The 60948-nt window shown below is 36.5% G+C and overlaps 5 protein-coding genes across 6 annotated transcripts; 4 read left to right on the top strand and 1 right to left on the bottom strand.

Moving 5' to 3' along the window:
• The first annotated feature begins 2332 nt into the window (after positions 1-2332).
• Positions 2333-6261, top strand: LOC145076608 (putative pectin methyltransferase QUA2). The gene is made up of 9 exons (XM_079022423.1): positions 2333-2694; positions 3061-3783; positions 3886-4021; positions 4096-4336; positions 4414-4633; positions 4860-5035; positions 5111-5414; positions 5500-5638; positions 5716-6261. Exons 2-9 carry the CDS (start codon positions 3065-3067, stop codon positions 5878-5880), a joined length of 2100 nt encoding a protein of 699 aa, XP_078878549.1. The 5' UTR covers positions 2333-2694; positions 3061-3064; the 3' UTR covers positions 5881-6261.
• A 2556-nt stretch (positions 6262-8817) lies between these two features.
• On the top strand, positions 8818-13062 carry LOC145076607 (uncharacterized). Of its 2 annotated transcripts, none has more exons than XM_079022422.1 (3): positions 8818-9792; positions 9924-10065; positions 10225-13062. In XM_079022422.1, the coding sequence occupies exons 1-3, from the start codon at positions 8879-8881 to the stop codon at positions 12907-12909; spliced, it is 3741 nt and encodes a 1246-aa protein (XP_078878548.1). In that variant the 5' UTR covers positions 8818-8878; the 3' UTR covers positions 12910-13062. The 2 variants fall into 2 exon arrangements, with proteins under 2 accessions (XP_078878548.1, XP_078878547.1); XM_079022421.1 differs by having other exon boundaries at positions 10222-13062.
• Positions 13063-13708: 646 nt separating this feature from the next.
• Positions 13709-16083, top strand: LOC145076609 (5'-adenylylsulfate reductase-like 4). Its single transcript, XM_079022424.1, has 4 exons — positions 13709-14230; positions 14486-14673; positions 14765-14889; positions 15447-16083. Exons 1-4 carry the CDS (start codon positions 14009-14011, stop codon positions 15887-15889), a joined length of 978 nt encoding a protein of 325 aa, XP_078878550.1. The 5' UTR covers positions 13709-14008; the 3' UTR covers positions 15890-16083.
• Positions 16084-19893: 3810 nt separating this feature from the next.
• On the top strand, positions 19894-22645 carry LOC145075688 (nodulin-26-like). The gene is made up of 5 exons (XM_079021836.1): positions 19894-20046; positions 20133-20351; positions 20428-20634; positions 20718-20779; positions 22233-22645. The coding sequence occupies exons 1-5, from the start codon at positions 19894-19896 to the stop codon at positions 22456-22458; spliced, it is 867 nt and encodes a 288-aa protein (XP_078877962.1). The 3' UTR covers positions 22459-22645.
• On the bottom strand, positions 22490-28055 carry LOC145073607 (cryptochrome-1-like). The gene is made up of 5 exons (XM_079020142.1): positions 27147-28055; positions 26830-27048; positions 23711-24417; positions 22857-23638; positions 22490-22720 (listed from the first exon to the last, which is right to left on the bottom strand). Exons 1-5 carry the CDS (start codon positions 27454-27456, stop codon positions 22717-22719), a joined length of 2022 nt encoding a protein of 673 aa, XP_078876268.1. The 5' UTR covers positions 27457-28055; the 3' UTR covers positions 22490-22716.
• Positions 28056-60948: the final 32893 nt, after the last annotated feature.

Genomic DNA, 60948 nt, shown 5'->3' with positions numbered 1-60948 from the left:
ATCAAATCGAGTTGGGAGGAAGCAATCACAATGAATCTTGTTGTATGCTATGGAGATAGATGAACCGAAGCCGAAGACATCTTCTTCTCAAAGAAAACTAGGGCACCAACATTGTTTGACTGATTTGTAAATTATGTTACTGATATAAGTGAGAGACGAACCACATATGAGAATACTTCATTAATATTTGTCCCACGTAAGTAAAACCTGAAAAAATCGGTCATAAGGATTGATGTGTATAAAATAAACAGTTACTTTGTAAAAAAACATTAAAGACTAAATGTATAAAACTAAGAAATTAACTTAGAATAACCAGTCATAAAAATTAAATGTATACAAAACAATAAGTTAAATAATTCATTTTATAAGAAAAAGCAAAAAAAAAAAAAAAAAAAAAACTAAACATGTATAAAATAAGAACTATATTATTCATTTAATTACTAAAAAACATATCGGAGATAATTATAAAAAACTAAATAAATCGTTAAAACGTTAGTCTCAATAACTTCATGAAAAACTAAGTTATAAGTTAGTTTATTAACTATTTTTGTTTTGTGAATACCGAAAAAAAATCCGAAAATAAAAATAAAAATCCTCTTTAATAAATGAATGTTTTTTTGCCACATGTTATATTCTTATTCATTTTGACACTTGTCATTTTGTAAGAATTTTAGAAATTTTATTTCCACTTGTCATTTTTTAAAGATTTCCATTTTTTTAAAATAAAATTCCATAAAATTGTAATGGGTTTGAAATAAAATCATCATATTAACTTGATAATAAATTCTTATAAATACTTCAAATGATTTAATTATGTTATGTAAGTATTATATTATAAAATATTTCATATTTATATATTGATATTAAAATTTTATTTTTAATAAAACCGTGTAATACACGGGTCTCATATCTAATATGTCATATAAGCATAGCTTTAGTTTTAGTATACAATGGATAAACACCCGATAAAGTAATATTATATATTTTTTTTATCTATATTTCAATATCATGTCCTTTTCATCAATTTAAGTTTGTTGTACACTTGTTTCCCTTCCCAATGTTAGAAAAAAAAATATTTATTTAAAAGAACTGCATTCTCATTATATATATATATATATATATATATATATATATATATATATATATATATATATATATATATATATATATATATATATATATATATATATATATATATATATATAGTTTCTGTATAAAAACTTGAAACCTGATTTTATATTATGTTCTATGATATGATATGTTTTTAGTACAAAAATATTTACAATCTATATCTTTTAAATATAAATTTAGTTTGTTACTTGTTAAATTTAATGAAAAATAAATAAAACTGTAGAATGTTGTACAGAAAAGGTAATCAAAAAGTGTTCTCATGTGTCGGTGGTCGAAACGTGAGATAATTATTCCAATTGTTTTTTATGCATCAAATACTTTAAAGATAATATATTTTTAATAAATTGAATCATCAAAATTCTTAACTCTATATTTCAAAATTTGTTATTACAACTTTTATTTCACATTTTGTTACAAAAAAAGATTATTAATTTATTATTCAATAAGCATGAGAATACATAAATAAATAATAAAAATTGGAGTGAAGCAGTAAAAAGGCTAAAACCCTGTACAAAGGGTTTTCAAAGATTCTATGCTTTCAATCAAAGTACCAATTTTCAGGAGCTTAAAGTTTTGGAATTTACCTTGGTCAGATTTCAAATTTCTAGGGTTTATCAGATATGGTGGAGCCTCCTTGGTGTTCATAAATTCATGCCGATGTAAAGCGTGAAACCGAAAAACCTTTCTCTCTCTTTCTATATCTATACATATATGTATAATGTATCTATTATCTTCTCTCTCATACATATAAATTGTATGTATTGACCGACATTTCCGGCGGTAGATCTACACACTGACGGTGGTGGTGGTGGTGGTTCGAGGTAAATCTCTTTTTTCTACATTTAATAGACCCAGCTGATCCCAAAGTCACCCATCCCTCTTTTAATTTAATTCAATATTCTACTATGTGTGTGAAATTATGTTTTAGTAAAGTCGTCTATGGATTCCCTCTATCTCTCTCTCTCTGTAACATTTAGTAAAGTAAACGATGAAGTTAATATCGCGCTTAAATAATTGATTAAATTAATCAATTCGATGTGAATCTCATTGATTGACCTTGTGATCATAATTAATTACCAACATCTAAAGTAGTGTGTGAACCAGTATTAGCGCGTTTAAGTTGACATTGATGCATTACGCATCTAAGTCTACTTGAGTCACTCCTATGTGTTTTAATGTATGTATAAAATATACATATATACTCTCTCTCTCTCTCTCTCTCTCTCTCTCTCTCTCTAACTCTCTCTCTCTCTAACTCTCTCTATCTGTCATCATATTATAGAGTGTGCAAGTGACTAGTATTAACGAGGGAGCTTTAGATCCAATTGCAAGATCAAATCTACACCCCTGTCTTTAGTCTCCGAAGTTGTACTAAAAAATCCTCATAAGCGTGTTCATAGCAGATGTAATCAGTGTTTTTGAGTGAGAAAAAAGCAGAGAAAAAATAGTGGAGTAGAATCGAGCGAAGACAGAGTAAATGAGAGACGGTGTATGAAATGATGGGGTATTGCAGAATTATTGGCTGAATTTGTTGATTTTGCTTGAATTCTCCATCCAATTAAGGTAAACAAATTATTCCTTTCCATTCAGCCAAGTTTTCTCTTGTTTTCTGTGGATTCCTTGCAAATGTATCTGCAAATTATATTACATTTGTTGCTTTTTCCTCATTGAATTTCTGTTCTATTGTGAATTTGAATGACACATAATTCTGTTTCTCACTAAAGTGGTTAAGGATCTTAGCAAATTGTATTGAAAAAGTTGAGAATTGGCTTTGGGTTTATTGGATCTGGTGGAGTAATTTAATGAACAGATCTTGTATCAAGCATTTACACCTTAATCCCAATGATACTCTGTCTTTCTTATTGTTTCTTTCAAAATTGAAGCTCTTTTTAGTACTTTTGTGATATGGATTTATCTTTTTAAATGCAGGAAAATGTCGCGACCGCTTCATAGAGGTGTTTTGGGTGGTGGAAGACCTTCAGGAAACATTCAAGATTATGTAGAAGACTCTCAAAAGAAGGTTAAAACCGATAAAGAAGATCTTGATAAAAGCTCAAAACTCCCTTCTGATTATGCATCTTTATCTTTGAGAAACCCATTCCAATTCCTTTTCTCAGATAACTCATCATCCAAACAAGACACCATTGAAAATGGTATCCTTGTATCTGATCCATTAACCTCCATAAGAAATCGCCACATGTTAACTTTACTTTTTCTTAAAGTCACTTTAGTTGCAATAGTAATCCTTGGTCTTTCCATGTCATTCTTATGGACAATATCCCTCACAACAACTTCTAAAGGTCAAATGATTCGTGGGTATAGAAGACTACAAGAACAACTTGTGTCAGATTTGTGGGACATTGGGGAGCTTTCACTTGGTTCCACTAAGTTTAAAGAATCTGAGTTTTGTTCACTAGAATCCGAAAATTTCGTACCTTGTTTCAATATCACTGAAAATCTTGAGATGGGTTTCACTGAAGGAAAAGAATATGATCGCCATTGTGGGCCCATGTCAAAACAGAATTGTTTAATTCTTGCTCCCCCTAAATACAAAATCCCTCATAGATGGCCTACTGGAAGAGATGTTATCTGGATTGACAATGTTAAAATCACTGCACAAGAAGTTCTTTCATCTGGAAGCTTGACAAAAAGGTCAGTAAATAAATAAAAAGTAAAAAAAGATATGAATTCGTTATTTTTCAAATCATTTTCTTCTTCTTCTTCTTCTTATTATTATTGTGATTGTGGTTGCAGGATGATGATGTTAGATGAAGACCAAATCTCATTTAGTTTTGCATCTTCTATGGTAGATGACAACATTGAAGACTACTCTCATCAGATTGCAGAAATGATTGGTTTAAGAAACGAATCATATCTTGTTCAAGCTGGAGTAAGTCAAACTTTGACTATTTGTTATAGATTCATTTCCTCTAATGGTGGTTTTTGACTTTTTTTTTTTTTCAGGTGAGAAGTGTATTAGATATAGGATGTGGTTATGGTAGTTTAGGAGCACATTTATTCCCAAAACAAGTTTTAACAATGTGTATTGCAAACTATGAGGCTTCAGGGAGTCAAGTTGAAATAGCTCTTGAAAGAGGTCTTCCTGCAATGATTGGTTCCTTTGCTTCAAAACAGTTGCCATTTCCTTCTCTTTCATTTGACATGATACACACTGCATGGGATGGTGTTGAATGGGATAAAAAAGGTACTATAATTTTTCATCATTTCTTAAAGATTTATGAAATCTTGAATTAAAAAAGGTGACTTTTTGTTACATTACAGATGGTGTGCATTTGATAGAAGTGGATCGAGTTTTGAGACCTGGTGGATACTTTGTATGGACATCAGCATATGCTAATACTCAAGCGCGTGATAAACAAAATTTAAAAAGATGGGATTTTGTGCGTAATTTTGCTAAAGATTTATGTTGGGATTTGTTATCTCAACAAGATAAAACAGTTGTGTGGAAAAAACCTAGCAAGAAAACTTGTTATGCTTCTAGGTATATCTTCTTTATATCTTTAATATCTTTTACCCATAAAGTTAGGGTTTAATCCGGAAAAAATAGAAAGTACAAGGTCTTTTATGCAATTAACCCTTTTATATATTGCTATTGTTAGTAAAGAAATAAAATTACATTGCTATTTTGGGTATAAAAGTAAAGTAGATTGTGTAAAATTGAAAAAAAAAAAGAAGAGTAAAGTAGGTTGCTATTTTGTGATGAATAGGAAACATGGATCGGGTCCTTTAATCTGCAAAGAGGGGCATGATGTAGAATTACCATATTACCACCCACTTGAATCATGCATTGGAGGAACTCGTAGCCATAGATGGATTCCCATTGAAGAAAGGTCAACATGGCCTTCTAGAGCTTCATTGACCTCCAAAGAACTTTCAGTTCATGGTATTAATTTTATATAATCTTTAATTTGATAAAGTTTAAGAAAAACATTGAAAATATTATATCATATAATGACAGGTGTACTTGCGGATGATTTCATGGAAGATAATTTAAACTGGAGGTCATTAGTTAGAGACTACTGGTCTCTACTTTCTCCATTGATATTTTCAGATCACCCGAAAAGACCCGGTGATGAAGACCCGATTCCACCTTACAACATGGTCCGGAATGTTCTAGATATGAATGCCCATTTTGGTGGTTTTAATTCCGCTTTATTGGATGCTAAAAAATCTGTTTGGGTTATGAATGTGGTCCCCACAACCGGGGTCAACCATCTTCCTCTTGTCCTTGACCGAGGTTTCGTAGGCGTATTACATGATTGGTATGTTTTTTTTGTATCGAATTAATTTTTTTTTCGATAAAAATGTTTATTATTGTCGTCAATTTGTTTATGTTGTTATTTTAAGGTGTGAAGCGTTTCCAAGTTACCCTAGGAGTTATGATATGGTGCATGCTGATGGACTTTTAAGCCTTGAAACAAATAAACAGTCTCGTTGCAGTTTGCTTGATCTTTTCTTTGAGATAGATCGATTACTCCGCCCAGAGGTATATATATTTTTTTATGAAAATGATGGGGTTGTTTTGAATTTTAATATTTGTTTTTTGTTAAATGAAAAATGAAGGGGTGGGTGATACTACGTGACACGTCAGCTCTGATTGAATCAGCAAGAGGCATCACAGCTAAATTAAAATGGGAAGCACGAGTGGTGGAAATCGACAGTAATAATGACGAAAAACTCCTTGTGTGCCAAAAACCCTTTTTAAGGAGCCAAATAAACACGATATGATATAATCACGTTTTCAATATTTTTTATTCATTCAGATAACTTTTGGGCAGAAAAAGAAAGCCTGAAGGGACTGAAGAGAAAAATAGAGTGTCTGATGAAAGGACTAAAAAACCTCCCTATATGCATGCCAGCAGACAGGGATGGTGTAATTACACGAAAGTATAGGTGCGGGGTTTTTATACTTGAAGGGTATTTTCGTCTTTTGTCTCTCGTGGGTATATTTGACTATTTGATGAATTTAGTTTGGAAGATGGGTTGGTTATAAGAATAAGTGGGAAGTATATATACAAGGCTTGAATTAGACGAAAGGAAATATCTGTTGTTTCTTGATGATCTTGACATTATTTTTTTGATTTATAATATTTGAATTCAATTCTTTGATATTTTGTTATTAAAATCCGTATGACTTTTTATTAAAAGAGACAGGACTGGTTTGACTCCTTTTGGGTTTGTATTTTGGAATTAAAGAAGGCCGTAGGACATGTTTGGCTTTGGCCATATCAACAGAGTAAGACAAATAAGGCCAGGAATTTATCATAAGTTGATAAAGATGATATTTCAAATAAGGCTCATTTAATAATACATCGATTAAGTTACAGTTTTGGTCAATGTGGCTGCAGTTTCAGTCTAACTTTAAAATTTTTAACAAACACCAATATACCCATATTTTTGTATTTTATAATATTTTAACATATTAATAAACTCTAGGGGACCATTTCTGTAAATTAAATAAAAGAAGCCCTAAAAGCCATGAGGCTTCACGTTTTCTCCACGTCTTCCATCTTGGCAGCTACAAACTCAGGCATCACCTAAGCTAGACTTCGCTGGTTGTTACCTCCGACATAGATGTCCTCCTTTTGACCATTGCTACACTTGTCTCCCTCCACATCGTTGCTTTCTCAGTGACATCCAAATTGATTCGCAAAGAGTTGTGAATCAAGTATAGTTTTCTCCAAAAGGTTGTTGGACTTCCGCCGATATTCCAGTCAAAAGAGCTTTGAAGAAGCCAACGATAACCATAAGTCGATGATCGAATAAGGAGCTTCGAGATATTTTTTTGAAAGGTAACCTAAAGGATGGTACAACCGTTGCAGTGTAAAAGATCCAACATAAAGAGGAAAAAAGGGGAAATAAAATCATATATGAAAATTCCGCTATAGCTAGCGTACAACATGTAAACCTTGCACGCCTTTTTGGATTTTGTGTTCAGAATAATAATCTTCATTTTCTCATATATGATTTCATTCAAAACGGCAGATTATCGAACTTAGTACACCCTTCATTTGTCGTGTGCATAATTGTGATAGATGCTTGTCGTGGCAACAACTGAAAACCACAATTAACATATCTAAAGCCCCATAATACCTACATCATAATTTCCGGTCAAAAGTCCTCCACCTTGATGATGGTTGTTGGCCTTTTGTCTATTGGAAATGATGATATAGTAATGGAAAAAGAAGGGAGGGGGGGAAGAAACGTAAAAAAAATGTGTAGTGGTAGGATGATGCGGTGGTGTTGGTTTTTTGATAACAACATTAGTGATGTGGTGATGATAGTTATGATCGGTGGTTAGTTTTCGACGACAATTAAGTGGTAGTGGTGGTATGACGATATGACGGTGTTGATATTGGTGATGGTGGTTGTACCATCACTAATACCGACAAGGTTGTATTCATTATAAGACTTTCGTTCAAATGATTCCAAAATTATATTTGCTTGGAGTGTTGGTTGTGTTTCTAGTTTATATGACTACGACGATAATGCAACATATACGTCTTCTCAAAATCATGTTTGAATGAATCAACATTGAATTATTGTTGCTACTTATTCTTATGTTAGTCTTATAAATGCTATTAAAAACGTTTTCTTTAAATAAATAAGACATTTTATTAACATAATTTAGAACCATTTTCTTGAAAAAGTCAAAACCATCTCTATAAAGCATACAAAACATATCTTACCATATTAGACAAATAGCAACAATTCCATTTAAAACAAAAGATCAAACATAAGAAAAAAATTGTTCATTCCTAATCCTATAGACACCCATGATTTGTCACTGAGGCCATAAAAGCATCCGATGAAGCCTCTATGGCCAAGTACCACCCCATATAACAAAACCTAACGTGCAATGAAGCGAGTCGCCACTAGATGTCCCCAAAGAGAATACTTCCACAAAACACCATGTGTCACTCGACATGCGTAATCCTTCGTCAAAGAGCAATGTTGCCTCTTTCATGTGTACACGTTGACACATCCTTAAACTAAAGAATAGTTTGGCAATGCCCATGCAAGATGACAACAAAATGAGCCGACTTTGGCATCACAAATCTTCATAGATAACTCGCAGAAAAAACTCGTGTTAGGTTGGGGAGGGGAAGAAGATTTCTAAAATCAATGGACAGTCTATGATTGTGTGATCACTTTCCGAATATGATATTTTGACCCTATGCCTGGTTACACGAAATCTAAATTATCGGGATAATTTTTCAAAGAACAACCTTAAATCAAAGCACCAATAAAAGCCAAGATATAGAGTTTTATAGAATTAAGATTCTTTTTATTACCAAAAATAAGCATCCATCAACATTAAATGCTGATTTTATCCCTCTATAAAAGGAATACGGTTTCAAGATAATTATAAAAAACTTTCCTTGATTGACGTTTGGTTTGAACTCTTTTTGATAATCTACAACACCAAAAGTCTTCACCGTAATGCTCTAATGAAAAATAATGAACATATGTAAGGTTGTAATAAGGAATAAGAAAAGGTATAATATAAATAAAAATTAAAAACTACTTTGTATTTTTTTTTTTCCAATAGTATTATATAGATTTATATGTTTTTTTTGGTAAGTACTATGGTAACCCAAAGAGTTAACCTACTCACAATTTAACTCAACCGGTTAACATCTACTTCTTTTCAAATTTCATCGAGTAAAAATTGGCACCCTTCCATTACACACAACAACCCCGTAAGCCGTAAAATACCCAAATTATGGCCACCACCACCACCACCACCACCACCACCACCGGCGCTAGCGCCACCGTCGATCCCGATCGACCACCGCCTCTCCCACTAGACTCTATCCCCATCATCGATCTTAGCCTTCTCTCCCAATCAGAACTATTTTCCCTCTCCATGTGCTCCAATTCCTCATTCGATCGCAACCGCTGTGACGACGTTGTAATCCCCAAAATCGACCGGTCAGTTTTCAATGAATCCGCCGGTAGTCGTAAACAAACTTACTCACGCCTTCGCCTTGCCCCCGCCCAGTCCTCCACGTCCACTAAAACCACCATTCACCGCCGTACGCCTCGCCTACGTTCGTCACATACACCCGCTCCTAACAACATTAATGACGCTGAACAAGCCGAAAACTCTCAGATCATTCGTATGTTGAAGGAGCTCTTTAAATCAGATCATAGTTTTGGGGAGTTAGTTCCGTTTGAAGTCGAACTAGACACCAATGTCGTAGTGCCTGAATCATTGAATCCCGAGACGAATCGAAAACGAGGGAGACCACGAAGGCAAGATGGTGCGGTATTCATTGACTCTCCGGACGCCAAGAGAATGCGTAATAATACAGTTAAGAAAGTAGCTGCTTACGATGCGGTTGGAGATATAGAAATGGTGAATAGTAGAGGCGTGAAAGTAAACTTGGAGAATTTGGGGATGTTGGAGGATCCATACGGGCTCGAAATTAGGAGGAGGACCGAAGGACTGTCGACTAAAGATGAGTTGTTAGGGTTTTTGGGAGGTTTGAATGGAGAGTGGGGGACTAGTACAAAGAAGAGGAAGGTCGTCGATGCAAGCTATTTTGGAGATGCTTTGCCCAAAGGCTGGAAGCTGAGCCTCTCTATCAAGAAGAGATCAGACCTTGTTTGGTTATTCTGTCGTCGTTACATAAGGTTTGTTTTCTCCCCTTTTCTTTCATAGTTTCAGTTTTTATCATGTAGGTATAGTTTTTTCATTTCTATTCATGTTTTAACTTTGAATCTAATAGCTATATGCTTCTTGAATGTACTCTGATGATAAACAGCCCTAGTGGTATGCAATTTGAGTCGTTCAAGGAAGTATCTGTGTACTTGCTTTCCCTTCTCGGAGAAAAAAACTTGGATAAACCAACTCACACTCCAAGCAACAATCGTGATGATTTTGGATCAAAAGGAGCTTCTATGAATGTAAGTTGGTATCTGCAGTTAGTTTCTTTTTTCTTTTTTCCTCTGTTCTTTGTTTTCCTTGGTCCTTTTTCTTTCCCCTCTGTATCATTATATATTTATATTATAAACTTTTCTCAATTGCTTCTTTTAACTTTTTTTCTTTTCAATTATCCATAGCAGAAAGATGTTTCTGTTCGAGTAGATACAAGAAGAAGCAGGCCTATTGTATTAGCACTGTCAAGTAGAGACTTTAAGAAGGAAGTCAAATCCAACATTGTGGACCCCATTAATGTAAAAGTAGAAGAGTTTTTCAAGTGCCTCAAGTGCTTCATGATCTTTGAAGGAAAAGCTGATCTATTTGACCATCAGATGTTAGCCCACAAAACTGAAAGATCTCAACTTGATTCTGCAACTTCTGAATGGACTGTAGTAAAAGGTGGAATTTTTGAGTGTCAGTTTTGCAATACAACATTTAATAAAAGGAACCAGTATAATGAACATATTGGGACACATGAGACAAATGAAACCCAGACTTGTGAAGCATCAGAAGCTCCAACTGCAGAAAAGAGTGTTGACCCTGTATTGTTTACTGGAGTTCCTGACAATGTTGTAATGGAAACTGATAATGCACCTTTTGGTGATAAACTGACATCTGCTTCTCCTCAAAGTGATCATAAAATAATTTCTGCAACAGAATCAAAAGTCAATGAACATGTTCATGATCTTAACATTCTGGATAATGATAATAAGGGTGAACATGTTAACATGAATGAAGATGTTTCAGTTGAAGAATCTGGTGGTGAGATTAAAAAGGAAACTGTTGATGCATCTTTTGGTGATAAATTGATATCTGTTTCTCCTCAAATTGATCAAAAGATAAATTCTGGAACAGAATCAGAATTCAATGATCATGTTCATGATGAGCTTAACATTCTGGATCATGATAATCAGGGTGAACATGTTAACATGAATGAAGATGTTTCAGCTGAAGAATCTAGTGGTGAGATTGAAAAGGAAACTGATGATGCACCTTTTGATGATAAACTTATATCTGCTTCTCCTCAAAGTGATCATAAGATAATTTCTGGAACAAAATCAGAATCAGAATTCAATGATGATGTTCGTGACTTTAACATGAATGAAGATGTTTTAGTTGAAGAATCTGGTGGTGAGATTGAAAAGAAATGTCATGAAGGTGAAAATGAATTCTTTGAAAGAGACAAATCTCCTGAAGTTTCTGATTCTAAATCTGATTTCTCTTTAGGCCATGAAGCTTCTATTGATGAAAGCAATGGGAAGCTTGAAAGTTGTGTTGTAACAGTTGATTCCATTGATATTGTTGAGAAAGATATAGTTGGTATATCCAATGGTGAAGATGCACATGTTGATGAGAATCCAGAATGCATTCTTGAAAAAGGAATAAGTTCTGAAAACAGCCCTCTTCTTCAATCTACAAATGAATTATTAGACAGTATTGAGAAAGATAGTGTTGAGGTGCTCAATCTTGCAGATTCTGAAATTAGGGTTCAGCCATCATCAAATATCTGTGAAGAAAAGGGCTTTCAGGAAAACATCAATGATACACAACACCTTTGTAGTCCGTTTGATGAATTGACATCTGAAAAGGAGGAACTTATTAATGTGAATCGTGTGGCTGAAGTGAATAAGCTTTTTGATTCAGAAACCCTTTTTCTTGATTCTTCACACAACACAAGCCTGAAAGATTCTCCTCAAAAACTAGGGTTTGACTTTGAGGAAGATAGATTTTGTTATGGAATTGCCAATTCCAGAGTTGAAGATATCGGGAACAAGAGCAAGGGTGAGGAACCTGAGACACAGATGATTATGGAAGAATTTGAGCTTGAGAATGATGTAAACATCAACAATGTTTCTTCTTTAAATAGGTCAACAGAAGTCAACTTAGACGACTTCCAGATTCCTTCTTTGGGCAGCAGTCAAAACGACCTAAATCTTGAATTTTGTTCACTTGTCCCCACTGGAAACCAGCAAGAATTCAGCTTCCAAGATGATGATGTAACTGGTATTTACGAAAATGCCCATGAAGGGTCTGAAAGGGGACTGCTTGATCATTTCTCCATCACTGAAACCTCGGTTTCAGATGATATTTTTGGGAATAATTCTTCATATTCCACACCACTGGATGCGTTTAAATTCGATGAAGAAAGAGACATTGGTGGGGCTGGGATCCATGAGTTAAGTCTTAATTTTGGCAACTCCTCCTCACATGGTATTGGTCTGTATGAAAATACAGTCAATTTGAACCAGAAAAAAGATGATGTTCAAACCAATTTGACCATGGTTAACATCAACAATGAGATTGAAACTCAGGGTTTTGCTCATAATAATGCCAATATGGTTTATCCACAAGTTGTGGCTAATCAACAACAAAGTGGTAATGGAGTTTTTAGAGTTGATGAAAGGTATAATAACAATAATAATAATAATAATAATAACAATGGTTTTGGTTTTAATCTGAATGGGTTCAGATCATCATCATCAAGTAGTAGATCTGAACCTGTGGAATTCAGATTCCTAACAGGCAGATCATCTCAACATATCATGAATCCACATCATCATCATCATCTTCAAGGGGCTTCTTCTGGGGTTTTTCCATACAATAATAATAATAATAATAATAATAACACAGGGATTATTGGGATGGATCAAGGTTATGGTTCGGGGTTTTGGAGTGGAAAGAATGGAATGGGGGGTAGAAATGTAATTACAGGTGTATGTGCATGGTGTAGAAATGAATTTCATATGCAGCAGCCTGAAGTACAAGGACAAGGTGGTGGAATTGGTTCTTTATGCCCGAATTGCAGTGGCCAAGTCAACATGTTGTAGCTATCTGTGGTTTGACTAAGTCTAAGGTGACGTGTACATAGTCATGGATATTGTTAAAAGACTCTTGAAATATCATGAATCGGTAGTTATCTCTTTTGAAACTGAATGTTGAAAGAAAAAGCTTAATTATAAGTCGACTCTTTTCCTTTATTAGTATTATTGTCCTAATGGGAAAACATGAACCTTGATTATGAAATTAAGAAGCCTTTTAGATTTTTGTATAAAATATAGATAAATAAATAAATGAAAATAAATGCAGTATAACTTTATCGTGCATGGCGTTATGCTGATGTGGTTACTCATAACCCAAGTGAACGGTGAACAATCATGAGTGAAAAGTAAAATTGATATTTGATTATTCCACAACGACAAAAAAGAAACTTCTAACTTTTTTGATAAAAGGGTGTGATTTTCATGTTAACAATTTCGCAGCATATGAAAAACAATGTCACAGTATAGAAAGAATAATTCCGCAATATATAATTTTCTTTTTTAGTTGTTTAGTAAATGGTAAATCAAGGTAGATGAGCCATGATAAAACATGGTATAAGAAAATAATGGATATAATAAAATAAGAAAATAAACAATTCAATTATTTAATACATTAAAATTAGTTATTGTAACTAACAACCATAATAATCAAATAATTATTTCAAAAAATACAGCCGAATACATTTTTAATGTTAATATTATAACATTGATTCGCATCTACTCTTCTAAATAATTATTTTGTTAATATTAGATGTCTATGTAGTAGACTGACCAAGATTCCAAAATGTAAGCCTACCAAAAACGAAAAAAAGAAAAAAGAAAAAAGAAAAAAAATCCATTTTTCCAAGTGGGTAACAATATTATCATTCTCTCAAGACTCTGAAACGCAAAAAACCCCTCGTTTGATTCACACCAACACAACCCATTCGCTGTTTTTGGTTTCTTCGTTTACCTTTTTCCCATAAATTCAAAATCATAAAAGGTTTTCAATTCATACCCAAATTCATTTCAATCTCATAGCCTCAACATTACCCGTTGAGGCTCATTCTGTTCTTCAATCTTGAGGGTTTTTTTCTTTTCAATTGATTCTGTTTACCTGTGTATAAATATGTCGAAATCATCAAAACTCATGAGTCCAACAAGGATTTCTCAATTTGGGTTCGTTCTAATTGTGATTGTTGCTAAGCTAACATGCGCAGATGAGAACCCTAGGGTTTCTAATTCTATTTGTCATCCCAAATCGATTAACGATTCAATTTTTGGTTCCCAAGCTCCGGTTTGTCCTTTGAACGGGATTGATTATTCTTTCGGTGTTCTTGGCGTTATTGAGGTACGTACGCACACTTGAAAGCTCACATATTCACTTCTAGATTTATCATACAGCTGCTCTTTGATTTTACATAATAAAATTGGGGGTTTTCGGAATTTCAGGTGTATGAGTTAGCTTTCTGTATTTAATTGTTATGTATTAGAATGATCACATTGGTTAATGTATTCAATTTGATTTTCATCATTAGTTGATGGATTTCAATTACACGAAACTATGATGTTCATTTGAATGTTGGTTGCAAATCTTTATTTTCAGGGAGATGAAACGTCATTGCAAAAGGCATTAAGTATGGTTCATAAGAATGCTGGAAATTACGTTGTTGTCCTCTTCTATGCATCATGGTGCCCTTTCTCAAGAACATTTAGACCAACTTTATCCCAAATGTCTTCCTTGTATCCTTCCATAGCTCATTTTGCAATTGAGGAATCTGTCATAAGGCCAAGGTTACATTTTTACCCCTTGATTGCTTATTATTATTATTATTATTATTTTTTAATTTAAATATACGAATAACACCATAAAATTTGCATACAGCATACTCTCGAAATATGGTGTTCATGGGTTTCCTACTCTCTTTGTCTTGAACTCAACAATGCGTGTTCGTTATCATGGCTCAAGAACCCCTACTTCTCTTGTGGCTTTTTACACTAATGTTACAGGTAACTTCACTTTTTAATTAATTAATTTCTTATGGGATTTATGTTAAAAAAAGGAAAATGTCAGAAAAACATCCCATTATTTCAACCCATATGAATGATATTAAATTTCTGAATGTTTAAAACCTTGCATTATTTCATTCATACGAAAAAACCCCATAATATTAAATGTTTAGGAATGTCCGAAAAGCACACCCTATTATAGGCATCTTATTGAAAAGACGCAATATGGAGGTTTTAAAAGTCAAAGAATTTAATAGAGGTCTTTTTTTTTTCAATAAGATGCCTATAATTGGTTGTGCTTCTCAAATTTTCCCCTAACAAAGGGCTAATCACAAAAATAACCAAAAATGGAAAGTTAATATCACAAAATAGTTACATCCTCTCAACTTTTATCACAAAATAACCACATATTTTGTGAAATACCTTTTTTTAACCAAATTGTGTTTGCGGGTCCCACTCTATATTGACTTCCTTTTTTTTCTTAGACCTAATAAAAATGGTAAATTTACAAATAGATAATCATCATTTAACACTAATCTTATTTTATTTATTTATAGGTATTAAAGCCGAATCTGTTAATGCAACATCCCTTGGTGAAACAATACACGAACACACAAATCAAAACAACATCAACGAGCCAGAAAACTGCCCGTTTTCATGGGCAAAATCACCCGAAAACATGTTCAGACACGAAACATACTTAACATTAGCCACCATTTTTGTGGTTTTAAGGTTGTTTTACTTAGGTTATCCGTTTATCATCACATGTGCACATGTTTCTTGGAGAAGAAGGAATGTAAACATTCGGTTCAAAACATTGTGGGAGCACCCATTGGCTTACATGAATCGTGCAATACAGTTATTCACTTCATTGACTGAGCCTTGCAAGAGAAGCAACCTGCACGGAGCCATGAATGCAAAGGCTGCATGGGCTTCAAAGTCTTTAGCTTCGGTGTCTTTTGGGGAGGCGAGTACTAGCCGTGATGGGTCCGGAAGTTGAGGGCGATTTGGTAATTTCCTTTTGGGATGTAATTTGTTTCTTGATAAGGAAGTTTTATGTCTAATTGGGTTCTTTGTGAAATGTAGATTACAATTTGTTTGATAGAAAAAGAATTGTTGTGTACTTGTTGTTGGTTGTAAATGTGTATGAGACCAATTCACCTTTCGAAATCTGACTTTCATGCCCTTTCTTTCTTTCTGTGTTTAAATTAAAAATATTTAACGTGTAGTTTTGTTAATTGTGGTGTTGTGATAATGTAGATTGGAATAATCAGATGATTAAATATATTTACAAGGACGGCGAGAACCTTGGAATATCCATGGTGATATACAGTTCTTGTTCCATGACCAAAGAATGTTATTCAATAAACTAATTTTACTTCGATTTTGATATCAAAAAGGTTAAGATTCTTTAAAGCTAGTCATGACAAAGATAATCAAACTCAAAGAAACAAGTTACAAGTACATTCCACCGATGAACAAGATTCAAATGTTTTTGGTCCCTAACATCCATAACAAAAAGACGTGTGCGGTATGTGTGAGTGTCCGTATGACATGTATATACACATTTGTATTTGTGTGTACATTCACAGAACTGAGTTTCAGAAGAAAGATTTTGTTGTCAATCCGTGTTGTGAAAGAACAACCACAAATTAGCATCCGAAAAGATGCTATGTTGGTGTAGTTTTTTGTTATGGGTTTAACAAAAGAAGCTTTAATAATAAAGAAATTTTATATTGTTTTTTTAAAGAAACAAATCTGTTGCAGGTTAATGACAAGATTTTCTGACTGAATAGCAACATGTACGGATGTCATCGGTTTTGAAATCGAAAAAACCGAAACCAACCTTCATCATTTGGTGGACATATAACCTAACCGAATAGGAGGGTCCGGTAGTAATGGTACTGAGTTTTCTTTCCAAAACCGAAGATAACCAATTTTGAAAGTACATTGCAATTTTAGAGAATTGCTTTTAGTTGTTGCTTGCAATGGTTTTGGTAGGAGAAAGAAATATATTTGTATGGGTGTTAAGTGTGTGGTGTTGGAATGGTTTGGCTTCAGGTTTTGAAACGGTTTTACGCGCAGTTTCCGCCTACATTCATATTTTTGCATACGGAATAAGATGAAACAATAAAATTTAGTGAAGGAACATAAGAGGGGTATTTTGGTCATTTTAATGACTTATGTCCATGTTATATAGGTGTTGTTTGAGAGTGTTGCTCTAAAGAAAAAGAACTAGAAGAAGATTAGCTAGCCTACGTGTGATTGAGGTGAGTACGTGTTGACATTTTTCCCACTTTGAAGTATATGGAAAAATGATTTTATGATAATGAAATGCAATGCTTTGATATATGAAATATTTTGAAAAGAAAATGTTATATGTTTTTGGAAAGAATTGTTTTGAAAGAACTCCTTGAAGGAAATAATGTTTTTGAAAGAAATGAAGTTTTGGAAGAACGAAGGTTTTGTTAACATGTTTGAAATATTTTGAAGTATAGATGCTTTACTTTCGAAATGAGTATTTTGATACTAATGTATGAACTATGTAACACATGGAAAGTAATGAAAAGAGCGAAAATAAATAAAAAGAATGGAAAGAAACAGAAAGTAATGAATATAATGGAAAATAATGAAAAGAATGGAAATAAATGTGAAGTAATGAATAGAATGGAAAGAAATGGAAAATAATGAAAAGAATATATATTGCTCGCACCATGATGTCCCCGTAACGTGATATAGAGGAATCTATCAGGGTGACACCTCCCCTTCGTGAGATAGATGTCCTAATGGAAATAATGTTGTGGTGGATTGATTTGTTCTTTCCACTTTGGTATAGACTTGGGGATATTGCTAGGTCCTAAGTATAAAAATGACAACAGTTTACACCGAAATTAGCCCTTAATGAAAGAAGGAATGGAAGGTGAAAAGTAATAACTTTTAAAATATGTTATGAGTAATGAAATGTTTTGATATGGAATAGAATGTGGAAAAATGTCTATTTAAAAATATGTTTTACAAAAATGAAATGTTTTTCATATGAAACGGAATGTGAAAATGCCTATTTGAAATATGTTTTGCAAATATGAAATGTTTTAATGAAAATGTGATGTAGATTATGGGTCACAAACCCGCGTAGCTTACGAGACATTATTGTCTTATGTATCTCTTTTAATCAGTGGCGGATCCTTTAAGGGGCCAGGGGAGGCCATGACCCCTCTGTTTTTCACCAGATCTATGTTGTTTACCATAGATGTTGCAGAGGAAGGATCCTATAATGGTTGTGATGAAGGCAACTACCCAACGAAAAAAGGGTGGGGATGTATATTTGTTGGGGAATCATTTCTACTGAATAATCAAGATGTAAAGATGCAAATGATGAAATGGAGACAAGATTGAAACAAGATCACTTCCTCCCTTCAACCACCACCGATTCCATATTGTACTCTCTATATCTCTTTCTATTTCTCTAACTTTCCCTTGCAAACGCCAAGTTTTTACATTTATGGTTATGTATTAGGTGTTTATTTATTTATTTATTTTTAAATTTGTTGATTTGATCTATTTATTACTTGAGAAAATTGTACATTCAGTCATTTGTACCACAATTTAACGTTGTCGGAATTGAACATGTAGAGTTGCACATGAAGTGTTTGTGAAAAGTCATCACTGAAGTTTATTTGTGAAAATGAGTTTTGATGAACATATCCATAATTTAAGCTGCAATTTTTCTATAAGTTTAGTATTTATGTACAACAATATATGTACACATCATACACATGTATAGTTGTGTGTATATGTATGTATACGTATATACTCGTTCAAAAAAAATGTATATGTATATACATATAAACATGAACGGACGAAGATACAAACAAGATACAACTATAACCTCATTTTACTATGAACTTATTACTTGATATATTTTGTCATACTCACATGCTTTTATTTTAGTGGTTAGGTATTTTAGAAGTGAATTACTGGTGATGCTTTATATGTGAATAGATGTAGTGTATATTGTAACTATGACTCATAAATTTACAATTTATGATCATTCGAAAAGTTTTATTTAACAAAGTTTTTGGTTTTGGCCCCCAGTTTTATTATTTGTGTTTCGCCCCTGCTTTTAATGTCATATATCTTAGGTTATAGTTAATGAGAGAGGATGATATATGAAAGTTAAAAGTCCAAAGATAGAGAATGGAGTGAAACTTCTTAAGTTCCTTATTTATTGTATTGATGTAATTCTCAATTGCTTGTTATGGTTTGTATGATGCTTAATACCAATATTTGTAAATATTTTTGTGGGACTGGTTTTTCTTAAATGTGGTTTATTACCCAAAAAGATTTTAAAACCATAGTATTTTAAAGTTTGAATTTTTTTGGGTGTTACGGTTCATATAAGATGTACTTAGTCGGTCCAAAACAGTTAGAAATTTGTTTAAAAAATAAATATTAACAATTGTACAATACTATTATGATCTTCCCACAAACGACTCACTTATGATGGGAATCTATTTACCTGGATGATATAGGATGATTGTTCGACTAGGATGGCGAATTAAACAACCTGTTTATTAGTCAAATTGTTATATTTAATACAATAACATATACAAAAACTTAAAGTATACAAAAATTTAAAGTAGGTTGTTATTACAAGTAGAAAATACATAAATAAAATGGCAATTAAAAAAACCAAAAATCCTTGATTTGATGTTAACATGACGAGTTATTTTTCTCTTTGTCTGTCTCTTTCACAAGCAAATCTCTTCACTGAATACCAAAAAACAAGAACTCATTCGGCGATTTGTACACAGAGCCATTCAAATAAACTCAATCACTCGATCAAGTTCACTCACTACCTTCCATTTTAATGGCCGGCTTCATTATTCTACCAATCTTTTGGAAACCATATCTGGCGCGAAATCGAACTCAATTCAACTATATATAAACACCACATTACAACAAAATCCATATCACTCTGCATTTTCTAGCTTCAGCTCATCAATGGCGGAATCAATTTCAACAGCATATACATTTTCACCCAAACACACTCCACTCAGGAGCACATTACCAGTTGCTCCAGAGCAACCAAAGATCAAACAAACCCAGAAAAGTTTCCTCAATAATGTTATTGTTCTTCCACCTTACTGTCAAAAGGTAGTGAATTTTTTTAGGGTTTTTACCCGTTTTCGTCATGAACTCGAGAGTGCTGATAATTGATCGTTTCTTTTAACAAAACCCAGATTATCGCAGAGCTTCTTGGGACATATATCTTGATATTTGCAGGGTGTGGATCTGCACTTGTTGATAGAGATCAATCTTTAACAATTTTGGGGATTGCTATGGTGTGGGGTTTATCTTTAATGGCTCTGATATATACACTTGGGCATATTTCTGGTGCTCATTTCAATCCTGCTGTGTCTATCGCTTTTGCGATTACAGGAAGATTGCCTCTGATATATGTAAGAACCCTAAATTTCGCACTCAAATTTCAATTATCATGTGCTATTTTGATCTGGGATTTTGTTGTTGTTGTAGTTGCCGATGTATGTGGTGTCTCAACTTTTAGGTTCTGTGGTTGCATGTCTCACTTTGAAAATTCTGTTCAATCATCAAAACGACACTCTGCCAACTTTAACTCGGTATTCAAATCCCACAACAGATTTAGAAGCTTTCTTGTGGGAATTCATCATCACTTTTGTGTTGATGTTCGCCATTAATGGTGCTGCAACTGATGATCGATCAGTATGTTCTATCTTTTCTATCTGATTTTAGTTTCTTTACTCTCAAATGTGTTGATTTTAATCTTGAGACGATGGATTATGTAGAGCAAGGAGCTTGCAGGGGTTGCGATTGGAGGAACACTGATGTTCAATGTCATAATTGCAGGGTAAGAACTAAGAAGGCGATACCATTTTCATGCAATGGTTTTAATTTTTAATTTTTTTTTGGGGTTCAACTTTTTTATGAATTTTATGTTTTTTGTTTTGCACTTTTTCAAAAGCTTTTTTTTTCGATTAATTAAACATTAAATCTAATATATTTAAAATGTTTCATAAATTCCTACTCTAGCTTATCAACTTTTAATCCCAACCATATTTTATATTGATGACACGTACATAGTTATAAAGATAAAAGACAAAAAAGAATATTAAAGTATATGATAGATTTTTTAATATTTGAAAATGGTTTCATTTTCATCATCTTGACAAGTGTTTTTATAAGATACTGTTTTTCATACATAAAATCCATTTTCATTTGAGAAAAATATAAATGAGGCTATTTTATTATCCACTTTTCAAGATTTAACCCAAAATTAGCTACTAGACCAAAATAACTATGATGTTTTGCATGTTTGTGAAAATCTCTTAAACATTACCGTTTAGATGATTTTCACAAATGACATTTGCGAAAATCTCAATCATCAAAAAATGAGTCCGAAAACTAGATTTGAAAAAAAAGGCAAATATCATTTGCAAAAATTCAGGTTTTACCTATGAAAATTGACCATCATCTATGAAACTTTATTTTAGATCATCTCTTTTTGAAGTTTTTTGTATTAAAAATAATCAAAAATTATTTCCACAACGAAGAAAGCTTAATTTTGTAGTTCATTCTATTAAAATAAAAAAAATTCTCACATCTACAAAATCAACATATGAGATATCCTATGAAATATGATAAGAAACCTCTTGTTTTATCGTAGGTCAAACTACAACATCAAGTTTTTGGGTGTAAAATGGTTTTTGAAGATTTTTAATTCAAAATTTTTCCACATGATATTTGATTTTTGCAAATAAAACCTGGATTTTCGCAGATGATATCTGCGAACTTTTTTTCAAAACTATTTTTGGGACCCATTTTTTATCAAATGACTAAGATTTTCGCAGATATTGCCTACAAAAATCCTGAAAATGATGTTATTTCACAGATATTCACAATGACAAGATTTTCCTAGAAGCGATTTGTAAAAAAAAAAAAAAAAAAACATGACTATTTTGATCCAGTAGCTAAATTTTGCTTAAATCTTGAAAAATGGTAAATAGGATTAAATGTTACAGAAAAATAACAAAGATTTATATTTTATAAAATGATTAAATGTTACTGAAATGAGAACATGAAGTGTAAAACTAAAATAACACAAAAAAGTCTTCACTTAAAGCTATAGGAAAAGAAACTGATGTCCAATTTCATTTTTCACAAATCACCATTTCGTTAAACAACGATTTTTTTTTTTTATTATGAACAGAAGAAAAATGAATATTTCGTTATCCATTTAATAGATTAATCTAATAAAATCTCTCCAGTAAAGATGCTTTTTCTAAGTTCATTTTTTATTGCAGGCCAATCACGGGAGCTTCCATGAACCCTGCAAGAAGCATAGGGCCCGCTGTCGTAGCCAACGATTACAAAAACCTGTGGATTTACATTGTTGCCCCTATCCTAGGATCCATAACCTCAACCATCATATACACTCTTCTCCGACAACCAAATCAAGAAAATCAAGACATCGAAGTCGAAAGCACCAAAAACATTTACAACAATATTTATTCACAATCCATGGTGTAAAAGTAAATGTTTTGTTATAGTGATCATGATATGATCAATCACCCCCACACATTGCATTGATAGATTGTACGCTACAGTACAACAACAATTCCATGAATATAATATTAAAAAAAAAAAAAAAAAATCTGGGTTTCTAAAGCACTCCAGAATTCTTATGTCTAAAACACTTTTTTTCTTTATAGTCATAGATATAAACAGCACATGAATCATAAATGGAAAAACTATCTTTCCACATCTTTCAGCTCCTAACTTCTCAGATTACCTGTTTATTAACACCACAATACAACATTATTAAACTAAGAGTAAATTACAGGAATGGTCCCTGTGGTTTAGAGTAATTTACGTATTTGATCCCAAAGATTTAAATAATGAATGAAATATGATCCAAATAAATTTACCCGGTTTGAGAAAGTTGTCTCCAGTTGATTACTTGATGCGACTGTGGATGCCTCTGCAAATAAGAAGAAGTATCTGAATTTCCAGGCGACCACACAGGCACCATAACTCCATCTCTTTCCCGCCTAAAACTTGTCCCACTTGAAGATTCCGCCGGTGAATGTGAACCACCACCACCTCCATTAATGTTCCTTAGATCTATCTGGTTATTAAACTGTGGAATCACCGATTGAATTCCTTCTCTTCCCGATTCCAGATTCATATCATCATCATCGGGAACTTCAGCTCTCCTATCATCGTGTCCGCCGTTTCTATGATCTGTGGACGATTCTTCCTCCTCTTCTTCTTCTTGTTCTGTTCCTCTAAACAAAGATGTAGTCACAGTCAAACTAGGTACCATTTGATCTTCGTAATGGCGGATTGTGGTTGTTACACGGTTCCCGAGGTTATCCTGTTCCGTTTCCATTTGCATGTCTTGTGGGAAAGCAATCGGAGTATCATCGGTGGAATCACCTAGTCCTTCTTCGATTCCGTTTTCAAGAACAGCTCTGGAATTGGCTTCGTGTTGCCACATTTGTGTAAGTGCTTGTTGTAATCGAGTTTGTGCTGTATCGATTTTCACAATCGGAAGAGGGTAATTGGATCCGAGCTCAATTCCGGCAGCTTGAAGCACGAATTCCGGTGCGTTCCATGGGTGGTGGATCCATTCAGTCGGTAGTCTAGAAAGCTCCGGCAGCCATCTTCTTACGTATTCACCATTTGGGTCAAATTTATACCCCTCGATCTGTGATAAAACATACAAAAAATTTCAACAATTTGATTCAAACAATTTAAACAAGTGAAATTAACGTCAAACCTGGGGATTGTCGATGCGTTCAAGCTCATGACTATCAGGTAGACTACCGGAGATATATTGCCAGCCGAGAGCATCACTTTCAAGATCTGCATCTAACAAAGTATCCCAGAAATATTTCATCCCCCATCTCCATGGAAGCTGTAAAACCTTGACAAAAAAACTCGAAACCACAACCCTAATTCGATCATGAAGCCAACCAGTAGCCCAAAGTTCTCGCATCCCCGCATCAACCAAAGGGTACCCTGTTCTACCTTGTCTCCATACCTTAAAATACCCTTCATCAATCACCCAAGGGAAAAACTTCAAATGCCCTAAAAGCGGTCTTTCGTGACTGTAGGGATGGTTAAAGCTCATGTACCTTGAGTATTCACGAAGACCGATTGATTTGAGGAACAGATTAACGCTTTCTTCACCGGATTTGTTACCTTCGTTTGCCCAGAGGATTTGTTTGATTCGAGCTTGGTGGAAGACTTTTCTGACGCTAACTTCACCGAAATGGAGGTGGGGGGAAAGGAAGGAAGTGGTGGCGCTATCGGCTTTCCTCCGGTTAATGGAGTAATGTAGTAATGGCCCGTTGATGAAAGCTGTTAGGGCTTTGTTTCCATTGCTCCACCCCGGCGTCCATGCTCGAGATAGAAGTGCATTGCTTCCTTTCTCTGATTCGTTTTCGAAAACTAACGTGTCTGAAGGGCATTTAGACACGTCACCTGAACAAACATTCAAAACTATTAAGCATCTTATTTTACATTTACCTCAATAAGAAAAAATATGGACAAACACAAAATATATTTATTATTTAATAGTTTTAGCCGTTTAATTGTTTACAGTAGTTGTTAGGTAGATCAAGTAATAAGGACTCTAAATCTAATAAAAAAATCATTGGTACGAATAATCTAAAAAAGATGTTTACCAATGTGTTTGACTACAAAGAAGTTGAAAGTGTATATGACTTCAACTAGACTTCTAGGTATTTGAAGAGAAGGTGTGGACCACAGAAAGATGGATGTTACAGAGTTCTAATTTGGATGGTAAACATATTTTGGGGGTGTTTGACATTGTTTTTTAGCTTAAAAAAGTTCTTTTTAACAAAATGACTTTTTGTCTTATAATGTTTTAAAATATGTTTTGATTAACTTTTGAATGAGCGAATGCTAAAAAACCAAAAGTTACATATTCCTAACTTTTAAAATCATTTATTTTTCTTCTTAGTAAAAACTCATTCTAAAGGACTTTTAGAATTGCCAAACATATTTTCAAACTTTTAGCTTTTTGAAAAAGCCAAAAGTTCAAAAAATCATTTTGAAAAGTAATTCCAAACACCCTTTTATTCATTAGCTTCCAAGTGATAGATTATTAAGTTGTGGTGACTGATTCATCATTTTTCTCTATAACAGTTAGGTAGACCAAGCAATAAAATCATGCTCTCGAATTTCGGCACAAGCTAGATTTGTCAAAATTTTTGTTGTGGGACAACGTCCAAGAAACAAATCTTTTATGGGCTAGTTCCTATATCAAAATCACCTTCAGATTTCGTCATGGGTAAGATTTGTCCGAGTTTTCGGATTGGTCTTATTGACAATTTTAGGTCAAAAAAACATATATATCCCCTAAATTCATGTTACCTAATGTTTCAAAAAGTCATTCAGCAAAAACCTCTCTCTCATAGCATGAACATAGCCGATCATCTTAATTGTGTGAACTATATAAATTATTTGTCTTTCATTTTTTTTTTTTTTTTTTGCATTACTACAATGTTTATCAACTTACTCAAATATTTAAAAACTAACATGAAATAGTTAAAAAATTAACAGTAGTCATTAAACTATTATATTTTTAAACATTTAAAAAATCTTTTTCCTTTGGGTTTTGAAAAATGTTAAATATATAATGTATTTTCATCATTTTACCACTGAAACTTTTATTCATTTATAATTATTATCCTAAGAAATAATAGTTCAAAGACTAAATCAAAAACTATAGAAAATAAGTTTTGTTTTCCTAGATTCCAAACTTTTCCATAACCACAAAATTTGATTTAAAAAAAAAAAGATACTGGGTTCATACTTTAGAAAATGGTTAAACCGAAAAAGAAACGACAGAAGTCAAAGTGCCACTTTGTAACTTTGCCCATTTTCGGACCGGGGGTCGAGCAACTCATAAATGTTTTGAAAAATGTTATAATAATAATAATAATAATAATAATAATAATAAAACATAATTTTACCATTTTATTGATTTATTCACTAATCTTATAGAGAATTTCTATATCGTGCCCCCATGTGAATATAATAGTGTTTGTGTATCCCTATTATGTGACCATTTAGTGAATGAGGAGATACATATAATAGCATCCATCTTATATCTAGTTATTATATTTTGACATTTTCCAAAACTATTTAATTGAATTCTTTTTGTTCTTTTCCTTAAACAGTAAAAAAAGTATAACCAATCTTATATATAATATTTAGTGTCTAAATCAATATGGAAATAAAAGTTCGGTAGCTATACCAATAAAATGATGATCATACAGTGTATTTGTCCTATATTTTGGCATTTTCGAAAACTAGGTAATTGAATTTTTTTTGTTTTTTTCTTAAACAGTTTCGAAAAAGTATAATAAATCTTATATATAGTTATTATAATAATATTAGTGGCCAAATCAATATGGAAATAAAAGGAGCTATATCAATAAAATCATGATCACACGGTGTATATGTGTATATGTCCTATATTTTGGCATTTTCCAAAACTAGGTAATTGATTTTTTTTGTCTATCTGTTTTTTTCTTAAACAGTTACAAAAAAAGTATAACCGTTTTAAGTTGGGTGACTAAATTGACAAAATAACAAATGGTTTTCTATATTTTATCCATTTTCTATGTCTAAGTTAGCAATTATTCACAACTTTTTGCAAATATGATTATTTTGATTCTAAATAATCATATAATCATAATCCACTTGAAGTTGCAATAATAAGTTTAAGCACACATCTAGACACCAAGGACCATTGATTAGTTTTCTTTCCAAATTTACTCCATATCCAACATACAAAACAAAACAAAAAACTAAAAATTGTAGATAAATATATGCCCTAAAATCCAAATAATGAAAGAAAATAACCTGAGATTATTCTTTTAGGTGGAAGCTGAGGAGGCTCAGGATCATAAGGCATGCTAAGACACCTTTCCCAAAACGCTGCAAATGTAGTAAAAGGTCGACCTTCATCATCAAGAACTTCCCATGGTTCATATAACAAATCCGCATTAAATGAACGCACTATAATCCCATTTTCACTCAAAATCTCCTTCGCTCTATGATCCCTAACCAGAGATAATGGATCTACAACACATCAAAACACCAAATTAAGCTTATTTCATACCAAGATCTAAATCAAAAGTGCATAAATTGAACGAATAAAAGAAGGTAGAGAGACTAACCATATAAGTGGTTAAAAAAGAGCTGTGTAGCACCAGTGGATTTAATGACATCAAGAAGAGAAGAAACACTATCGGAAGATCGTTTTGTGATAAGAGAAGTTCCAAGATTCTTCAAAGATGAATCAAGCAAAGATAAACTCTGTTTAAGCCACCATCTTGATACCCTTCCTGGGTAATAATGACCTTCTTCTTCGGGTGCCCATATGAACACTGGTATCACTTTACCTGATCTTACACCAGCAGCTAAAGCAGGGTTATCTTCTACCCTCAGATCTCTCCTAAACCATACGATACTACACCCACCTGTCATCCCCTCAACAGATAAGATCCTAATATAAAATTTCGAAGCTTTTTATCTCAAAAACCCGAAACCCAATTCGCTTGTGGCTATGGAGTTCTCATGCTTTTTCTTTCAAGAAACTAAAATCCCATTTCAATTGACTGAATATGAATTCTACCTGAATCGCAATTCACTTAACAACTTTTTATCGAGAAACCCAAATCCCAATTCGGTTCCAGAAACCCGGATACCAGTTCGATTAAATTTGGCTTCTCTCTTAAATACCCAAATCTGAACTCTCTTTGGACTTTGAAAGACGCTTTAATATGGACAAGTGGTTCTATTTCTTTGGAGAACAAAAAGGGTGGTTCACTAGTTACTCTTATCTCCAGCGTCTTTTTTTGTCACTCAGGGGTCGCTCATGTGATAGAGAATCATTTTAGGGGCAAAAGCATTAAAAAGCTGGGAACTTTGCTCCCATTCAATGGGTATTTCAAGAATCTAATGAACACTATTGATATCCGAATAATTGAGGTTTTAATGAAATACAAAACATCCAAAGCTGATTTAGAAAAGGAAAGAAAGGAGATTGGTTTCACAGAATGGGGTCAGAATAGGCAATTTGCAGCCACAAAGCTTGTGTAGTCTCTTTTTTTCTTTCTTGGATTTTATCTTTCATGGTTCTTATCTTTAAACTAGAGAACAAAACCTCCTTTTCTTTGCCAGAGTGGAATATCTTTTTACATGATCCATTAATTTTTTTATACATCTTCAATGATTTTTTTGGTCTTTAACTCTCACATCATAATCTATCTATAATTTAGAATATAATAAAAAGGGGTAATCAATAATCAACATAGTCGACCAAAATGGGTGGTGTCTTGTTACCGTTCGATCATACTTTCAATATTAAAAAAAGGAAAATATCAATCGTTTTTTTATAAAACACAGAATTGGTAAAGAATAATCCCCACTGTATGTTAGAAATAAGGATTCACAATAACAATAATGTTGGGATCTGATTATATCATTTTCTAGAATTTGTAATTCGTCCCTTATAACCTGAGTTATGTAAATTCCGAAGTGGGATAATCCAAGAAATCTGATTTGGATTACGAACCTAATCCAAACCTTAAACACATACTACCTTGTGATGTCATATGTTCTTGAGATAGAAAGATTGATAATGATCAATTTCATATGTATATATGTTCAACCATTTTCATGAATAATTACCTTGCATTTATACAAGGAGAGAAAATTGGTCAAGTGTTGGTTACACTAAATTGGACCCAAAAGGATAGTTTTAGCACATAAACGAAGATTACATCACCATGATGTCATCGGTGGGTTTTGTAACGTCTTGAAAATACTAGTAAAATTTTCATTTTTAAACCATAAAAAACCCATACAATCGTTTATTTCAAAGTCCACCAAAGTATACTGTAGTTCTCAACATCATAGTAAATCAAAATAGATAATGCGGAAATCAACTCCAACGGATGTAATGTGATCAGGTTGGGCCTTTTCCTTTTGAACCTGAAGTACTTGAAACATTTAAACATAAAACCATAAGCACAAAGCTTAGTGAGTTCCTCAAAATACCACATACCATACATAGCATCGGATATCGCCCACACAACTAATAGGCCCCACCCTCATACTAGGCCCCCGCCTCATACTGGTCCCCGCCCATATAACAGGCCCCATCCAACAAGCATGCAAGAGTCACAAAGACAATCTAGCACATACGGAAAAGTAAAGTGAGAAACTCATCTCGCTCTCGAAATTGGATATCTCATAGATCATATAGTTGTGAAACCAGTACCGCAACCTACCTAACGAAACACCCAATTGTCAGACCTCAGTTTACACTATAAAACTAACAATTTGACCCAAAGTCAACGATTAATGGTCTCCACACCATGGAAAACATAGCTACGTCATGGCTAGCCAACTTAGTCATGATTAAATCCGCTACCATGTCGTGATAGGCATGCCACCACATCGTGGCAAAGTCTAGACAAAACAGTCATGGAGAATTGTAGCGCCCGCAGATTCGGACTAGTCAATTTAGAGACGATAAGCGTCAAAAATGGCTTTTTGATAGAGGATTATTCAGAATAAATAATCTTAACTAAGTTGTATTATATGTCACAAGGTTTTCGTACATATAAAGAACGCTGAAATCCGAGTTATAACGAAGAAGTTATGATCTGTCGAAGTTTCGCGACAAAACCGACACGACACCGGGAATCGTAAAAAGTGAGTTTATGATAAATTACTTTTTAGCCTTATGGGTCTAAATAAAAGTTGTAGAGTATGTCTCCACCTACGCGTGGACATAAAGAACGTCAAAAACAGAGATCGTATGCAAAAGTTATGACCTTCCGAAAATGTAGTTGCCTGAGAGCATGACACGTGTCAGAAACCCTAATCTGACTGGACTCACGACGTGAGCATAGAAATTCATGGCATGAGGAGTCAAAAAATCACGACGTGAACATGATTTCTCACGACGTGAGGAGTCAAACAGACACTAATCGAGCGTAGAAAACACTTGGGAAGTCTACGGGATGACTCTTGAAAGCTTACGGCGTGAGCTTATCATTCTCACGACGTGAGAAGTCGTCCGGACACGTTTCAGAGCTATAAATGCAAGTGGTAAGTCTACGGGGTGATCAGGCATGGCTCACGACATGAGCATGTGTGGCTCACGACGTGAGAGAGCCAAAATCAGCCTATAAATAGCAATCGAGACCCATTCTTTCATTACACCTTCTACTTTCATTTTCTCTCATTTCCGAAGGCCGTTTCTGCTTCCCGAGCCCGACGACCATGAACCGCTGACCGTTTCTAGATAGATTCTATTAAAGCACGCTACAAGTGAGTGCATAGTTACTTTCATCTTACACATAGATATGAAGTATTTAATATAAATTACGTGCAATGTGTGCATATTATTTGTGTTCTTGATATCTATGATGGATGAACAATTTTATACATGTTTTAAACGATTTAAACTGTACATGCATTTTATATCTACAAATATGTTGGGTAAAACATGAGTAGATGAATTAGATGACGTGTAATGAAATAAAAATTGATGAGAGATCTCAATGTTCAAGATGATCTAGTCATCTAGCAGAGTATAGACAACGACCACAAACTATTCTAGATAGTTCAGTGGAACGTTAGCAGGCTCGTAACCTGTAGGTGTTTTTGAACTATGTGTTCATTTGGTATTTTTGAACTGTGTGTTCATTAGGTGTTTTTGAACTATGTGTTCATTAGGTATTTTTAAACTATGTGTTCATTCGTTATTTTTGAACTATGTGTTCATTAGTTATTTTTGAACTATATGTGTGACATCCCCATTTTTACGGCCAGAAAAGACCGATTTTGTTTATGCTTTATAAAAATTAGAGTATCTCTTTTAATAAAAAAGGTTGCGGAATTTGTTCCCAGAAAAACATGATAATCGGTTATCAAAGCATTTCTAAAGAAATATATTTTTATTCACTTTTAAAACATTTGGGATGTCATTGTCAATATAGAAACATAAGCATAAACAGAACTTACATTCATTTACACTAGTGATCTACATCTCTTTTAAATCTCTCAGTGTAATGTGACTTCATATCAACACTTGTGATATAAATAAATTGAGTGGGTCAGATTGGGAAACCTGGTGAGTACATAGGGTTTTCAACCAATAATAATATAATTATTATGTTTAAACAATCAAACAATCAACCAAATTACCCATCCCCATTATCTTCTTTATTCTTAAGGATCTACCCTAAGAATCAGCTATTTCTCATTCATTCATTCCTAAGGATCATCCTAAGGAAACAACATGAAGTCCATTGTTGCCACGGTTTACACAACGGGCACTAAGTCTGCATAGTCGCCAGGGCTTAGGCACTAAGTCTATATAGTCGCCAGGGTTTAGGCGCTAAGTCTGCATAGTCGCCAGGGTTTAGGCATCAAGTCTGCATGATCACCAAGGTTTAGGTATCAAGTATGCATGATCACCACGGTTTAGGCATCAAGTCTGCATGATCACCAAGGTTTAGGCACCAAGTCTGCATGGACGCCATGGTTTAGAGTACACTGGGTGAACACATCGTTCACAACACGTACAGGTTGCGAGCCTGCTAGTGTTCCACTGGACTGTCTAGAATAGTCCGTGGTTGTCATCCATACTCTGCTGAATGACGGGGCCATCATTTGGGAAAGGCTTCTCACATTGTCCACCTCTCACCCTCACCTCGTGGTCTATAACACCTCTCAACTCATCATCCAACTCATATTCCATTTATTACATATACCCATGTTTTACCCCAACATTATCGTAGATATAAAATACATATACAGTTTAAATCATTTAAAATATGTATAAAATCGTTCATCTAGCATAGACAGCAAGTACTCAGATAATATGCACACATAGCACGTAACTTATATAAAATACTTCATATCTATGTGTAAGATGAAAGTAACTATGCACTCACCTGGTAAGGTGGTGACTCAGCACTCGGAAAACACTTCGTTACTTCTTAAAACAATTTTTCCTTGACCAAAACCTAGTATTAATACCACTATAGCTTAGTTTTAACATTAATCGCGACTAATTAATAGTCTAGCTATTATTACTATTATATAAGCGTTAAATAACACTCAATATAACTCATAATAATATCCCAAATAATTATTTTAAGGTCCTAATAATGTTACTATAATTAAATAAAAGCTATATTAAATAGTATAGACGTAACTCACTTACAGCGGGTTTTTATTAAAAACCGGGCTTCGCTGGAGCAGCGTTTCCGAGCCGAAAGCTTTTCTTCTCGGAGCCGTCGGGCGCTCCGAGGCTTTCTTCTCGTGATAGGGAGGTTCCCTAGACTTGGGAGGGGTTTAGGGAGGTTAGAGAGAAGTTAGAGAGAGAAAGAAAGGTTTGAAGGTGTGAGGAAATAATGAAGAGTTCATCTCTTATTAATAGGAAGTGTATAGTAAAGTAGTCACCAAGCTTCGTCCGTAACTTTTGCATACGAGCTCCGTTTTTGTCTGTCTTTTTACCGTTGAGTTCCTATTAATGAGATCTTCAACTTTCATTTAGACCTCGTTAGCTAATTCTCATTCTATCTCGGATTTACAAAACTGTATCGAATTCGCCGCGCTCGAAAAGTAGAGACTAAGCTTCGTCCATAACTTTCGCATACGAGCTCCGTTTTTGTCTGTCTTTTTACCGTTGAGTTCCTATTAATGAGATCTTCAACTCTCATTTAGACCTCGTTGGCTAATTCTCATTCTATCTCGGATTTACAAAACTGTATCGAATTCGCCGCGCTCGAAAAGTAGGGACTAAGCTTCGTCCATATCTTTTGCATACGAGCTCTATTATCGATGTTCTTTATATCTACGTGTTGGTATTTACAAGTACTACAACTTTCATTTAGATCCTGTCGGCTAAAAATCGACCGATCTAAAATTCAGATTTCGGGCTGTGCACTACTATGCTGAATCTTAGAAAAATCATAACTTCCTCATACGAAGTCAGATTTGGGCGTTCTTTTTATCGATGTTCTTAGTTTAACATATTTTACGACTTTCGTTTAGAGTGCTAAGGCTAAATCTCACTCTATCGTAAATTCACTATTTACGCTTCCCGGCGTCGTGCCGGTTCCGTCGCGAAACTTCGACGGGTCATAACTTCTTCGTTATAACTCGGATTTCGGCGCTCTTTATATGTACGGAAACCTTGTAACATATACTACAACTTGGTTAAGATTATTTATTCTAAATAATCTTTTGCCGAAAAGTCGTTTTCGACCCCTATTATCCCTAAATTGACTAGCCCGGATCTACGGGCGTTACAATATGTTCATTAGGTATTATTGAACAAGTGTTCATTAGATATTTTTGAACTGAGTGTTCAATAGGTGTCTTTGAACTACGTGTTCACCAGATGTACTCTAAATATTCTGGCAGCTGCGCCTAAAGGATAATATTAGCACATGTGCCTAATAGAGAACATCATAATCCTGGCAGTTGTGCCTAAAGGATAATATCAGCAGTTATGCCTAATAGAGAATGTCATAATCCTGGCAGCTGTGCCTATATGATTATATCAACAGTTGTGCCTAATAGATAACATTGACAGTTATGTCATAGACAACGATGTACTTCGTGCCTATTCCTTAGGAATGAGTGGTAGATAATTCTTAGAGTAAATCCTTATGAAATAAAGAAGATAATGGGGATGGGTAATTGGGTTGATTGTTTGATGATTAAACGTAATTAGGGGTGCAAACGAGCCGAGCCGAGCCCGAGCCTGGTCAGGCTCGGCTCGGTCTCGTTTAAGTTATACGAGGCTCGAGCTCGAGCTCGGCTTGATTCGAGCTTCTTGTATCAAGCTCGGCTCGAGCTCGTAAATAATTATACAAGTTCGACTCGGGCTCGAGCTTGGCTCGTTTTTTGTCTGATGTGCCTAAATAAGCTTAAGCTCGGCTCGAGCTCGTTAAGAAACTCGTTTACTAATACCATAAATCCTTAATCCCCAAATATGTTTTTATTTTAATATATAAAAATTATAATAAAGTATTCTATATAAAGGCTCGTTTAGGCTCGCGAGCCTAATCAAGCTTAGTGACATAGGCACGAGCTGGAGCTCGTTTAATAAATGAGCTTAATTTTAAGCTCGAGCTCGGATTTGGATCGTTTAAAATCGGTTTTGAGTCAAACTTTTAACGATCTGATCCCAAATAGCTCACGAGTAACTTGGCTCGTTTGCACCCCTAAACGTAATAATTATATTATTGTGGGTTGAAAACCCTATGTACTCACCAGGTTTCCCAACCTGACCCACTCAGTCTATTTGTATCACAGGTATTAATACAAAGCTACTTTACACTGAGAGATTTAAAGGAGATGTAGATCACTAGTGTAAATAAATGTAAGGTCTGTTTATGCTTATGTTTCAGTATTGACGTTGACATCCCAAAGTTTTAATATGAACAAAATACATTTCTTCGGAAATGCTTTGATAATATATTTATCATGTTTTTCTGGGAACAAATTCCGCAACATATTTCTTTAAGAGATACTCTGATTTTCAAAATCAAGCATAAACAAATCGGCCTTTTCTGGCCATGAAAATGGGGATGTCACAACAATACACTTGGACAACTTAATAGGTTGAGTCCTTAATTTGTTAAGCCCTTTATTAATACTTTCTAGTAAGCTTATTGGGACCCTAATGGTCCATAAAAATGCAGAGTTTATGGGCATGCATGACCCATGCATGTCCTTCACCCAACTAGGTAAAAAGATGAGAAAATGACCCAAAACTCATGCATAGCTTCCAAAACTCATCCAACTACTAGATCCAGAAGATATAATGACCAAGGGACCAATGTGAGCCATAAATTTGCAAACTTCATCTCCTCTAACCATTCAAATCTCACTTATGGCCAAAACATGCTAAATAACCTAGATCCATCAAAAGGAACCCAAAAGATGGAAGCTTGAGGACTTACAAGGAGTCTAGAATATGCACACAATGAGTAGAAATGAATTGCTTGCTTGATCTATGCACAAAAGTTCCTTCTTCTTCCTTACAATATCAAACAATCATTAAAAAATGAGTCAAGAACTTCAAAGGGAGGTTAGGGTTGATCAAGGACTCTTTGGAGGTGATGGAGGTTGAGGGAGGAGGGAAACCCTTGTAACACCCACACATTTGGGCTAGTCAATTAAGATATAAATAACGTTAAAATGACATTTTGATAGAAGATTATTTAGTATAAATAATCTTGACCCAAGTTAAAGTATATGTGAAAAGGATTCCGTACATATCAAGAACGCCTAAATCTGACTTCGTGAGAGGAAGTTGTGAATTTAGAAGTTTCAACATAGCAGTATACGACTCGGAAACTGAAATCAAAATTGGTTGATTGTTAGGAAAATCAATCTAAACAAGATTTGAAGATGTCTTCAACACCTATCTGTCAATATAAGGACATTCGAGAACAGATATCACATGAAAAAGTTATCAATTTTTAACGGACTTTAACAGTTTAAGCTTGTTAAAAATATAAATTTAAAAATAAAGTCAAAATTAGCCGACAGAGTCTAAATGAAAGCTGTAGATCTCGTCGATAACTATGTGTAGATATAAAACCCGTTGAAAACGGAGCTTGTATTAAGAAGATATGATTTTTTGAAGAAACGGAAATTTCTCGCGTGCGCTCGCGCGTAACGACAGAGTGTGCGACGCACACTGACACTCCACTCATTATCCGCCACATGTCACGTATCTGCTAGAGCCGCATCATCATTTCCTAACAAGTGTGCAACGCGCATGCAAAATCCATCTATAAATACCCTTCAAACTTCAACCTATTCCCACACCTTTCTTGTAACACTCTGTTTCGAATCATTTCCCGTTTCAGGGTGGTGATCAGGGTTTGGGTGTTAGCAGATTTAGTACCCTTGAAAAATTGAGATTTGGGTTCATTTGTAGGTGGATGATGTAATTTGGATGATCCGGGTATTCAATTTGTGTTTTGGAATGAAAGGGTATTTTGGTAATTTTCAGCTCAGGATTTTATGGAAATTGAAAGTTGGTTCAGGATATGGTAAGGCAGATTCAAGTTGATTAAAGCATAAAGCCTCTCGTTACCTTTTCATGGATATATGGATCGTTAGAATCGGATTTATAACAAAGATGTTATGGCATTCAGAATATGTTAGGGTTTGAAGGGAAACCATATACTGATGTGAAGGGCATTATGTTTGGCGTAATTTGGTGTATGTTTAGCATACTATGAGGGTTTGATCAGGGGTGCGATACCTCGTACGTTGGGCGTACGAGGAGTATGCGGGGCGTACGAGGGGTAAAGGAAAAACCCTAATTTTTGGATGTGTGCCCTATATAAGCACATTAAGTCTTTTCGACTGGTCTCTTTACCAGCCTCCAAGTCCCCAAATCTCTAGAAAGCGTCCCTTAGCCTCCATGGTGGTGTTTTTGAGCTCATTATGTGCAGCTTGGTGTGTTTGGGTCATTTCCAAGAAGATGGGGTTTGGTGCAAGGTTATGGATCAAGGAAGAGCTTGTGAATCTTGATTATGTGCTTCATTTCCAGCTTGTTTGAGGTAAAAATTTATGATCTTGTTCATTGTTGCCTTGGATCTATTATATGAGTTTTGTCCCTTTTTAGTCCCACTAGTGAGATCTAGTGGTTTGGTACCATTCCAGGAGCTATTAGTTGCCACTCTTGGTGTTTTTGAGGTTCTAGATGCATAAAGTTGTCTCCTTTAGGGTTTGGAATCCCTCATGCATGAGTTGGTGTCCATTTGGTGAAAGTATAATGATTTATTTTGAATATTGGTTCTTTTGGGGCATGCAAAGTCACCAAGTCAGTGACTTTATGGTTCTAGACACTTGTGTGGACTTAGATCTGTGGTTTGGACGTCTGGACTTAAGAATTAAGAGCTTAATGTCAATTTTGGCTTAATGGATGAGTACGCTGGGTGTACAAGTCTATACACACAACGTACAAGCCAAATAGCTTGTACGCTCCGCGTACTCAATCAGGTGGGTTTTTGCATTTGGGCTTGGGTGTTTGAGTTCTTAATGGGCCATCTGAGTACAAGTGTTTTGGACTAGGAAAATTGTTTGGGCTTTAGGGTAAGGCCCATGTAAGGGGTTTGGGCCTAATTTGGAAAATTATGGCATATTTAGGCCTTGGTTTATTATTGGGCCTTAGTCTTGGACCAAGATAGGTTAGGGGTTAAATGGTCTTTTTACCCCAAGTATGGATTTATGGATTAAGGATTCGAACCCAATTGTTAATGGGTGTTGTTTTGATATAGACAGTTCGGGGATCTGTCAGCCAACAGCCAGGGATCGTCTGTGTGATTCGGCAATGTGAGGTGAGTCTCCTCATTGTGTTTAGTGGGTCGAAGGCACCAATGTTGGCCCATGGTTTATTATGTTAGGATGCTACCCATTTGCGTGACTCTTGCATGTATATGTAGTGGTATGTATGCCAAGCAGGGCTCGATACCGGGCAAGGCCCGATGACCGTATCATATGCTGTTATCTTTGTGATTGCATGTGTTGGTAGGATTATGTGTTTGTTTGTTGGGAGGGTCCCATTATGTGAGTGTCGGTGGGGCTCATATCTCAGTAGGAGGGGCCCATTATGCGAGTGTATGCGGGGCTTGTATCTCAGTGGATAGGGCTCGATATACGAATGTGGGCGGGGCCCGTATCTTAGTGGGAGGGGCATGTTATGTGCTTATTTATGTATGGTATGAAGTATCTTGGAGAACTCACTAAGCTGTATGCTTACGTTTTTCAGTTTATATTTCAGGTACTTCAGATTTTCAATTGGAAGAGCCCGGGATGATTGCAGAGCACACACCACATGTTTCTGCATTCTGTGAATTACTCTGATATAATGATGTTTTGCTAAATGTGGTTTACTTTGGTTTTATGGAATTTATATGTATTAACGATTTAATAATCTAAAAACGAAAAATTTTATGTTATTATTTTTGGGACATTTCAATTTGGTATCAGAGCCTTGGTTTGAGGGATTCGGACATACCCTCGGGTGTGTATGAACTTAAATTGAGGATTTGGTGAATTTTTTTCAAAATGAAAGAAAAGTGATTTATAAAGGAAAAAAAACAGGTTTTCTAATGCAAGAAAGGGTGTGGTGCATGCAATCGACCGAGTTTAGTAAGTTTCTCCCAAAATACCCATACATGTTATTTGGTATTATTTAAATTATGAATCTGTGAACTGCATGCTAGTTAGGGCTAAGGATTTGCTTAGTTTTTGCATGATAGAATGCTAGGAGAGATTGTATGCTGATATGTGCATATTTAGCTATATATTTCATATAGAATTTTAATACTTTTTGGCTAATTTATTGCAATTTATGGAAAAAAGGTACTTAATATTGTTTAAATTGTATTTTCAGCATAAAAGATGTGCTCAGGAGCAAAAGGAAGCGGAATTGGCGATTGGAAGCTTGGATCTTGGATTTTGAAGAAAGAAGAATGTTGTTGGACAGCTTGACCCCTCGTCAGTGTTTTGGTCATATCTCATGAACCATAACTCCGATTGATGAGATTCAAAATGTTTTGAAAACTAGACACAATTTCGGACGACTTTCATGTTTTAAGAAAATGTTGATTCTAAATGGACTCGAAGATTTGGCTATCTACTCTACGAGTTGGTCAGAAGTTTCGCGATTCTTTATGCTAACTTGCCGTCCACGGATTTTAAGTGATGGACTCATCGAGTCGGTCACTTGATTCTCCGATTCGCCCCTGTTTTCAGAATATATATATATATATATATATATATATATATATATATATATATATATATATATATATATATATATATATATATATATATATATAGAAACGCTTCTCATTCGAACCCTAACGAATGGGGGAAGCCTTGGACGATTTTTGGAGGCCAGAAGGGTTCTTGGAGCTCTAGTTTTCGAGAATTCAACCTAAGAAGCAATTTAGAAGAGATCAAAGGCAAATAATTATTCTTCTTTTCTTAATCTTTGTTTTGAACCATGTTTGAATCATTAGAATTTGAATATATGTTGTTATTTGCTGTAGATATGAGCTAAAACTCATATCTTCTATTTAGGATATATGACTTTATGAATATGGCTTGATTTTATGAGTGGATTAATTTAATTTGGTAATTTTGTTTTGTTAAGATTGTTAAAGAACCTTATGTGTTAATTACAACTATTTTCTGTTAATTAACCAACATATTAAGTTGCATGAACATCTCTTAATTGCTAATCTCATATGATTTGTGTGAAAACATTGTCATATGCCTAGGAATAGCGAACGTGAAACTAGCGTTAACTAGAAATAGGTAAGTTAATGTGTGAGCTTGTGTGACGAACCATCAACAAGAAGTTAATTAAATTAGTAATTTGATTTGCTAAATACAAGTCGTACTTAACCCGAATCAATAAACTAGGAAATCTATTAGTTTAATCACTTGGCCACTGTTTAAATTAATCTGTTTTCTAAGGATTAGTAATAGCGAACGTGAACCTAATCACACTAATCGGTAGCCAATGCCAACTAATCCATTGCACTTGTCATAAAATCAACCATATGAATAAATGATTCAAAATCTAAATAGAAGTCTTTTCCATTATTGAATTTAGTTGATTTTCATTTGCTTAGCTGTTAGTTGCTTAGTTGAGTATTAGTTAAGTGCTTAAGTTTCTAGTCTTGCAAAACTAGAGAAAACCTCTTTTTTTAATATTTGTTTTATTTAGATAATATTAGCTTTAATTTTAATTGTTTACTGTTCCCTGTGTTCGATACCCTGCTTGCTTAACTATACCACCAATGGACAAGTACACTGCCTTTTGTGTGTCTAAATTATATTAAAATAGTAGGACTAAAACTAGTGCATTTAACACACATTATATGCCTATTGTATGAGCTTGTAGATTTGCATGCTAGTTCTGATTAGCCAATGATACAGTGGCCTAGTATGTGATGCATGGTAGCCTAGGAAGCATGAGATGCTGGAATGAGTTTAATTTGGATGTGTAAGGCAATTAGTAGCGGGAGTGGAAGCTCCTAATATGGGTAGTAGTATGTGGGATTGGATGCTTGTGATCATTCTGACGATTGGAGTGGTACTGCACGAATGTTGCTTGCTTTGTGCTTTGTGGAACTCTTAGGTGATGGTAGTTAACTACTAAGTGGATATGACAAGTCACATGTGACAAGGGTCGGATAATCTCATAGTAATGGACTTGACCCTATTGCACAACTCTTGTCTGATTCCAACCGTTGAAAGGACGAGTATGTTACTCGAAGGATTATCTAAGCTTTGTTACATGTGATTGTATTCATGAGGTGTGTGACTAGCATTATGGAGAGTTCTTCAGAAGCTGATGACAGGGTGAGGTCGGGAACTTGTACTTTAAAGAACTTATGGCTCATTTGTAGCCTCTTTCATCGTTTTTACTGACCAGAGAGAAGCCCTATCTGCATTTTGGTGCTTTCTTGCGTGTGTGTGAGCCTTAGAGAGTGGAACTTGTACTTTTTAGAAGGAAAATTGAAGGTTGAAGAGATTGAAGTGAGGAGAAGGCTTTGGATCTGGCATCTACCTGTTGTTAGCATCCATAGAGGTAAAAAGTTGCTACCTTGATCTCGTTTTGTGTAGATCTCATCTTATGGAAGAATATGTCACTTTTGGTGCAAAATTGTGTCATACTCGGAATTGGACTTGTCATGAGGATATGGTTCCATATCTGGACATCTCTAGGTCTTTCATGACATAAAGTTGCTTCCTTTACCTAGTCTAAGCCCTTTTTCCATGTCCTAAGTGTTGTTAGAGCTGCAGTTTTAGTGTTTTAGCCTTGGGAGGCCTTGCATGCACGTAAAGTTTGCAACTTTATGTGGTAACTACACCATAAGAGGTTGGATCTATAATTTGGAGCCTTGGATTCCACTGGAAAGGACTAAACACAAAAAGGACTAAGGGGACTCGACGAGTTGCTTAGCCAACTCGACGAGTCATGTAGGGTTTACCCATTTTCGATATTCTGAGTGATTTTGGTGAAGGACTAGAGTTTTCGGTCTACATGAGTTTTCGGTCTTCTGGAAATTAAGGAACTCGAAAAATTACTCAGGTAACTCGACGAGTTGACGAGTTACTTAGGTAACTCGATGAGTTGTTGGATGCACTCGGCGAGTTGGGGTCAACATGGAATGTTGACTTGGACTTTGTATGGATTGACCTTGAGGGTATTCATGGTATTTCGGGATTTTGACAAATTAATCGCATGATGATTATAGGCATGGCTTATCCGATCTTATCTTGTCAGTACAACATTATCGAGAGTTGAGTCTCCTCACCATACCAATAGGTATAAGGCACCAAGGCCGACCAATTATTGTAATGAGTTATGAGTAGTTGGTTATGGGATATATGGTGTGCTAGTTATTTGTGATGCTTGCATGAAGGACTTTGGGGGATTCTCGAGGCACTTATGTGTAAGAACTTGGAGGGTTTCCATGATATTATAGTATATTTACATGTGTGATTTGTATATCATTTCTTGGTAGTAAAGACCGTGTGGGGGTTCCCACGGCAAGAAGACCATGTGGGGGTTCCCATGGCAGGAAGACCATGTGGGGGTTCCAGTGGTACTAGGTGTAAGACCCTGGAGGGTTTTCATGGCTTCCCTATATGTTTGTATGCATGACTTATATGGTTTACGTAACTTTTATAGCTAATATGATTATGTGGGTTGTGTGTGGGGTATGCTCTGGGGAACTCACTAAGCATTAGCTTACAGTTTGTGGATTTGTTTAAGGTACATCTGAGTCTAAGGGCAATGGAAAGGCTTGATGACGCGACATGCACTCTCTATCAGGTGTTTTTATGGGACACTTTGATGTTTGGAATAATGTTGTTGATGTTATGAATTTGAAAACAAGTGTACTTGAAATTTTATGGTTTATTGGAAATGTTTTTGACTATTTAAAAATGAAAATTTTCTTTGAAAATTGGGTCGTTACAAGTTGGTATCAGAGCCTTGGTTTGAGGGATTTGGGCACACTCTCGGGTGTGTCATGTAACGCCCGCGTTTCCAGGCTAGGCATTATCATTGATGTAATAGTCTAGGTTAACCCTTGTAACTCTTTTTGAAGTATTAATGATGAAATATTTGAGTATTATGTGAATTATGTGAATTATGTGTTTATTTTCTTAATTATTATAATTTAATGAATTAAGAATTAAATAAGCGTCAAATTTGAAGTGTGGTATAATCCCAATATCTTTGCATAAAGATGTAGTGGTCGAAACAAGGATTCCGAAGATATAAAGAATGCCGAAATCCGAGTTATAACGAAGAAGTTATGACATGTCGAAGTTTCACGACAGAACCGACAACACTGAATGACGTAAAAAGTGAAATTTACGTTAGAGCAATATTTAGCCTTAGTGATCTAAACGAAAGTCGTAGATTTCGTTAAACCGAGAGCGTGCATAAAAAGAACGCCCAAATCTGACTTCGTATGAGGAAGTTATGATTTTTCGAAGTTTCGACTTAGCAGTATGCAGCCCGAATACTCGATTTAAGATCGAGCGGTTTTTAGCCGAAACAATCTAAATGAGAATCGAAGGTCTCGTTAATAGGAGTAAAACGATAAAAAGATAGGCGAAAACGGACGTCGGATGAAGAAGTTATGAATTTATAACGGAATTTTCCTGTCCCGACCTACTAAAAATAAATAATAAAAATAAAATCAATATTAGCCGACGGAGTCTAAACGAAAGTTGTAGATCGTAGTCTCACCTACGCGTGGATATAAATAACGTCGAAAACGGAGTTCGTATGAGGAAGATATGAATTTTTGAAGTTTATTAAATATTTTCGATATTTTATTTATATATATATTCCGATATTATCCGAAGGGGGGGAGTCAGCGATCTTATTGTCATTACGCCCAGCGTAATCTCAAGTTACGCCCAGCGTAATTCGACCTTCCAGCCCCTATAAAAGAAGGTCGAGGGCAACCGAGTTCATTGCTCATTTCTTCCATTTTCTTGCGTTTTGCATTGTTTTTCGTGCAAGAATTATCCCGAAGCCCCGGTATCATTCCCGGGCCCCGAAGCAAGTCCCGAGGTCTCGAAGATCCCGAGAAGTAAGATTCCCGAGCCGAAGCTCTGCCCGCGAGGAGTCCGGTTTTTGTGAAAATCTTCCAGATCTGCCGAAGAATACTACTTCTACAAGCTGTAGTGCTGTCCGATCATCTTCTGATCAAGTGAGTGTGTAGTTACTTTCTTCTAACGCATAATTATGAAGTATTTATATACAAAATACGTGTTATGTGTATAATTTTGTTGTTATGTGTGTGAATGTATATTCACTTTCTTCTATCTCATAGATCCGATTTGTTGTCTATGAAATACGTGTTATGTGGGTGTGCCTCATCTGTTAGGTGGAATATGTATTGAATGAAAATGTTATACATGTTTTAAACTATGTATAAAAATATATAGTTTTATCTACTAATATGTTGGGTAGAACATGGGTAGATAGTTGGTGTGTAATAAACAGATGAGATGCCTCGATGTTGTTGTTGTTGATCTAGTTATTCAACGGAGTATGGATAACGACCACTGACTCTTTCTAGACAGTCCAGTGGAACGCTAGCAGGTTCATAACCTGTAGGTGTTGTGAACGATGTGTTCACCGGTGTACTCTATCCCCCTCATGGTTGGCTTTAGAACATCTATTGTTGAGGAAACCCCTTAGCAGTAATGTCCGTCCCGATGAAAATCCTAGATTAGGTCCCGTGAGATAGATGTTGTTTTAGGGACGTAAAGTGAGGATAACGGGAATGGGTAATCGGGTTGTCGTTGGTTGGTGAAATTAAATATAATTATTTATTGTGGGTTGAAAACCCTATATGCTCACCAGGCTCCCAAGCCTGACCCACTCAGTTTTAATTGTATTACAGGTAGTGGCGCGAGGGCATAAGATGGTTGAATCATCAAGTTGTTTTGTTTACAAGTCTGTATATGTATATATTTGTTGAATGACTTGTAATGTTATCGTTTATGCTTTATGGTCTGTATCAGAACATGACATCCCGAGTTTTGATTATATAATGAAAATGCATCTCTTGATGAAATGCTTTGATAAATATTATTTTATCATGTTTTGTTTTGGGAACAAATTCCGCAACACTTCTAAATCAAAATGATTTACTCCGAAATTATTTTAAAAAGCATAAATGAAATCAGTCTTTTCTGGCCGTGATTTTGGGGATGTCACATGTCAAGACTCAAACTAAGGAAATGGTAAAATTGTTTTCAAAAATAAAAGTTAAAAACTTCTTAAACTAGAAAAGAGGAGAGTGCAATGCGCGTGATCGGCCGAGCCAAGTAAGTAGTTCCCTAATATGTTAGCCATGTTATACTGATATTTGACTTATGATAGTCAGATGGATTTTTCTATGTGTATGCTTTTAAAATTGTATACGGTTAGGAGCTTATAGCCTTAGAATGATTGATTTGGCCTTATTTCCTGTTCCTTGTTTGGTTGTGGTCTTAGGGTAGAATCTATTATTTGAAAGTCTATTTGATCCTTTTCTGTGTATAATTTGCATGCATAAAGGCAACCTGTTATGATTGGTCTATTTTCTGGTTCGATGTGGGTAGAGCAAATCTTAGGATAACGTAGGATTTGAGATACGTTGTAGCCTGTGAGATATGTTTTGTTCTGGGACGAATTATACTTATCAGGTAGAACCTTGGGGAAGGTACAAGTAGGTGTGGAAGGTAGTATTGAGCCCGTACTACTGAAAGCACAAGACTTGTACCCGAACTGATGTTAGATCTAGAGTTTGCACCACCTATCGAGGTGCAACAGTTAGTGAGGGAGTTTCAGGAGCTTCAGCAGACCACCGAGACTGTAGCGGAGATCACCGCCAAGTTTTTGGAACGAGCACTATTGATCCCATAGTATATTGTGGATGAGGATATAAGGAGGACAGGTATAATTCCATGATGAGGGATGATATCCGTGAGTTTGTGAGCTTTACATAGTGCAAGACCCTGAACGAGACGGTGGAGAAGGCCCACGAGCGGGAGATGGAGTTGGAGTTTCCCACCAAGCGGAAACCCGAGCAGGCACAAACAACAGTAGGTCAGGCTAAAAAGCCTAAGACCACGGATTCATCCAGTAGGGGCCAGTAGGGTCGTGGCCAGTATGCCAAGTGTGGGAGATCTCATGGTGGATTTTTTCGGGGGACAGGCCCGATATGTTTTACGTGTGGTCAATCGGGCCACGTGACCAGGGATTGCCCCAAGAAGGGCTTGATTTGTTTCCACTGCAACTAGGTTGGCCATAAAAAGGCCGATTGTCTGAGGTTGTAGGGGAGGGGGAGGACCAGTGGCGGTGCTTGCGCCCGCCACACTAAGGATCACTGATGGCCGCCGCGCTAAAGCGGATGCTCCTGCGGTGAAGAGCCGTGCATTTCAGTTGACCACTGAGGAGGCTCGGGCAGCGCCAGATGTTGTGGCTGGTACGTATTTTATCTTCCTTCTCTATATTTATTTGCATTGCTTATGTGTATATTGTGCTTATGTATAGGGACCTTTTTGGTCAATGGTATGTCCAGTGTTCTAAAAGGCGCGCCATGGCGTGAGGCGTGGCTTCGCCGTTACGAAAAGCTTCATAACGTTGCTGTTAGGCGTAACGTGTGGCAAGGCGTGATATGGCGCGCCATGGCGCGTTATGGCGTGTTATGGCGCGTGTTTTTTCGTTTGAGACACAGTTTTTTTGTCTTTGTTATGTCTTTTCAAACCGGAGATACAAGTATTGTGGTTTTTGTTAACTTTTTGTTATTAGTTATTGATTTAACACTTCTAAAAAGTAGTTATATTTAATATAAATTTATATTTATGTGGTAATATAATTTTAAATTAATAAAAAATCGCCGCCTTACATCACGCCTTGAAAAACGCTGTGGATCGCCATGGCTCGTTAAGCTTGAGGCTTGGCCTTACCGCCACGCCACGCCTCACGCCATTTAGAACCTTGGGTATGTCAGATCACGTTCTATTCGATTCGGGTGCTACCCGATCGTTTGTATCTCTTGCGCTTAGCAAGAAGTTTCGGGATGCACCGGGGACTTTGGGTTCCCCGCTTGAGGTTGAGATTGCAGACGACCGCACTGTCAGTGTCACGAGGGTGTATCAGGACTGTGTCCTGAATGTGCTTGGGGGAGAGGTTTCGTGTTGATCTAGTGCCGATACCATTGCGAGGGCTGAAGGTGATCGTAGGAATGGATTGGTTAGGGGACAAGGGGGCCATGATCGATTACGAGTGCCAGTTGGTGAGGGTTCGAACCCCAAGTGGGTGAGAACTGGTTATTCATGGAGAGAGGGCCTTACAGGGGCCAACCCTCTGTTTAGATGTGAGGGCTATGAGACTTCTTCAGCAAGGTTGTTCGGGATTTCTGGAATATATCTCGGATACGAGGATTGAGACCACGACAGATTTGGGCAGTGTACTGGTTGTACAAGAGTTTCGCGATGTCTTTCCGAGGAGTTACCTGGAGTGCCTCCAGAGAGGCAAGTGGTGTTTCTCATTGATTTAGTGTCGGGTGACTCCTGGAGTGCCTCCAGAGAGGCAAGTGGTGTTTCTCATTGATTTAGTGTCGGGTGCCACTCCGATAGCAAAGGAACCGTACCAGCTAGCTCCGCTCGAGATGCAAGAGCTATCTATGCAGCTTCAGGAGTTGCTAGACCAAGGGTTTATCCGTCCAAGCAGTTCCTCATGGGGAGCACCGATCCTGTTCGTGAAAAAGAAGGACGGGTCATACAGGATGTGTATTAATTATGGAGAGCTGAACAAACTAACGGTGAAAAGTTGTTATCCATTACCGAGGATCGACAATTTGTTCGATCAGCTGCAGGGTGTGTCTTGGTTTTCCAAGATTGACCTTCGGTCAGGGTACCATCATATGAGGATTTGGGATGAGGATATACCAAAGAAAGCCTTCAGGACTCGGTATGGGCACTATGAGTTTGTGGTGATGCCATTCCGGCTCACCAATGCCCCAACATCGTTCATGCATCTCATGAACAGGGTGTGCAGACCGAAGTTGGATCGGTCGGTGAGCGTTATTATTGATGATATCCTGGTCTATTCTAAGACCAAGGAGCAGCATGAGCAGCATTTGAGGGAGGTATTGGAGACACTGATAACGGAAAGGCTTTCTGCCAAGTTCTCCAAGTGTGATTTCTGATTGCGAGAGGTCTAGTTTTTGGGGCACAACATGAACCAGGAGGGTATTTCGGTGGATCCAGCCAAGGTTGAGGCAGTGATGCGGTGGGAAGTACCGAAGAACGCATATGAGATCCATAGCTTCTTGGGTTTAGCAGACTATTATCGGAGATTCATCCAAGACTTCTCTAAGATCTTTGTGCCTTTGACCCGTTTGACCAAGAAGAATGTGCCTTTGACCCGTTTGGTAGTGTATTGCGATGCATCGATCTCAGGGTTAGGGGCGGTACTAATGCAGAGGGGGCATGTGATTGCTTATGCCTTGAGGCAGTTGAAGCCTCATGAGACGAATTATCCCACTCACGACATGTAATTGGGGGCAGTGGTGTTTGACCTCAAAATTTGGAGACACTACTTATATGGAGTACGGTGCACTATTTATACTGATCATAAGTGTTTGAAGTATTTGATTGACCAACAGAACCTCAACATGTAACAGAGGAGGTGGTTGGATGTGCTGAAATATTATGACTGTGAGATCTTATGCCATCCAGGGAAGGCCAACGTGGTGGCCGATGCTTTGAGCCGCAAGACGGCTGGTTCCCCGATTGGGAATATTTTCTTGAGTATGATGGTGATCTCTCCATTATTAGATATGATCAAAAAAGCTCAGGTCGAGGGTGTGAAGAAAGAGAATTGGAAGATAGAGCAGATTCAGGGTCAGTATCCCTTGTTCGTTCGGGATAGCTGAGGTCTTCTGACACGGTGTGGTCGGGTGTGGGTACCGGTGACTGGGGGAGTGAGACAAAAGATATTGGAGGAGGCACACAAGTCCAAGTTATCTATACATCCGAGGGCTACAAAAATGTATAGAGATCTGAGACTAAGCTATTGGTGGCCCTGCATGAAGCGGGAGATCGCTTGGTTCGTGGAGCGGTGCTTGACCTGCAGGAAGGTCAAGGCCAAAAATCAGTGCTTGCCAAGGTTCAGCCGCTACCCATTCCTATGTAGAAGTGGGAAGATGGCTCTATGGAATTCATCACGAAGTAACCGAGGACAACGAGAGGCGTGGATGCCATACGAGTTATTGTGGACAGGCTGACGAAAAGTGCCCACTTTATTCCGATCTCCGAGAGCATCTCTGTTGAGAAATTGGCGGATATTACATGCGAGAGGTGGTGGTCAGACATGATCAGCGGCCGCATGACAAGGTTCAGCCGCTACCCATTCCTATTTAGAAGTGGGAAGATATCTCTATGGACTTCATCACGAAGTAACCGAGGATAATGAGAGGCGTGGATGCCATATGAGTTATTATGGACAGGCTGACGAAAAGTGCCCACTTTATTCCGATCTCCGAGAGCATCTCTGCTGAGAAATTGGCGGATATTTACGTGCGAGAGGTGGTGGTCAGACATGGGGTGCCAGTGTCAGTAGTCTCTGACCGGGATTTCCTATTTACATCTAGATTCTTGAAGAAGTTCCACGAGGAACTGGGCACTTAGTTACATTTTAGCACGACGTACCACCCCCATACAGACGGCCAGAATGAGAGGACGTTCTAAACACTCGAGTATATGCTTCGGGCATGCGTGTTGGACTTTGGAGGGAGTTAAGATACATACCTCCCACTAGTAGAGTTTTCATACAACAATAGTTATTATGCTAGTATCGATTGACCACTGTTTGAGATGTTGTATGGTCGGAGGTGTAGGACCCCGGTTTGTTGGGTCGAGTTGGACATCGAGTCATGGGGAGCACCAAAGTAGTTCTCAAGACTACCGGGCTGATTAAGCAGGTGCGAGACCGGTGATCGGATCTTGAGTTCCAGGTGGTGGACTTTGTGTTACTAAAAGTGTCGCCGTGAAAGGGAGTCATCAGGTTTCGGGAAGAGAGGCAAGTTGGGGCCACGATATATTGGCCCATTCAGAGTTACTGCCCAGGTGGGCAAGGTGGCCTATCGCTTGGATCTGCCAGACGAGCTTAGCCAGATACACAACACCTTCCATGTTTCTCGGCTTCGGAAGCGTGTCACAAACGAGGTCGTGATTGTTTCTCTTGACGACATTCAGGTGGACGAGAGCCTGAACAACATTGAGAGGCATGTTGCAGTTCTGGATAGCAAGACCAAGGTTCTTCAAAACAAGGAGGTGAAGTTAGTAAAGGTGCAATGGTAGCACCGAAGGGGCTCCGAATGGACATGGGAGCCGAAGGATGAAATGCGAGATCACTATCTGGACTTATTTGTGTCAGCAGACTTCGAGGATGAAGTCTAGTTTAAGTGGGGGAGATTTGTAATGTCTGTTCTAGGTATAATTTAGTTCTCTAAGTTTTTAGGGTTTTGTGCTAGGAGTCGACGAGTTGGGGAGCTCTAACTCGTCAAGTAGAGATCATTTATGAGGACGTAGGATTTAGATCCTACTCGACGAGTCGGAAGGCCCCGACTCGACAAGTAGGCACTGTAAAGGAAAAACCTAATTTTCAAGGGTTTTTACCCTATTTAAAGAACTTATGGCTCATTTGTAGCCTCTTTCATCGTTCTTACTGACCAGAGAGAAACCCTAGCCACATTTTGGTGCTTTCTTGAGTGTGTGTGTGAGCCTTGGAGAGTGGAACTTGTGCTTTTTTAGAAGGAAACTTGAAGGTTGAAGAGATTGAAGTGAGGAGAAGGCTTTAGATCCAGCAACTACCTGTTTTTAGCATCCATTTAGAGGTAAAACATTGCTACCTTGATCTCTTTTTGCTTAGATCTTATCTTATGGAAGAATATGGTCACTTTTGGTGCAAAATGGTGTCATACTCGGATTTGGACTTGTCATGAGGATATGGTTCCAGATCTGGACACCTCTAGGTCTTTCATGACATAAAGTTGTTTCCTGTACCTAGTCTAAGCCCTTTTTCCATGTCCTAAGTGTTGTTAGAACCCTAGTTTTAGTGTTTTAGCCTTGGGAGACCTTACATGCATGTAAAGTTTTCAACTTTATGTGGTAACTACACCATAAGAGGTTGGATCTATAATTTGTAACATTGGATTCCACTAGAAAGGACTGAACACAAAAAGGGCTGAAGGGACTCGACGAGTTGCTTAGCCAACTCGACGAGTCGGGTAGGGTTTACCCGTTTTCGATATTCTGAGTGATTTCGGTGAAGGATTAGAGTTTTCGATCTACATGAGTTTTTGGTCTTCTAGACATTAAGGAACTCGATGAGTTACTCAGAGTTGACGAGTTACTCAGGTAACTAGGCGAGTTGCTGGATGCACTTGACGAGTTGGGTTCAACATGGACTGTTTACTTGGACTTTGACCAGGGTTGACCAAGTTTGAACTTGAGGGTATTCATGGTATTTTGGGATTTTGACAAATTAATCGCATGATGATTATAGGCAGTTGAGTTGGAGCTGTGTGTTGGGGCTTATCAGATCTTATCTTGTCAGTACATCATTCTCGAGACGTGAGTCTCCTCACCATACCAATGGGTCTAAGGCACCAATGCCGGCCCATTATTGTTATGAGTTATGACTAGTTGGTTATGGGATATATGGTATGGTAGTTATTTGTGATGCTCGTATGAAAGACCTCGGGGGATTCCCAAGGCACTTATGTGTAAGACCTTGGAGGGTTTCCATGACATTTTAGTATATTTACATGTGTGATTTGTATATCATTTCTTGGTAGTAAAGACCGTGTGGGGGTTCCCACGACAAGAAGACCATGTGGGGGTTCCCATGGCAGGAAGACCATATGGGGGTGGGGGTTTAGTGGCACTAGGTGTAAGACCCTGGAGGGTTTCCATGGCTTCCCTATATGTTTGTATGCATGGTTTATGTGGTTTGCGTAGCTTTTATAGCTAATATGATTATGTGATTATGTGGGTTTTGTGGGTATGCTATAGGGAACTCACTAAGCATTAGCTCACGGTTTATGGACTTATTTTAGGTACATCTGAGCCTAAGAGTAAGGGCAAGGCTTGATGACGCGGCATGCATTCTCTCTCTCTCTCTCTCAGGCGTTTTTATGGGACACTCTGATGTTTGGAATAATGTTATTGATGTTATGAATTTGAAAACAAATGTACTTAAGATTTTATGGTTTATTGGAAATGTTTTTGACTATTTAAAAATGAAATTTTATTTTGAAAATTGGGTCGTTACACAAGGAAGGAATTTTGGAGCTCTTGGCTGGTCATCTCAACGTCTTTCGGACCGAGATTGTGGTAGGGCAGTTGGGGGCTCATCTGGTTCCCAAAGCTTGTGGATCCCTAGAATCCTTCAGGAAGGAGGATCATATTGTTAGTTCACTTCATTTGGGATCAAAGGGGAGTTTTCCACCATATCCTCGGGATGGTCGGGGTAACTCAGGAGGAGGAAGTCAGGATTCCTTCAGATGCTTTTGTGGGTATGTCATCTTCTGTTTTCTTCTGGGTTGATATCAGAAATTTGTATTGCATAGGAATTTTTCTTGGGTTTGGGTAAGTTATATCTCGGGTTGGTTCTCTTCTATTGTTTGGATTATGTTATCAAGGATTATGATATGTCATTTAGCATGTCGGGGGTCTTCGATGAATCTTCAGAGGGTCGTATCTTGTTGAGTGGGTTTTAGCGTGTTTAGTTGATGATCTAGGTCTTTGTATGAATCATTCAGGGGTATTGTTTGGAAGATCTTTGGTCAGGGTTAACAGGTTAGTGTTGGGTTTTGGTATAATACAACATCCGATGGTGCACATACAACCCTAAATACCTTGGATCTATGTCTTCACTAATTATACATGCAAATGGTTTCCAAGGTATTAATCTTACAACTAGCATGCATTTAACTTACAAACTACATATAAGATACTAGTTAGCATAACATACCTTTTGATGGAGGTTGAAGTCTTGGTATATTTGGCCTTAAAGAGCTTAGCCCCAATAGTGTGGAAGCCTCAAATGGAATCACAACACACCATGGACAAAGGATGAACTTGAGAGAGAATTCCATGCACACAAAAGACACCATGAACTCCAAGAAGATACAAGTGGCGATTTGGGGCAATGAAGTATCTATTTATATGTGGGATTTCTAGGGTCATGGATATAACCCAAATCCATATTCATGGGTTTTTATGATCCATGGTTCATGTGGCCCAACTCTTTATGTATCCATACATAAACTTGCTCCAACATGGATCATAAGCCCAACACATATAAATATAACTAATTATCATAATTAGTCCCCATAGATTTAATTAGTCTCTTTTGACCACTAAATTAATTCCAAATTAATTCTTGATCAATACTAATTAAAACATATTAATATATTATAACTTATAATATATTAATAAAACATAAATAGCCTTCTCTAAAAAGTCCATCCTAACAAATTGTCCTGATGATATGCAACCCAAATGGACCATGCTACTCTCGGGTCGAATACATACCAATAATAGTTATGGACTTAGACACCTAATCCAATAGTCTCCCACTTGGATAAGTCTAAAACTATTATTCAAGTATGACTCCAAGATCCCGACTAGCAATTGTAGCTCTTAAAAGCCGCTGTCGAACTCTGAACAAATCAATGACATGTCAATTAGATAAGGGATCATATATTCCTCCATTCTAGATATCACATGGACTGAGACATGGATTGTAATCATTCTCTCTGTCCATTTGTTGTTTCCCGATTTCTGATTTATGACGACTGACTAATTGAACAAATCAAATCAGTTCAGGCTCGGCCGAGCACTTAGATTTGTCATCACCAAATCATCGAGGGGCCCACATATATCGCTTTTATCCCTCCAAGGGTAAAAGGAATGGATCAAATTTGACTCATATGCTTGTTCTACTACTTGTTTAATCATACACAAAGGCACTTTTTATAACATCGAGTTACCAAATGCATTTTCGTGCAATCAATGTATAACCAACTCATAGGCAACAAGTCATATCTCTAAGTTTGAAGAATATAAGATATTATCGTCTCATGATCACTCGTGATAAAATCCATGAAGTGATTCAAATGAGCATGGGTTGAAACCAATACTCGAATCCCTATTCCAAGAGTACTCATGAATGTTGTAGTAACTCTTACTATGTCCACTACCTTGGACATCTACAAACCCGATTCATGACAGTCTTGCCTTAATACCTACTTCCAACGTGTTATCGACTATGGATGGTTTGAATAACTTAGTCATTCAGAAAGAATAACCTAGTTATTTGGTGGTTGTCGAGGCCAACACAAATAAGAACCCTAAATATTACACACTAAAATAGTGTATAGTGGTAAAGGGATCGAATCCATGGAGATTGGTTCAATTTATAACTCTATGAAAAATCTCTTTGTAAAAATACTTGTAAAATGACAATAAAAATAAAATGGGGGGTTTTGGTGTTTTGAAATACTTGAAACAAACTAGAATTAACTATGATTTAAATAGACAAATGCAACAAAAATAAGAGTTTGATGTAAAATCAATAAGGGAGAGATGGTTGACTTAAAGTTTCCTCACTTTGACTTTTGATGAACATATCATTAGAATCCAATGGTGCAATACTTTAATTTAAATCCTTAATTTGGCTATAGTAATCCAAGGAGCTTGAGATTACCTAGAATTTTCTTAATTGTTGAAATGGCTAGAGAAGCTCATAACAATTTCCTTAGTCAAAGTCACTAATTCCAAATAGCATGTAATTAGTGAAAGTCAACTAGCATTAAGAACCAAAAAGTCACCAAATCCAAGAGGGGTCAAATGCTTTCACCACCATGTTGGAGGAAATGTTTTTATGATTGTGTGAAGCAAAAACAACACAAAAATCATTTGTTGCTTGCTAATTTGAGGATCCTTTACTTAATCAAGAAATTAGCCAACTAATCACCACAAACACATTTAAACTCATGAACTAAAACATACAAGTAATGATAAGATATTAAAACACAAAACATTCCCATAAAGATTCAAGAACATGTTCATGGATTCTTCAACATTCAACAAAAGTTCAAAGGATTAACCAAAAGTCAACCAAGATTAGTTTAGCCAAGCATGGCTAAACTCAAAGAAACAAAGTTAGAGAAAATTGTACCAAACATTAAGCAAGAATCAAGAGGTAAAAATATGATGTTCTTCAAGTGTTCTTGGCCTTCAAAAGTCTTCAAAACTCCAGAGAGAATCTCCAAAAATTGGATGTCCAAGAGTCCCCAAAAGATGGGCACCAACCTTCCTCAAATAGCCTTCCAAATGGATTTCCGAAATTGCCCCTGCAGGAGGTTGCGCGACCCGCGTGCTGTTGCGCGGGTGGTCCCTGAATGTAGCATCTTTGAGGTTTTGGGCCTCCATAGCTTAGCCCACTTGGCCCAGTGCGAGCCCAATCAGCTCCTAGCCCATTTTTCTTCAAGTTTTCTTCAATTTAAGCCCAATTTGGCTTCTCCAAATGATTCATAGCTCGTAAACTCGCCCGATTAATAATCTATACATGCTTGAATATACTCCCGCATCTTGCAAATTTAAATGTTTATTTCTCTCCAAGCCTTCAAATAATCATCAAGCTCGCTCCATGCATCATCTCCACCACCCATCAAGCCTAAGATCCTTGTTTTCCACCAATTCCCATCGCTTTCCATACGTCCCGAACATTCCCGCTCCACTAGTCTCCATGAAATCTGCAATAAAGCTCACGAAACTAGAAAGTGCCCGAAATAGTCATAAAATAACAAAAAGGAAAATATGCATGAAAATTAACTAGATTATGGATGAAATATGCTAAAATAAACTATAAAAGGAAGTAAATAAAATGAAACTATCAAATCACCCCAAGCTTAAACCTTACTTGTCCTCAAGTAAGACAAGACTAAAATGAACTCGGGATGAACTATCCTAAGGAAAATAAAAAGAATGGATAGAACCGCAGAACTTGATCACCGTTAGTCAACATGGTCAGAACTGATCTTGCTATTATCTCATTAATTTTTCATCCGATGACAAAGGGACCATAAACCACAACCAGGATAACTCCTTTAGGTGAGTAAGGAGGGATGAGCAGTCGCAGCCTCAATGGAACATGCATACAATGAAGAATATATGTCGTAGGGAGAAAGCAGCTGGATGGGCTTGGGTGGAGCTCTTCTTTAAGTGTACACTCTGATCTCACGTTTTCCGGTTTCTCTCATGTGTAACTAGGTTTAATCGCTCGGGCACCGTTGTAGGAATCGGTTCACTTGGTGTTGGCCCAAACCTCCCGTAGTATCCGACTCGACAGTCTCCCTAACATCACCAATTTGCGAAAAACAACTCGATCTATATACAATAAAACATACCTAAATAAATGAATATCAAACGCCGGGTGACCAAAATGTTGGAAGATTTAGTTCAATAATTGAACCGGTCACCCTTTTCAGATTTCTGCAGCTGGGAATTTTCCTGCCCCTTTTTTTTGTTTTTTTTTGTTATACTTGAAGGTAATGTAATAACAACCCTTTGACTCAAAATTTGGTTCCTAAAGTGTGTAAGTGGAACCGAAAGGGTAGTAATATAATCCGAATGGTCTAAGCGAGAAAATGACCATGTGTGGAGCATAAAGATATAATGTAAGCTCCTCTTCAAATTTGTGATTTTTTTTTCAAAAATAATGAAAATGTCCACATGTGGACTAAAAGACTTCTCTAAAATCCTAAGAAAATTGCAAAAATATATGGTGATGTAAAGAGACGGGATATGGATTCTACTCGGGGACAAGCACTAGTGCTTCATCCTAACGGTTCAAACATGATCAAGTGTGATCCTCTCGGCGGTAGTGACCGCAAGGCTAAGACATCCATTGCTATAGTATATCCTACAGTCATTAGTATTGTATGCATAATTTTTCATGAAAACTACCTGGTCATGATCACTTACCCCTTTAAGCTTCCAGCATCTGATCCCAAGTATGAAGTCCTAAACTGCAGCTAGTGGTCTCGGTTCGATGGGTGAGATAGCAACAAGATCCTGGACCAATAATGATACAATAACTATGAACCTGTTCCATGGCATCCAAGGAGGTGAGAATAAACAGACAACAAAAATGCATGAATGCTAATGCCCTAAGCTAAATGTTATGCAAAAATATAAAAGTAGAAAATAAGAAAATAAAATCTTTTTGGATTTTAAAAAAAATGAATGAAAATTAGCTTAAAACTAAAATGTTATGCAACCTAATTAAAAATGCATGAAAAAATAAAAGGAAAATGAAATGCCCCACCCCAAGCTTAAGAACAAGCATTGTCCTCAATGCTTAAGGTAAGGGCAAAAATGACCTAAATCGGAGGATTGGATGACGGGAGATGTCTGTGGCGGTGGTTTCATGAAATTACGACCAGTAGAACTCCGACAATCTTGAATTTTCCGGCGAGGTGGGTGCTGGAAGTTTATATGAGAGGAATGGAGTGGGAGGTCAACATGATTAAATGAAGAAGAAGGGAAGCTGAACATTTTAATCTATGGGTCAAAAAGGGTCAATTTCGGTCAATGTTGGTCAAGAAAAGTCAAAAGGTCAACTCATTAAAACCTTTGGTCAACACCTGGTCAAATAATAGCCAAAAATAGCCCAAATTGCCCAGCACAGTGCGTGGGTCGCGCAGAGTAGCACGCGGGTCGCGCAGAACTTGCAGTTAAGTCTTGGGCCAATGTCGCTTCATCACACATGGTCGCGCAACCCACCCGCGCAACAGCACGCGGGTCGCGCAACCTCCTGATCCTGATCTTCATTTTTGCTTCATTTTTCTTCGTTTTTCACCCGTTCTTGCTTTGGCAGGCCCCAAACACCTAGAAACTCTTGATTTCTTCAAAAACAATTCTTTTGAATCCCAAAAGCATCTTCAAAACTCATTTACTCAAATTAAAAACACAAAAACACAATGCTTTCCAAAAATGCCATTCTTTAACGTCTTTGGCGAGACGCCTCCAAAGTTCACTTTAACACTTTGGGGCATCCAAATGGACGACATCTTGGAAATTTGAATCAAAAACTTCATTGAATGGCTTCAATCGATGTCCATTAACCTTGTAAATTTTCCCCGTGTCGACATTTTTTAATTTCCACACCTCCATTGGGACTCTTTTCTTGTATTTGACTTTCTTTTTACGGGAAAACCATACCGAACTCAGACCTTTGATAATAGCAATCATCCAACCATATTATTTCTTGTACTTGTTCAGTAAGGTGACCGACTCTTCCCTCTTTGACATGGTTTTTGAGTAGGTGACCGGTTGGGCGTCTTCTTTCTCGGGATAGGTAACCTTTGAAGAGTCTGGCAGATTTATCGTTTCCGAATCTTGTGGTTGTTCTACCACTAGAGTTAGTTTCTCATTGGTAGTGGGTGGCTTAATCTCTCTTTCGTTAACCCCTATTACTTCGTTTACAGTTTCATTGACAACATTCTCAATTTCTTCTTCCTCTTTGACAACTTCTTCCACTTCTACTTCTTCTTCCTCTTCTTCATATAACACTCTTGGGCCATCAAAAAATTTCTCATCTTTCAAAGGAATGCAGCATGCATTATGACATGGGCTCTCTTCAGATGGTAATTTGTGTTGAGCTTCCACTATACTCAATGATTGAGCAATTTGTGTTATTTGTTGCTCTAAGCTTTTGAGGCTAGCTTGAGTTGTTTCCTGGAAAATTTGGGTAGAAGTGGTAATGCTTTTCACAATGCCCTCTAAGGACATGCTTGGTGTTTCAGTTTGTTGAGGAGGGTAAGGATAGGGTTCTTAGAACAGTGGGGTTGGTTGGTATTGGTTATTTCCCCATGTTTGGTATGGGTTTTGGTAATGGTTATTTTCCCAAACTTGGTTGTTGTCCCACCATTGATCATGTTGAGGTTGATCATAACTCCATTGGTTTGATCGGTAGTAGCTTCCCTTACCTTGCACTTCTTCCCATTCTCCTTGTAAATATGGACACGTGTCGGAATGATGTCCATTTTGGGCGCAAAAATCACAAAGAAGAGGTGTGGGTTGCACACTTTGGTTACTTTCAATCATCATGACTAACTGAGCTAGCTCAGAAAGTTGGTCTTCAGTGCAAGGATTGTTCATTTCCAAATCATACTTTTTTTTAATTTCGGGGTTTTAGATTAGAGTACCTGCACAATGAGATGTAGGCGTAGAGAAACAAACTGATTAAATCAAAACCAATCCCCGGCAACGGCGCCAAAAATTTGGTGGTTGTCGAGGCCAACACAAATAATAACCCTAAATATTACACACTAAAATAGTGTATAGTGGTAAAGGGATCGAATCCACGGAGATTGGTTCAATTTATAACTCTATGAAAAATCTCTTTGTAAAAATACTTGTAAAATGACAATAAAAATAAAATGGGGGGGGGGGGGGGGGGGTTTGGTGTTTTGAAATACTTGAAACAAACTAGAATTAACTATGATTTAAATAGACAAATGCAACAAAAATAAGAGTTTGATGTAAAATCAATAAGGGAGAGATGGTTGACTTAAAGTTTCCTCACTTTGACTTTTGATGAACATATCATTAGAATCCAATGGTGCAATACTTTGATTTAAATCCTTAATTTGGCTATAGTAATCCAAGGAGCTTGAGATTACCTAGACTTTTCTTAATTGTTGAAATGGCTAGAGAAGCTCATAACAATTTCCTTAGTCAAAGTCACCAATTCCAAATAGCATGTAATTAGTGAAAGTCAACTAGAATTAAGAACCAAAAAGTCACCAAATCCAAGAGGGGTCAAATGCTTTCACCACCATGTTGGAGGAAATGTTTTTATGATTGTGTGAAGCAAAAACAACACAAAAATCATTTGTTGCTTGCTAATTTGAGGATCCTTTACTTAATCAAGAAATTAGCCAACTAATCACCACAAACACATTTAAACTCATGAACTAAAACATACAAGTAATGATAAGATATTAAAACACAAAACATTCCCATAAAGATTCAAGAACATGTTCATGGATTCTTCAACATTCAACAAAAGTTCAAAGGATTAACCAAAAGTCAACCAAGATTAGTTTAGCCAAGCATGGCTAAACTCAAAGAAACAAAGTTAGAGAAAATTGTACCAAACATTAAGCAAGAATCAAGAGGTAAAAATATGATGTTCTTCAAGTGTTCTTGACCTTCAAAAGTCTTCAAAACTCCAGAGAGAATCTCCAAAAATCGGATGTCCAAGAGTCCCCAAAAGATGGGCACCAACCTTCCTCAAATAGCCTTCCAAATGGATTTCCGAAATTGCCCCTGCAGGAGGTTGCGCAACCCGCGTGCTGTTGCGCGGGTGGTCCCTGAATGTAGCATCTTTGAGGTTTTGGGCCTCCATAGCTTAGCCCACTTGGCCCAGTGCGAGCCCAATCAGCTCCTAGCCCATTTTTCTTCAAGTTTTCTTCAATTTAAGCCCAATTTGGCTTCTCCAAATGATTCATAGCTCGTAAACTCGCCCGATTAATAATCTATACATGCTTGAATATACTCCCGCATCTTGCAAATTTAAATGTTTATTTCTCTCCAAGCCTTCAAATAATCATCAAGCTCGCTCCATGCATCATCTCCACCACCCATCAATCCTAAGATCCTTGTTTTCCACCAATTCCCATCGCTTTCCATACGTCCCGAACATTCCCGCTCCACTAGTCTCCATGAAATCTGCAATAAAGCTCACGAAACTAGAAAGTGCCCGAAATAGTCATAAAATAACAAAAAGGAAAATATGCATGAAAATTAACTAGATTATGGATGAAATATGCTAAAATAAACTATAAAAAGAAGTAAATAAAATGAAACTATCAAATCACCCCAAGCTTAAACCTTACTTGTCCTCAAGTAAGACAAGACTAAAATGAACTCGGGATGAACTATCCTAAGGAAAATAAAAAGAATGGATAGAACCGTAGAACTTGATCACCGTTAGTCAACATGGTCAGAACTGATCTTGCTATTATCTCATTAATTTTTCATCCGATGACAAAGGGACCATAAACCACAACCAGGATAACTCCTTTAGGTGAGTAAGGAGGGATGAGCAGTCGCAGCCTCAATGGAACATGCATACAATAAAGAATATATGTCGTAGGGAGAAAGTAGCTGGATGGGCTTGGGTGGAGCTCTTCTTTAAGTGTACACTCTGATCTCACGTTTTCCGGTTTCTCTCATGTGTAACTAGGTTTAATCGCTCGGGCACCGTTGTAGGAATCGGTTCACTTGGTGTTGGCCCAAACCTCCCGTAGTATCCGACTCGACAGTCTCCCTAACATCACTAATTTGCGAAAAACAACTCGATCTATATACAATAAAACATACCTAAATAAATGAATATCAAACGCCGGGTGACCAAAATGTTGGAAGATTTAGTTCAATAATTGAACCGGTCACCCTTTTCAGATTTCTGCAGCTGGGAATTTTCCTGCCCCTTTTTTTTTGTTTTTTTTTGTTATACTTGAAGGTAATGTAATAACAACCCTTTGACTCAAAATTTGGTTCCTAAAGTGTGTAAGTGGAACCGAAAAGGTAGTAATATAATCCGAATGGTCTAAGCGAGAAAATGACCATGTGTGGAGCATAAAGATATAATGTAAGCTCCTCTTCAAATTTGTGATTTTTTTTTCAAAAATAATGAAAATGTCCACATGTGGACTAAAAGACTTCTCTAAAATCCTAAGAAAATTGCAAAAATATATGGTGATGTAAAGAGACGGGATATGGATTCTACTCGGG

Source organism: Lactuca serriola, chromosome 9 (genome assembly GCF_051521515.1).
Source record: "Lactuca serriola cultivar US96UC23 chromosome 9, Lser_US96UC23_V15, whole genome shotgun sequence".
Taxonomy (NCBI): domain Eukaryota; kingdom Viridiplantae; phylum Streptophyta; class Magnoliopsida; order Asterales; family Asteraceae; genus Lactuca; species Lactuca serriola.
Note: the sequence above shows the minus strand (reverse complement) of the source record. Positions and strands in the feature narration are given on the sequence as shown.

Excerpts from the sequence above, each read along its gene's own strand:
- LOC145076608 (XM_079022423.1), top strand. The coding sequence starts at position 3,065 with ATGTCGCGACCGCTTCATAGAGGTGTTTTGGGTGGTGGAAGACCTTCA. Across the intron at positions 4,022-4,095 it reads CATATCTTGTTCAAGCTGGA|GTGAGAAGTGTATTAGATAT; the intron begins GTAAGTCAAACT and ends TTTTTTTTTCAG. Across the intron at positions 5,036-5,110 it reads CAAAGAACTTTCAGTTCATG|GTGTACTTGCGGATGATTTC; the intron begins GTATTAATTTTA and ends ATATAATGACAG.
- LOC145076609 (XM_079022424.1), top strand. The coding sequence starts at position 14,009 with ATGTCGAAATCATCAAAACTCATGAGTCCAACAAGGATTTCTCAATTT. Across the intron at positions 14,231-14,485 it reads GTGTTCTTGGCGTTATTGAG|GGAGATGAAACGTCATTGCA; the intron begins GTACGTACGCAC and ends CTTTATTTTCAG. Across the intron at positions 14,890-15,446 it reads TTTTTACACTAATGTTACAG|GTATTAAAGCCGAATCTGTT; the intron begins GTAACTTCACTT and ends ATTTATTTATAG.
- LOC145075688 (XM_079021836.1), top strand. The coding sequence starts at position 19,894 with ATGGCGGAATCAATTTCAACAGCATATACATTTTCACCCAAACACACT. Across the intron at positions 20,047-20,132 it reads TTCCACCTTACTGTCAAAAG|ATTATCGCAGAGCTTCTTGG; the intron begins GTAGTGAATTTT and ends AACAAAACCCAG. Across the intron at positions 20,635-20,717 it reads CTGCAACTGATGATCGATCA|AGCAAGGAGCTTGCAGGGGT; the intron begins GTATGTTCTATC and ends TGGATTATGTAG.
- LOC145073607 (XM_079020142.1), bottom strand. The coding sequence starts at position 27,456 with ATGACAGGTGGGTGTAGTATCGTATGGTTTAGGAGAGATCTGAGGGTA. Across the intron at positions 24,418-26,829 it reads ACCTAAAAGAATAATCTCAG|GTGACGTGTCTAAATGCCCT; the intron begins GTTATTTTCTTT and ends ATGTTTGTTCAG. Across the intron at positions 23,639-23,710 it reads AACGCATCGACAATCCCCAG|ATCGAGGGGTATAAATTTGA; the intron begins GTTTGACGTTAA and ends GTTTTATCACAG.
- LOC145076607 (XM_079022421.1), top strand. The coding sequence starts at position 8,879 with ATGGCCACCACCACCACCACCACCACCACCACCACCGGCGCTAGCGCC. Across the intron at positions 9,793-9,923 it reads TTCTGTCGTCGTTACATAAG|CCCTAGTGGTATGCAATTTG; the intron begins GTTTGTTTTCTC and ends GATGATAAACAG. Across the intron at positions 10,066-10,221 it reads CAAAAGGAGCTTCTATGAAT|CAGAAAGATGTTTCTGTTCG; the intron begins GTAAGTTGGTAT and ends AATTATCCATAG.